The sequence below is a fragment of the Centrocercus urophasianus genome, unplaced genomic scaffold (assembly GCF_019232065.1).
Source record: "Centrocercus urophasianus isolate 14NV4802_14NV808 unplaced genomic scaffold, USGS_Curo_1.0 seq_12, whole genome shotgun sequence".
NCBI classification, from domain to species: domain Eukaryota; kingdom Metazoa; phylum Chordata; class Aves; order Galliformes; family Phasianidae; genus Centrocercus; species Centrocercus urophasianus.
Genome location: NW_024884364.1, coordinates 59,783,733 through 59,855,821, shown reverse-complemented (window position 1 = coordinate 59,855,821; position 72,089 = coordinate 59,783,733). Strand labels below are relative to the sequence as shown.

General features: G+C 40.0%; 2 protein-coding genes across 2 annotated transcripts; both read right to left on the bottom strand.

The window, feature by feature from the left end:
* Nucleotides 1–14,165: 14,165 nt before the first annotated feature.
* Nucleotides 14,166–44,833, bottom strand: GCC2 (GRIP and coiled-coil domain containing 2). Its single transcript, XM_042809538.1, has 23 exons — nt 44,748–44,833; nt 42,025–42,087; nt 41,238–41,322; nt 40,121–40,188; nt 39,212–39,316; nt 35,744–38,233; nt 34,957–35,026; nt 33,198–33,298; nt 33,018–33,116; nt 32,234–32,353; nt 30,584–30,748; nt 30,095–30,199; nt 29,324–29,486; nt 28,689–28,789; nt 28,501–28,578; nt 27,323–27,460; nt 25,713–25,834; nt 23,611–23,787; nt 21,953–22,170; nt 20,797–20,991; nt 19,910–20,049; nt 18,726–18,927; nt 14,166–17,855 (listed from the first exon to the last, which is right to left on the bottom strand). The coding sequence occupies exons 1-23, from the start codon at nt 44,751–44,753 to the stop codon at nt 17,785–17,787; spliced, it is 5,082 nt and encodes a 1,693-aa protein (XP_042665472.1). The 5' UTR covers nt 44,754–44,833; the 3' UTR covers nt 14,166–17,784.
* Nucleotides 44,834–51,618: 6,785 nt separating this feature from the next.
* On the bottom strand, nt 51,619–57,723 carry LOC122156292 (sulfotransferase 1C1-like). Its single transcript, XM_042810946.1, has 9 exons — nt 57,638–57,723; nt 57,136–57,236; nt 56,502–56,679; nt 54,796–54,933; nt 54,228–54,325; nt 53,780–53,906; nt 52,689–52,783; nt 52,315–52,495; nt 51,619–52,166 (listed from the first exon to the last, which is right to left on the bottom strand). Exons 3-9 carry the CDS (start codon nt 56,671–56,673, stop codon nt 52,054–52,056), a joined length of 924 nt encoding a protein of 307 aa, XP_042666880.1. The 5' UTR covers nt 56,674–56,679; nt 57,136–57,236; nt 57,638–57,723; the 3' UTR covers nt 51,619–52,053.
* Nucleotides 57,724–72,089: the final 14,366 nt, after the last annotated feature.

Sequence of the window (72,089 nt, the reverse complement as noted above, 5' to 3'; positions counted from 1 at the left end):
TAATGTGTTTTTAGTGTGTCAAATTATGAATCCCTTCTAATTGAGGTAAACCTTGTCTCTCCTGCACCCTGATGGCCAGTGACAAGAGCATCATTACTTAAGCCACATGTACAGAGCAGAAAACATATTTTTTCAAAGTTTGCTGGAATATCTTGTGATCTAGAACTACAATCCAGCTCATTCTGCAAACATTTGTGCTAAAAGAGATTCAAGATGTGTTGGAAAATTTGGATTCAGGCATTTTCATTTTACTCTCATCCCATAGTGGATAGAACTGGTAAATATTTGTAACTTGAACCAACCAAGGTGTATGACTCAGTGTACAAGAGAAAAAACATTCACTTGACAAGAGTACCATCAGCATTCTTCACATCTATCCAGGTGTGATGCCAGAAGCAGTGTTCACTGGCAAGGGTCTTCCTCTTGGAGGACGGAGCTCACTTTGGCTGTCTGTTTCTTACCTCACATGACAGGTGATAGGACATGAGGAAACACCTTCAAATTGCACAAGGGGAGGTTTAGATTGGATACCAGGAAGAATTTCTTAATGGAGAGAATGGTCAAGCATTGGAAGGGCTGCCCAGGGAAGTGGTGGAGTCCCCATCCCTGGAGATATGTAAGAGACGTGTGGACATGGCACTAAGGGCCCCATTTTAATAGTGGGACTCGGCAGGTCAGGCTGATGGTTGGATTTGGCAAAGACCTTCAAGATCACTAATCTAGATGAGCCTGTATTTTTGCATCATGACACTGCCATTACCCAAATGATTACTACAATGGCAGCAGCAAGCTCTGCTGGGCACGCTACCACTTACAACCTAGCATCTTTCCCATTATTCTCCTTCTGCTGAGTCTGGCATTTATTTTTGTACAAGTGTGGCAGTGATAGTGATTCTGTACTTTTACCTGTGTGCTTCCAGACTTCACACAAACTCCACTGTACAAATCAAACCACTGCAAAGCTATGTTATAAAAATCCGTAATAGCTACATAATTTTACACTGGATGACAAAAAAAAAAAATAAACCAAAAAAACTCATTTCACAGTTATGACTATCTTGAGAATCTGCTCATACTGAAACTTACACAAAAGGCATCATGAGCAGCACTAAATCTCCTGAATGTCAACAAATTTAATGCAGGCTGGGCTTCCTGCTGGGAAAAAAGGAGCCACTGTTGCTCCTCCGTTGGTTCTCCTAATCGCAAACCTGTCCCACAAACAAGAGCCTGCAATCACATCTATGCTCCAGACCCTTGTCTCAGCCTGGCAAACCAGCAGCTTGGTGCTGCTTCCTCAGAATGCCAAATTCACAGAATCACAGAATGGCCTGGGTTGAAAAGGACCTCAATGATCATCTAATTTCAACCCCCCTGCTATGTGCAGGGTCGCCAGGCTGCCCAGAGCCACATCCAGCCTGGCCTTGAATGCCTCCAGGGATGGGGCATCCACAGCCTCCTAGGGCAACCTGTTCCAGTGCGTCACCACCCCCTGTGTGAAAAACTTCCTCCTAACCCAGCATGGCATCAAATGGGGCTCAGTGACATAATTTAATGGTGTATGACATCAGAGGATCTGGATGCAGGGTGGGAAATGGGAGGCTTTTCTCTGAAAAAGAAAAATCATAGCTGGTAGAGATGACAACAGAGAATTCATTCCAGGGCTACAAGTCTGTAAGTTACCGCAGGGACTGTCTTGGCTCCAGGAGTTATTTTTTTCCTGAGAAACCTGAAAGAGTTCTTCAATGTCCCAATGACCAGGAAATCAGCCAAAAGAACAAGCTCCACAGGCCCTCAGATTATTTTAAACAATTAACAATAAGCCTCTATTCTTTGATATAATTATAGAAATCGCACTTCTTTGATACGTGATGGCAAACAAGCATGTCGAAGGGGTAAAAGGAGGTAGGGCTGGTTTTTTTGTTTTTTTTTTGTTTTTTTTCCAGGAAGATAAGTACTTTTCTAAATAACACATACCCCAAGGATCATATTTATGCAACCCTTTCAATAATAAAAAAAAAAAGACTTGATTGTTATTTTTTTTCAAGTCCACTATAATCCACTGACAATAAAAGATGAAAGAAACCTACAGGAAACCAGGGTTTAATCAAAACACTTAATCAGCAACAGGTTCCTTATTGGAACCATCAACTTGAGCATGCTATGGTTTCTCCTGCTTTTTTTACCCCTCCACCAGTGCTTGTGAATGGGCCACCAGCAGCATCCTCCCTCGCTGCTCTCCCACCACAGCTACACTCAACCACCAAGGGTGGAAACGTTCTTTATTCTCCTTATTCGCTCCTCCAAATTTAAACATTTGGCCTTGGGTTAAATTAAATGGTTTCAAAAAAGAATAATAAAAGACATCCAATCTCACGATCCCTGCCTGACCCCAGTAAGAGGCCAGAGCTGAGAGCCCACCGCCCACTCGCAGTGCAGCAGAGGCCAAGTGAGGGTCAGCTCACACCATAGCACAGCACAGATGGGTATAATGGGCTTTTAATTACTTCCTTCCTTTTAAAACCATTTATTTATTTATTTTTAAAAGCTGGAAAATAGCTACTGGTATTTTCTTACACCTTTTTTTTTTTTTTAAATATACTTGGCAGATATCAAAGAGCTACAAAATTTGGATGCAGCTGACATTAAACATTCACTTCGATAGTTACATTTTTGAGAGGAAAAAAAAAAAGCCTTTAAAAGCTTTACTTCCACTTGTTTGTAAGTTTCCTACATTATCAGCATATTTCCTTAGGCTTTTCTGACAGCAATATCCATATTCTTGTAGCCAAAGAAATAGTGGAAACTCTGGAAACATCCAACTATGTACAAACATTTAACTATGTACAAACATTTAAAGCTGAGAGAACATAACACAAAACAAATACCTCTGAAGTGAACATCTCCAGATGTTTGAACATATTATTTTTTATATATGGAGATATATATATATCATATGACTCAGCCATAGAAAACCAAAAGAATGTTCTCATTTCCTGAGGCTGGCTAACAAAAAAGAAAAAATGAGAATGAAGGAACTAAGATTTCGGAAGTCAGCTTTTTCTTAGTAACAGCAGCTTTAAAATTATATCCTTTGATTTCTTTTTAATACGACCAGAGTATTGCCTCTCTCTTGCAACTGCACACACTCACAAAAGGAAGGACAGGAGGCACGAAAACACTGTTTTGTGTGTGTGTGTGTGTGTGTGTGTGTGTTAAAGTGCTGCAGACATGCCCCACTTGCGATACAACCACATTCCTTTTTTCCCGAATATCTCCTATTCACCCCAGCATCACCATTAGTCACAAAAATCAAGGAATCAATCCAGATCAAACCAACCTGGATTTCAATCTACTCCACTCGGAGTACTGCATCCAGCTCTGGGGCCCTCAACACAAGAAAGATGTGGATCTGTTGGAGTGGATCCAGAGGAGGGCTGGAGGGTGATCAGAGAGCTGGAGCATCTCTCATATGAAGAAAAGTTGGAGGAGTTGGGCTTGCTTAGCTTGGAGAAGAAAAGGTTCCAGGGAAATCTCACATCAGCCTTCCAGTTTCTAAAGGGAGCGTATAGAAATCAACTTACTACATTGGCAGACAGTGACAGGACAAGAGGGAATGGTTTTAAACTAAAAGATGGGAGATTTTGCTAAGATGTTAGGCAGAAATTCTTTATTCAGAGGGCAGTGAGGCGCTGGCACAGCTGCCCAGAGAAGCTGTGGTGCCCCATCCCTGTAGGCGCTCAAGGCCAGGTAGAATGCGACCCTGGGCAACCTGAGCTGGGGGGGGGCAGCCCTGCCTACAGCAGGGGGGTGGAATTATATGATCTTTAAGGTCCCATCCAAGCCATTCTATGTTTCTATGAATATGTGCTACCTACTCCTCTGTCTAGCCATCAGATTCCAGCTGCACCAGCTCCCATGTAACTGCCTCCATGGGAGCACGGCCCTGGCCTACCTCAGGACGACGTGTCCAGCTTCTCAGAGCCTGGCAGGCCTGGGAAGCAGTTAACCACAGACAGAGCCTCACCCCACTTACCAGCAGAACCTGGCAAAAACAAGGGACTTAATCTAGCACATGTGTCTGTCTCCCAAGCCACAAAACGCTCCTCTGCTACCGACACAGAAGTTCAGAAGTGGCTGGTTTCCATCTGTGAGCAGAAACACGCTCCCATTTGGAAGCATTTCTCATGCTAGATTGCTTCCCGCAGCAGATCCTGCTCTGCTGATTCAGTCCTGAGCCTGCTGGGCTGCATGCAGTCCTTGCCATGCCTTCCCGAGCCAGTGGACAAGTATGACAAGGATGGGAAGGGCCTACAGCCCTGCCCGCTCCTCAGAGCACATCTGAGGCCATCTCTGGATCACAGAACGGCCTGGGTAGAAAAAGGCCACAACAATCATCTAGGTTTCAACCCCCCTGCTATGTGCAGGATGCAGACTTCTTCCCCCATACTAGCCCCACAGCTGCTAAGTGCCTGCATGGGACCTGGACTGGAGCCACCCAGGCACGCTGTTGCCTCCCAATTATTTCCTGGTGTTACTCTGCTGCTTTGCCACAGCCTTTCCCAGTGCCCCTAACCACAGTAAAACAATGCATTAGTACAGAAAACCCTTTCAATTCTAAGCACAACTGCTTCCCCTGACTGCTCAGACCACCCAAGAAACCTTCATAAAGTCATTACACGGTCTTAGTTTCCCCAATTAGCCACAACAACTCCCCACCCATGACATGAGTAATAAATCCCAAGGCTTTAACTAAACTATTCCCACCAGTTTAGGTTTTGGTCAATCAGAAGTCCACCTACACGTGTGTGCTGCTCACTACCTCAAACTATTTAATACAAGCAAGGGTTGAAACAATTCTAAATGTAGTGGGGCTGATGTAGGATTCACTTCCTTATTAGATATTTCAGAACTGGATAGTATGTTTTTTTTTTTGTTTGTTTGTTTGTTTGTTTTAAAAACGAGCTAGGAAGTGATAGAAAAAAATGCTAAGAGGTAGAAATCACCTACAATGTAAGGAACAGCAATTAACATGAAAAATGCAGAGCATAAGGCTTCATCCTGGGTAACAACACTTATGCATCGTAGGAGAGGTGCTCCAGACCATACTTCCCAGTGCAGCGGGAAGGCAGTTTCAGATGTGGACAGGAGGTCCACATGGCTCACAGAGAGCTCGCCCCTGGACAGACCACCAGTTTTGGGATTTGCTGATGGTCTTCATGCCCAGAGAGAAATTCATTTAGCTGTCCCGCATGAAGGGTTGTTGAAGCACACAAAACCAGCCAAGCAAATGGCAGTGCCTTGACTTCCTTTTTTCTTTCTATCTATTTAAAAGAACTAAGTAGGCATTTCCAGAAAGATTTTGACACTTCAGGAAGGGGAAGCGCTGAAGTAATTGCAAAGGAGTGTCCTAATTTGCAGAAAAGTATTTCCCTCAGGGGCACAGTCTCCTGCTCTGCTTTCTCCAATTGTCAAGTTGAATTAGGACATTCCCAGCTTTCTTTCATTCTTTCAAAGCGTGTTTCCGCCTCAACACCAGAGCTTGCGCACCAGCCATATCGGCAATGAGCTCTGCAGCACATCGCTGCAATGACAAAGACAGACACTGCCTACATACATGCTATGAAGGGTTCAGACAATGTGTGACTTCAGCTGTCAAAACACAACTGTCGTTCTCATTTTCCTTGTCATCAGCACCTGCTGTCACAGAAAAACTCCATGCAAGTACCTTTCCCACCAACTGGCAAGCTGCTTTTAGCACAGATCACTGCAGCTACGTCCCCACAACTGGAAGAAGTAAAAGGCTGCACCAAAGTATAGATGGAGAAGCCTTTCAGCAAGGATTTGGGGCAAACAGAACACAGATGAATGCGGATGCCGAGCCTAACACACTTAGTGCAAAACCACAATTGCAAGAGCTGAAAAGCTTGCCTTAAGTGCTTTGGTAGTAAATATTTTATTGTCTCTCGAAAAAGAATTTGTTAACTATGCAAGTGATGCTCCGCGCATTATGGGCTATTATCGGTTCTCCTGTCTGGAGCCCGTTCTAAGAACAAAACCGCTGGGTTACAGCTGAGGTTCAACTCCAGTATCACCTACAGCTTCTCATCTCCCTCACCAATGCCTGCCAAAGCCAGCAGCACTACAGAGCACTCACAGGTGTGAGCTTCGCATGAACGAGAGCTGGATATCCAAAGAGTCTACACCAGTTTGTCAATACAATTATTCCGTGAATAAAGAGGAGCTTGCTTTGTAGGCAAGCAGGCAGTAAAATAACGAACATTTATTACTACAAAGAAAAACTTAGTTTCCATGAGGAAACTACAAACGCTTAAGAGAATAAAAGACACTAAACTGCAAGCTAATGTTTTCTTCTCAATTCTATAAGGAATGTATTCCGGCAATAGCACACCAAGATGAATTCAGCTCAAACAGCTAGAAATACTGCCCATGGAATGCAGCCTGTGCTCCCCCCACAAAAAAATACCCCCAACAACTCAGGCACCGTACAACAACAACTCACGTTCAGATGTTGAACGCTGGCTGCTTTTGATTCAATCTACAACACGGGGACAGCTATAAAGCTGCACACCCCTCGCAGCCGAGCCCCTGCGGTAGCACCCCTGCTCTAAAGGCACTCAGGTTGCAGCAGCAGGTCCTTTGCAATGCAAAAGCAAACGCAGAGGCAGTACACGGAGAACAACAAGCATCCGTCAAAAGAAACAGTATCAAAGTTAGAAAGAATAGCAAGGAACCGTGCGCATAGTCTTGCCGGCCAGATGTCTGCTGCTCCTCCGCGCGGGTCTGGAGAGAGGCATCAAGTCAGCCCTTCTGCCTCCTTGCCCCGGGCCGTGCAAAGCAGCTCCCCGGGAGCGCCGCCCAGCCGTGCCGTGTGCGCACCGCAGCCGGAGCCGAGGCCGGCTCGGCACGAGGCGCTGCCCGCGCCCTGCCCCGTGCGTCCACGTGTCAGCGCCTTAATTTGGGACGGCTCACCTCGAGAAGTATTTACAGCGGGTGAGGCTCCGAGTAATTAGAGCAGACTTTGCTTTCTATAAGCCGTCCCTATTAACCTCTCTTTCCCTTAAGGCAACCGTGGCACACGCGAGAAACTCTGCAGAGCTCACCCGGGGCTATTTACCAGCAGCGTTTAACGCGGTAACCTCCCTCGGGAGAGAAGGCTGTAAGACAGAAGGGCTCCAAACCCACGCTCCAACCGGGGCTCAGCAGAGCACGGGGATAGCATAGGAGCGAAGGAACGCTCGCCAGACCCACCACCCCCTGTTCCGACCGCCGGGCAGCAAAGCCAGGCTCCCACCCAACGCGCGAACGCCGCTGCCCTACCTGCCGGGCAGCCCCGCCGCCGCCACCCCCAACATCGCGCCGAGCTCCGCCGCAACGGGAGGAGCCGCGCCGGGCGCCGGTAATGGCGCTGCGCGCCCGCCCCCTGCCCGCCCCACGCTGCCGCCTGAGGGCGCACTCCTCCCGCACCGCCGCCCGGCCCGGCCCGCCTCGCCCCTCCTCGCCTCATCCCGCTGCCCGGTGGGAAGCGCCGCGCTGAGGGAAGTCCTCCACCCGCCGCCGCTCGGTGAGTGCGGCTGGCGTCGCGGCGCCATTGGCGCCGTTTTTCAGGACAGAAGATTGCTGTCCAAACCACGCCAGCTATTTTTGCTATGTCTTACGTGTGGTTTCACTGTAGGGTGCGAACTCTGCAGCCCCCAGAGGACAGTGTGCTCGGGGCGTGTGAGGGCAGCGGGCGTCGGCGCAGGCAGGTATGGGCAACTGCGTGCGCACGGAGGATAAGTGATGCAGAGCGACTTCTTGCGCAGATAACGACTGGACGAGGGACGATGGTTTTAATCTAAAAGAGGGGAGATTTAGATTAGCTGTTTGGAGGACATTTTGCAATGGGAAGCCAGTGAGGCACTGGGCACAGGCTGCCCAGAGGCTGTAGGGTCTCCTCCTTGGGAATCTCCAGCAGCCGCTTGGCCGTGGCTCTGGGCATCCTGCTCTGTGTGCCCTGCTGGAGAGGGAGTGGGCCTGAGGGACACAGAGGGTCATACCACCGAAAAACCCCCACCGGCTAAACTCATTCACCTCCCATCTGGCGGCGGGATTGGCTTACATCATCTAACTAGGCAAGTTCTCATTCTGTGCCTGCTAAGGTAACACTACCCCTTTGTTTTTCTTCTTAATCGAGTTTGGGCAGTCTGCCATGTTACCTGCAGGCAGCTTCACGAATGGCTGTAATTAACCCCAGTGCGCCTGTGAGGGGCTGGGAGCTGTCATGTTGCCTGGTTTCTGCTGTAGAGCACAGCTGAGAGCAGCTTGAACAGGGACCTGTGCCCCAGCGTACCTGAGCATGGAGCAGCAAACTGCACAGTGGTAAGCCCTGGAAATAATTAACAGCCTGGGCACATCGGCGAGCACAGCTGGTAGAATCCTTCCTTCAGCAAGAGCATTAGAAGGTGTAATAGCGTAGGAATCACGCCCTATGCAGCTCTCCAGTGCCTTCAAGAGACAGCAGCCCCGAGCGTGGCCTGCTGACAGTCTGATCTCACAGTGACACCCATAAAGAGCGGAAGAGCCTTCACCAAGCACTGTGCCAAATGCTAAGTACTGGCAGCCCTTGGAAGTGCTGCCACGAGAAAGTCCAGGTGTTTCAAAGGCACTTTAGCAAGTTTGTGCCTTGGCTTTGGAGGCTGACTCAAATTTTGGTTTTGACTTCCTGTTCATCAGAAATAACAATTCGTAATGACCTTCATTACATGGCATTAAGAGCATTCTGGTATCCTAATTAACTTGTAAAATTCAGCCCAGAGTACTCAAGTAAATAATTCAATAGGATTCACAAACACACTCAAAAGAAAAAATATCGTTCCCTCCAGTCCTGTGTAATGAAAGGCTATGACTGCTTTCCTCCTACGCAGTTTTTAAAAAGCAAGATGAGCTGCCTGTTTATTGCTGCTCACAGAGCCATCATTAAGGTAGATGCTGGCGTGCCTGGTGTCAGGAGTGCCAGCATCCTCAGGAGGTAAGCGAGGAAATGAGACAGCAATGCTGAAATGAAGCTTGCTGAAGAAACATGTGGCAGAGCAGGGATGTAGGACTCCGTATCTCCAGACCAAGCACCATAATCATGTGATTATCTTTTTTTGAAAAATCTCTCCATGCTAAATCAGTTTATTTGAACACGTGTTTATGGTGTTCTGTTTCCAGAGTGCTTTAAGCCTTCCATCATTGCTGAAATACTATTGTGTGGTGGTAGGACTGGCAGGGGGACAAATGACAGTGTAGGACTTTGAACCATTTAGAATTGTACAATTTATCAGTGTTGGTACCACCAACAATACAAGGCCAATACTGTGAGCTTAGGGAAGGAGTAAGAAAGGAAAGGTTGTGGAGGGATGGAGAAGAGAAAGGCTGAAGGGTCTGCCTGCCTGCCTGGGATGGTATTTTTACATCAAGTTCCTTCTCATTTCTAAAAATATTTTACAGCTTTGTCATGAAATGAAGAAACTTGAGTAAATATGAGCCCAGGCACTTAAAAATTATCTAATCACTGTGTCTTCTTCACCATCTTCACAGGCTCCCCAGGGCAGGGGGCATTGCCCCCAGCTTCCAGAGTTCAAGGAGCATTTGGACAGTGCTATCAGACATACAGTTTGACTTTCGTGTGGCGCTGTGTGGGGCCAGGAGTTGGACTCTGTGATTCCTGTATTCCTTTCCAACTCATTCCATGGTTCTGTGATCTTCATAGCTTCAGCTATAAGGCTTTTTTTGTAGATATTCCTCATGAGTGCATCTGCCTAGAGAGACAGAAGATGATAAAAAGGTTCTATTTGAGGGCTGCCCAGAGTTCTTTCCAGGCTTACATTGGAGTGTTCCTACTTCAGACAGTGAATATTTGTCCGAACTTTTGCTTTCTCTCAGAACTTTGTGAAACTGCAGGTGCTCTATCCTTCCTCACATTGTTATGGACCCTGAGGGCCAGAGCAGACCCACGTTCGCTTATACCGATCAATGGATTTCAGCCATCAACAGTGTCAACAGTCTTTATATCACACTTTCAAAGCTTTGAGGTATTCAGAGTAGGGGCATCCTTAAGTGTCTTTTGAATAATTTTTCAACACACAGTTTCCAAGGAAATGTTCATAGCAAAACTTTTAATGAATTCACAAGTTACAAACTATTTAGGTTTCAAACTCTAGCTCAGCATTAATTACAGAAAGAAAGAAAATTTGGCCACTCTTTGAGCTCCATAACAATCTTTGCTACCTTTGTACTTAGTATATAATTTGCTCAGAATACTGACAGCTTTTAGTGATCACCCTGACCTCCTTGTGAAAGCAAAGGCAAATTACTGCTACTTGCATTTTAGCTGTGCCTGGCATAATTGGCTTCATCTTTCAAATATGGAGCCAAATATGGAAGATGGAAAGAGGTTGTGCAGGAACAAGGACTGATAACATCTGATAACTGCTGATAACATCTATTTGATGCTACCAGTTAGAAATACAGACACCTATCAACAGTCCAACATCTGCTCCATGGTAAAAGTCCTGCAGTGGGAGTCACGAGTCACACATCTTTCGATTGGTGCATTTAGAACATCTGTTGCTTTGTATGGTGGCATGAATGTTTTTGCTAATGGCATTATTCGGAGGTGCTTTAAAGAAGGGATGAAGCTCAAGAGTCAAGAAGGACTGAAGTCAGCCAAATAGCTCAGAATAACTAGAGAGGAAACAAGTTACAACCCAATCTAATTGAAGAATGTCATTGTTCGTTTTTTAAACTTTTTGTCCGTGCAGTTTCTGTTCTCCACAGAATCTCTCAATATCTCTCAGTAGGTTTCCTATTTTTCTCAAAATTCTCCTGTAAGAAAATTTTGATATATACACTGTTCCCCAGCTGTCTGCAAATGATTGGTTTGAGCAGTTTCCAAGAGCAAGGCTGGTGGAGAAGGTTGATGTGGACCCAACAACAGGGGCTGCTGAAGTCTCATTTGCTTCCACTTGCTTTCATCCCGTTTGCAGGAGTCCACAGGCCTCTGCCTGAGGTGCTGCATGATCACCCCTTTGTGCCCCTGCAGGAGTGCAGTGGCTTTGGCCACAGGTTTAAGTAATTCATGTGGATCTCTTAAACATTAACTAGTCTATATAAATATTTAGCTACTAAAAGTCAGAATGATATGACAGGCCTTCTCCTTTGCCAGAAGTAATGCTGAGTGTCAGCAGCTTGATTCCACAAGAGGGAATAAGGAGAGTAAAGCAGCACTTAAGGTAAAAGCCTTTTCCTGGAGTTGTGTAACATTTTCCATGGATTTTATTTTTGAGATGTTTTGCAAGCTACGAATTGCAGGAGATCCAAGAACTAATATGTGCATCCACTTACAAAAAGGTCTGAGTGTTCTCAGAACAATCTTCGATTTTCAAGCAATTAAGCTTTCAGATGAGACAGTAAAAAAAAAAACAACACCTTAAATCCTAAACTCAGCTGCAGCTGCTATCCAATAACTATCAATTTATAACACTTTCAGATGCCTTTACAGGAGGACTGGGGCTGTACCCAAAATAGCACGCTGCTTTGTACACTGATTACCTTAGATTCTTAAGAAGCCTACAGGCATTCAACTGACAGCAGAAAGAATAAATGATTTGCAGAGATACCAAAGAGGATTTGATTACTGAAGCAGTAACTAACTGATGTCTGTTTTTCCATTTTGCTTTATGCTATCTTCATTGTACAATCCAGCCCATGTCATTTCACATTTTGATCATTTTCACTCATAGGAAGGATGGATTTTGTTTGGCATCAAGGGACCTAATTTTTGAACTATGGGGACATGTAGCTTTGGCCTATACTAAACCAAATCTGTTGAAAAGAGGTACTATGTACTGTGGCCATTCTTCCATGAAGAAGCTTAGGAACACTGTTATCATACCAAGAAAGTTAGAAGAACCTTTGAGTGCATTTGGTATACAGACATCAAGACTGAGCTGTGTTTAACAACTGAGTTTGCTTTTGCTGTTGTGAGACAGTTTCATTTCCATGGCTTTGTTAACAAATCTAAAACAGAAAATGAAGTTGAGCAATTCAAAACCAACAGTAGAATGGAGACTATTTACACTGCAGCAAAGAGAACATGAGATTAGAAATAGTCCAACTGAGACATCCATTCCTTTGCTATCTGGTAGACTTTGGCCCCCAGAAGTCTCACCTTCTGAAATGAAAGGTTTGTGGAACAGCAGTAAGGCTCCTACAGCATAGGTCAACTCAATCTAAACTGCAGTGAGGACTCAGAAATGAAAGGCAGAAATTGAAAACAAAAACATTCTTTTGATTCTGTAACATGCAGAGGAAAGACTTTTAGGCATCACAGCGTAGCCTGCTTTCAACAAAACAGTTTTCAGAGAAGTATTCTCTGGATTTGTAAAAAAGAGGGAGAAGAGCATAGTTTATGCCTGCAGCTGGGACATTGCCTCTAGTTTTACATCTGTCATGTCCTAAGATGAAAGAGGTACGCAGGCAGCATCTTCACAGATGGAGATGAAGTGTGACTCAACACAGCCAGAGCATGCCCCAGCACCAGAGCAAAGATATGATTATCTTTCTCTTTGGTAGCAGTTATTGGGCTATAAAGCTAAATAAATCTTCAAAAGCAGTGGGCACGAGAAAGCCAAGTGCATTATTACTCCTATTTCCCAAACAAAAAAGGCCAGTACAGTGCATGAGGTAGGCATCAGGTAAGCTAGTTTCAGTCCAGCACAATTGGTGGTTTCCCATTTTCCTTCATAAGAGAAAGAAAGCCCATGACCACAAGGTGTGGGGAACTTCGTCTTCTTCACATAGCAGAGAACCGTGAGCCTCACTGCTGGAAAAAGCTTTGAGTTGCTCCACAGACACCAGCCACTGCACGGCTCATCTCCTTTACTTTGGCATCAGCAAGGCACCATTACCAATTTGGTAGTGCCTCTGTGCAAACCCATAGCCACTCGTGATCTCAGAGCTGCATAACACTGATCTCTACCTTACTTGGTGCTGCCTGGCCCTCCGTCCCTTCTTCCGTCCCCCCTGCCCAGTATTTCAGCCAGTATTGCTTCCAGCTTTTAAAATATGGAATATGGAACACTTCTCATGAAATGGTGGATGTGTTATTTATTCTTGTGGTTTCTCAGCCTTTGGTTTGTGCTGATGCAAGACTGAAGGCATTTACTGAATGGTGCTTCAAGCTGTCCTCATTTTCCACTTAGCAGTTCTGCCCAGGACTTCAGTAATCGTCCTATCTTCGGAAAATTACTGCATCCTACATTTTGTTCCATTTAACAATATCTTTCCATCTTCCAGAGAAGGAACTTGAACAAAACCAATGGAAGAGGTGTCCTTTGACTTCACTGGCAGCAACAGGGCAAATGCAGTAAGAAAGCTGGATGCATATCTCAGTTAGAGGAGAAGCACATTGAAACAGCAGGGATATTGTGAAGGCCAAGGTACCAGCAGCTTCAGTATCCTGCATAGAAAGGGTACACCTTGTGTGTTTTGGCCCTGAAAGAAATAAAAAGGGTTCTTTTCATGACTAAAGTAAATCTTAAATAGAGATGCATTTGATACATGAAAGAGCCATCATGGGGTGACTCAATGGGGCAACCTGATCCACAAACAGGAACGTTGGAACTAGATGATCATAAAGGGCCCTTCCAACCCAAGCCTTCAGTGACTCTATGAATCTCTTGATCCTAAGATGTGCCTTCTCGTCTATGCAAGACAGTATTCTATTCAGTTCTGCTTGAAAAGTAGCCACATTATTTTTTCTCTTCCCTTAAGCACATATGCAGCATCTGAAAATTGTTTGGCTTACAAATTGATCTCAAATTTCAGGCTTCCTTTTTCTGACTCTTATATCCATTTGTTCTTAGGTTAACTTCTTTTCACACCTTGATTTTTATTTATTTTTTTACAAAAGAATAAAAATTACCTTTTCCATTTTCCCCTTTTGTTGATCCAGAAATACCCATCACTATTACTGTGTTACAAAGTAGAGACCACACAGCTACTGTACCAGACCTTCTCTTGAATACTACAGTAAGCATCCCCGTGTTTTTTCTACCTTGCACCCAAGTAGTATTTTCTCAGCTAAGAACAGGCATTCAGAGAAAAAGAAAGGCACGCTGTTGCATAAGGATGAAATTTATTGAAGCAGTGGCCACATGAAAAAGGCAGCACAGTCATGTTTCCAACCAAAACACTTACCTATTCAAACTAGTGATTCTGAAATTACTACAACAAACATTTTTACCTCTTCATGCATTTGGTTTTTCAGCTTATGGGTGTTAACTGCTATTTGCAAGGCTCTGTTGGGAGATATTTTCACAGAACTAGTAATAGTGGAGCTATCACATAGTTAAGGAATTATGGTGCTCTAGGTGAAGCCAAGGCAAAAGCTGGAGGAGAGGTGGTTAAGCTGCCTTCCAAGGCAGTTATTAGAAACTAATAAGGTCTGTTAGGTATCTTCCCCAACTACTTCAGGATTTCTATTATCAAAGCACAACGACGGAGGGAAACAGAGAAAGGAAGATCTAACTTCAGAAAAATAATCTAACCATATATTCTTCTGTTATACTTTGGGAAAGGGGTCAGGTCAGGAAAGAAAACCAATTCAGTTCTCCCATGTACCACTCTAACACTGGCTCCCCCTGGCCATTCCTGAGCCCTTAATCCAACTGGGCACACCTACACCTCAGCCTTACAGATTCTGGTCTTCTGTGTTCCAGACAGAGCACATTTGGCTTGCACAGACAGGGCTCTGTTCTGTCAAAAAAAGAATGCAGAAGGCACATCCATAACCCGTTTTTAAGCCCATGTAGGTAGTTAAAAATGCAGCTACAGTGCACAGAAAGTCCTAGAAACTCAGAATTATTCTTTTTTTGTTGTTATTAAGTCCCTATATATACTCTGCGTAGTGACAATATAGTCTCATGTTTATATTATTCCTTTCCATCCTGAAGGTAGGGCTGAAGGCAGGCAGATAGAAGAATAAAATTTGGTCCTAAGCTCATGAAATCTTTGGGCAGGGGCTGCAATTTCTGGGAAATATTCCAACAAATACAGCAGAAGGGGGAAACAAGGGGGAGACAAGGGGGAAACAAGGAAAGAAATAGAACCAGAAAGCAAAGTCAGCACAGTGCTCCTCCAAAAAAAGAGCACTAGTATGTCAAGAAGCAGCAGTACTAGTTACCATTTTAAACTGCTTTCTGAAAGCAAATCACAGCCACAATGCTGTAATGTTACAAATGCAAATTCATGACATATAAAAACTTTACTATGTAAAATAATCCTGTGCCCAGTCCATACTCTTCTAATGCCATTTACTGCAAGTGCACATTAAACCTTGATATATCTACTTACATCAGTTTTTTGCCACCGAGGTTAAGTTCTGGCAATCTTTGCATCATAACACAACTTAGTAGCAGTTATTAAAATATTTTTAACATTAAGACCTTAATCTTCCATTAATAAAATATATATATATAGTGATGCAGGAGGTGTCCACTACATTCATAAAGACAATGCTTGAGTTTTACTAAGATCAGTAAGTGTGCAACTCGGACCTGGAAAAAGAAGTCACTAAGCAAATGGTACTTAGTACAGCCAAAGATAGGTTGTTTGCATGCATTTATTCACAGTTCACAATGTTAAATCTACAGTTCTGAAATATGTGCATTTAAAAAAGGAACTTGTCACAGATCTCTGGAGGCAGTTGAGCAGACATTGTGCAGAAGGGACTAATTCAGGTCAGCTGCAAACTAAGTTTGAACTAAGCTTAAAAAAAAAAAGAAGTCACTCGTGCTTCTATCGTTAAAATCACAGCAGGAGAATGACTTACACACATTTTTATGTGTATCTGAGCTCTCTCCCCTAGCTCTGCTCTAGCATTCTTTAGAGTGACATTAACAAAATCCAGCTGCAAACAAGAGTTAGTATTAAGCAGACATCTGGAGCAAATCACATATGTTGAAGGTATCATTTCAGTAACACATGTAGCCTCATGCTTGCTTTCTGCATCTCCAAACTACAGATGCCCTATGCTATTGGTTACCAGTTCTGTGATCTGAAAGTCCACACAGGGCGTTTTCACTGGTAGCACAAACCATGAAGATTCCAGTTAGAACATATAATGGAAGAAAAATAAATTGTGCTCAAGACTGCGGAATTAAAATAGCTGAAGTCTGTTGAATGTCAGTTGTTTGTCAGTTGGAAATACATACCAACAGCAAAAAACAATGATAATAAACTGTTCAGTAACTGCTTTTACTAACAGTGCATGCTGACTTTCTGTTCTTGAATCCAGATAAATTTCAGCCCCAAGCGAGGTAATATTAAAGGAATGAGCATCAATCTGCAGGGCCTCAACTAAGATGGGCAGGAAAGAAAGAATACTATCTAGAATTGATATGTACACCAGGAAAGGATTCAATGTAAAACTGTGGGAGAGGGCATACTGGGGAAAAAAAACAAACTCCAAAACATCTGTAGTTGAAAGGTAAGCAGGGTAAAGAAATGACATGTAAGCACTTCAGCAATTTACAAATAAATTAAAATAGTGAAAGGCAGCATGGCCTAGAAGGGGGAAAAAAACAAAAAGGTGTTGGGTTGATAACAGGAGAAATAGCTCAGAGATTTATTTTCTGGAAAACAACAACAAAGGAAAAAAAACCAACAAAACCCAAAGAGACTGGAACAGAGATTAAATCATCTGTACAAAAGATTTGTGCAAATGTAGTGTGCAAACACAAGTGACAGAAGAATGTAACGTCTTCAATCTTCAGGACATTTAAAATGTACACCTACTGGAGGAAGCTCTGTCCTTTTCTTTCAAATGTTACCACAAGGGCTCTGATGTACAAACTCATGATTCCTCCTTTAGTATCTTCTAGATGACTAAGTACAGGTAGAGCCTTTTCATTTAAGAACAGGCATCACTACAGTAGTGTAACATTGCTTCCTGGTCTTGAAAACACACATCCAACCTCAGGTTTAAAAGCCGTATCTTAAGTTCTTTCTCCTAAAACTTCAGCTCATTTATGACCACTGGTTCTTGGGGTGCTATCCCAAGACTTCCAAAAATGCCATTAATCACCTCTACAGTACCATGCCATAGATGTGCCAAACGTTGTATTTTATATAATTTTAGGCCCTTTTAAGTTTTGTGGGCCGCTGCCTTCGTATTTTCTGTCAAGCAATTCTGAAAAACATAACTAAGACTAAAAATTTAGTCAAAACAGAAAATCCCTCTTCTGCTCACAACTGAGCTCACATTTTGTAAGCATCACCAGAGAGGAAATAACTCGTAATTCCTTCAACATGCACGAACCATACAGGCTAGCGAGCTGACAAATATTTGTGAGGAACTGTAAACACTTCAAAATGCTTTATGTCTAGGTATTCCAGTAGCTATATTAAATCAACTTTTTCTTCAAATCAGCATTAAAAGCCCTGTCACAAGTGTGTCAGATTCTGTTTTAAGCAATTTGCAATTAGCTTGTTGCTTCTCATTATATGTCTGCTCATCAGCTTTGACAAGAAGTTCTCTGCTGCCAGAATGCGATACAGAATAGTCTTTCAGAGCTGACGAGGTGTTCTTCCTTCAGAAGAAACTAAAAAGCTGAAAATGATACACAGAAACAAAACCCCAGAGTTCAACATTGAAATACCAGTGGATTGTTCTTCTACTTCAGGATTTCTCTTTTTGTAATGGTGGAATGCATTTAAAGATGCAGCGCTTCCACTGTCTCATCGAAGTCCGGACCAGCTGTGAAGGTACGAAGCCCACCCAGAGGGCCGTGAGGAACTCTCTTCCTCACCTGGAGGAGGAGAAATACATTCTGTAAGTTTATGAGGCTACACGTTACACAATTTGGAAACCTGATCTTCATTTTTCCTTCCTCTGTCAAGTCTTCAAACACTGTTCTTGTCAATTTGATGAAGAGGTAACATTCAGTACTTACACTTTGCAAAAGATGTGGACTTTAGTCACCCAGTACACTTTAAAGAAACCATTTCATTATCTTCCTTAAGAAAAATCCAGCCAGTGTTGATTAGAATGCCAAAAAGCATTGAGATGCTATAGGCTTAGTTTACATATAATTTTTCCAAACACAACGCTTATCATGGGATGGATTATGTTGTCACTTACTCATGTGCTTTTCTTCACTAGTTTAAAATGCTTATATACACACACACTGTACTTCTTTATTCTTTAAGTAATTTTTAAATCAAGTATGCTAATGAAGTACTAGAAACTAGCTCGTTATTTACATAACTTAAAAAGATCGTATCTTTAAAAGGAATAGTAAAGGGACAAACAAGGCATCAGAGTATTTAAAGAGTAGCCAGAACATTATTACACATTATTACAGCTCTTGGGTTTATTTCTTTCAAAGGCTCAACTATTCCTCCTTCCTCCCCTCGTTCCAAAGGTTCTTAATCAGAAAGCATATTTTGCTGAAAAGGTTTTTTTAAAGCTAATTTATTGAAACTAATATTAGGTCTGCAGTAATGCCTTGAGAGGACCATTTTAATTAACTTTTTAAAACATCTGCCAAGAAAATCATTCATTTTTTATGGGAACCTCTATTTTAAGACCACTTTGACAGAAATCTTTACTAAAACATATGAACACATTACATTACAACTTACTGTCATTTTCTAAAATGTGCCAGAACCCCACCTACCTTGGGCAATTGCAACCAGCTTCCCTTTCTCTTCAGGGCTAAGTTGCAACATGGTGTCTATTACTGGCAGCAGCCTTTCTCTTTCACTTCCAGATTTTAGGAATATGAACTGCAACAGAACATTCTTTAAATATTCTAGATTAGCCACAGACTTTTCTCTCTCCTGGTTTCGTTCCAGTCTTCTTATTTCACTTTTAAGAAGCTGCAGATGACAAGGAAAAAATAAATTAATAAAAGACCATGCAATGTTTTTTTGCATCATGAGATGAACACTTGAAGAAAGGTATTTTGAAGAACTAAAAGTAAAATTATGCAGCTTGCTTGAAAAAGTATAGCATATGTGTAATGAAGTATTCAAAGCTAGGCTGGATGGGCCTTTGAGCAACCTGGTCTAGTGGTAGGTGACCATGCCTACAGCAGGGAGGTTGGAAGAAGGTGATCTTAAAGGTCCCTTCTATGATTCTGGGCAAAAACCCAATGAAACCTGAACAGCTGATAATATCCAGAAAAATATATATAGAGAGAGAGATTAAAAATAATTTATTCAGATAAAATCTGTCCAGTAATTAATAGTGAGATACAGTGCTAAAATTCACTTTCAATGATAAAGAGTTCAGAAGCTAAAAAAGCAACTTGGATCAGAGGTTTAACAACATTATCATGCATTAAGAAATCATAAAAGAAATGTTAGCCTGTTCTGAGAATACGTTACCTTTAAAAATGTTTCAAGAGAAACCCTGGAGATGTGATCAAATATAACCAAATTTTGTTAGTACGTGTACCTCTAAACACGCATCTTCCTTTATATTAAGACAGGTAAAAGGGATTATAGGGAGAGAGACCAATGTTTCCCTTGGAATTTACTGTTTTTAGCCAAATGCAAACAGTAAAGGCTCTTTAGCAGATATTAAACTTCCAAACTCTGCCTTTTTAGTAGAACTAGTAGTAGCTTTTATTTCCCTTCTTCCCCTAGATATGAAAAACTGGGGAAAAAAAATCCTCAAGTAAGCTTTAGAAGTAATAACTACTCTTGTGAAATTAAAAAACCCCTCAAATTAAAGTTTTGTGTTCCCAAATTTCTATAGACTGCCATTTTCTGAAACATATTCAGTGTTAAACATTTCATTTAGGAAATACACCATACAAATTACAGCTGTCCCCACATTTACTGCATGCCTGCTGACCTTTATTTGCTCCATCAGAATTGCATTGGTCGCTTCTGATTCACGAAGTAATTCGTTCAGGTGATCAGCACTCTTTGTTGTTGTGCTTAGTTTCTCAATCAGTTCATCCTTGGTGAGCTCTGTTTGCCACTGGGATGTTTCTGCAGTGAATTGAGAAAGAAAAGTGAAGGAGGAGGAAAAAGGACTTACATCTACTTCATGCTAAGTTAACATTATGACTTGATTAATGTAGTTTCTAAGATGTACACAGGAAATGAAATCCATGCATACTCAGACTGCCAACTAACATCATCATTTCTGCTGCTGCATGCTTGTTTTGTGATTTGTTTTTGTACATCCACATTTTTTTGAACTGATTTGCCAGTCTCCTCGTAAGTACATCAAGATACATGGATTTAATTTACCCCCTGCTTTCCACTCATAGATGAAGATTTTTCAACATTTCTCCACACGGTATTCAGCAGACTTTTAAAAATATGGTTAGATGCTACCACTTATTTGTCTACTTTTTGGGACGCTGTTCTTCATGCTACCTTTCATTTTCCTGAAAAAAATATGAATAAGTTCCTGTTCTAATAAACCACATTAAGTTGAACAATTTATCCTTTCATTAACAAGTCTCAAGTAGAGACTAGTCATTCTGCACCAGAAGTTCAGTAACCATTCACTGACATACTCATCCATCCTCTTCCCTTCAGAAAGTTAAAAATATGAGATCTCGTTAATCTGTATTCAAGGAGAAGACCCATACAGAAATTCCAGACAGTGTATACTCAGGGCACTAATTAAATGTCTGTGCTGCAACTAAAAGCATGAAGAACACAACATTCTCATATATTTTGAGGGCACAACCTCCAATGCTTACAAAAGCCACATGTTCTACCTACCAGGTTTTGTTTCTGGAGAGTTTAGAAGCTGCTCCAAGGATGGTATGTAGGTGCTGGCTGAAGAGACAGACTCGGTGTCTGTTGTTTCCATACCTTCTCCTTCCTCCCTTGCTACAGCATGCACATCTAGAACAGGAAGGTCCGTGTTTCGCCGTTCTCTTAAGTTCTTTGGTACAGGATTTGAAACAGCTGGACCTGCAAGATACTGATGTTTGTCACTGAAATAAAATACATGTACACCTATGAAATAACTCAAGCTATCTCAAATTGGAAAGCAATATGTAATCTACGGACTTGAAAGCTAGACACAAGCAAGTAATAGAGCCTTTTACCTCCAGCTCACCATTTCAGTCAAAGCCAGTTTCCAAATCTGATCTTAATTAGCAATCTTCATTCAGGGACTGTGAAAGCTTAGTGCATCATACCTTGCAGATGCTGAAGCTTTGGTAAGAGTGCCAAGTGTTTCTGATGCAAAACAGAATTAGCTTTTCTTTCAAACAGTCCTGTGAGCGGTGCAAGTTAGTCTGTTGTAATGCTTTGTGTGCTATCCTGCTGCTTCAGTACACTACCAGTTACTGCAATACAGCTAAGTAACATATGGAAAGAGCAACTTAAACTGTTACTGTTTCTTGGAAATTATCTGACTGCATCCTGATGAGTAACTACACAGATTTTAAAAAGTAGCACTTAAGTCAAGCAGAACAGAATTTCATATTAGACATGGGAGCAAATAGCAAGTATACCAATAATAAATATTGTTAAAAATCTTTCAGTATACTCTTGTGTAGCTTTACTCATCATACTGGAGGGCAGAGACCTGTTGAGCTTTCCAAAATCTGCGACAAACTGATGGGAAGAGCACCAACTATTTACAAAGTGATTTCTCTCTATCTGTCTTCCAATGCAGACACTGCAGAAAACTTAACTGTGATATTGATTCTGGAGGTATGGTAATAATAAGACCTCATTCTTTACCTGAAACCAGAGGACTGATATGACTTACTACCAATTTGCCACAGTAACTTTCTGTTGTATTACAGAACCACAAACTGTAACTGTGTTTCCACTACAGTCTCAAGTACAGTGTCAAGTACACATATTAATAATCTCCAAGAATATATGACCCAAGAAACCTGGTTTCATGACCAAAAGTTACCTCTAGTGCTTGGTTCACTCTTGAGTTGGAAAAGCTGAGCTTCTACCCTGGACAGTTGCTGCTGAAGTGTCTCTACTGTCTTCCTGTGTTCTTCTTGCAGGTTCCTGACTTGATCTCTGAAATTGTTCCGGAGAGCTTCATTCTGGGCTGTCAGCTGACTCAAAGCCTGAGCATGCTCTGTTTTCATGACCATATTCTCAGACTGTATTGTGCAGAACCTGAAAACAGCATAAACACAAAATATAAGAAACATACAACAGAACTTGTTCTCAACGCAAATTTGCCTACAGTTTAAATTAATTTTCAGTCTTTGTATCTTAGAATGTCTGTTTCACTTTTTTCCCCTACTTTATCTTTCCCCAGGGCAAATCTAAGAGTAAAACAATGCTGTTTATCACCAATCCTAGGAATGTACTGTGTGATATAAGCTTTTGACTTCTATGTCAGAAGATAAAATTCAGACTTTGGGGAGTAGAGACAGGCTGTGGTCTGAGTATTTTGCCATGATCTGAACATTCTTTAACTGAAAAACTGCAACATAACCGTTTGTCCTCATAACACACACGTATTTCTTTTCCTTTACCATTTATTTACCAAAGATCCATGCAGGACTTCTGAAAATATTGATTTCTAAGAAAAGAGGTTTAATTACTTGATTAACTTTAAACTTCAGAACTCGGCGCGAAAGAGGGTAGGATATCATTCATCTTTCTTGGCAAGCAAAATATCAGTATACCACATCAATTGTAGTGAATTTGGAGGCACTCCAGAAACAAGACAAAATTGTCAGAAGCAATTAAACAAGTGCATGTATGGAAACACTAAGCATAGAACTTGCCCTTATAAGTGTATAAATTTAAATTTGGCCAGTGCAGTAAAGAGCTAGCATTTCTGGCTATGAAAGGAACCTACTGTGGTATAGGTGGTTTCCAGAGGAATGCAAAAGGACATGATTTAGGTGATTCCAATGAATCATCATGTGGATATCAGGAAACAGCACAACAGATTGAGACAAAGAAATCAACAGTTTCTAAGACTAAACTGTAATTTCTAATGAACTTCTCATGAATTTTTGTACCCTAAAAGAAGGCATGGAAAAGCTTTTCTAAGAGCTCAAGTAAATACCTATTCATGTCATTTGTCAGGAAATTACACAGATTAAATAGATTCCTTTTGTTTTGAAAGAAGTTGGAAATTATGATTGTGGCAAACATACACTTGAAAAAAATATCTTCTGTAAAGAAGGTACTTAGTGGATATTTTGATGTTAAAATAGCTTATCTTTAACTACAGTATTGTACTAAAAGGAAACACGTGCATAAAATATTGTTGAGCAGTCCAACACAAACGTAGTGCTGAGTTTAAGACATAAAAATAGTCAGTAAATTCAGCATGCTTAAAAAAAATTAGCTTTAAAAACTTGATATTTAACAAGTAAAAAGCTATCAGAAATCTCATATTTCCTCATCAGCTACTACTTCGTTTTCACTGCTGGAACCTCTGAAGGCTGATAAAAAGTAGCAAATAATACTTCTCAAAGTTCCTTTAACTTTCTCTAAAATTACACCCTCCCTTTGGAAAGCACTATTTGAAGCCAGCTGCACAACCAGCACTTAAGATTCAAACAAAATAAACCATCTTTCGTCAGCAGAGCATACTTTTCACGGAGTTCTGCCTCTTTTGCAACAGTCTCTTGCAGCATCTTATTGTGCCTTTCCAGCAGGGTGTCATGTTCAGACTGCAACGCCTGGAATTCAGCTGCATTCATCTGTAAATTATGCTGAGTTTCTTGTAGCTTAACTTTTAGTTGTTCTATCACCATTTCCAATTGTTCTCTACAAGGGAAAAAAAAATACATTTAGAGTTATCTTATTATTATACCCACAATGTTTTATGTAGCCAATCTGAGTTTTTTAAGAATTTATTTCTGTATTTAAATTACCTACAGCATTGTGACCAAAATAACCTCAGAATGCGACCACAGCAGAAATGATTAGGAAAGACCTGATTACATTTCTATATTGTTGCAGATGAGTTTAATCACATCCTGCATGAACTGATGGAAATGTACCAACTGGGGTAGAAGGTGTGACCACTCCTACTTTCTGCTTCAACTCAGTTTGAATCATAATTGAATCACGGAATCGTAGAATGGACTGGGTTGAAAAGGATTTCAAAGATCATCCAGTTCCAACCCCCTGCTATGTGCAGGGTCACCAACCACCAGACCAGGCTGCCCAGAGCCACATCCAGCCTGGCCTTGAATGCCTCCAGGCATGGGGCATCCACAGCCTCCTTGGGCAACCTGTTCCAGTGTGTCACCACCCTCTGTGTGAAAAACTTCCTCCTAATATCTAACCCAAACCTCCCCTGTCTCAGTTTAAAACCATTCCCCCTTGTCCCATCACTGTCCACCCTCGTAAACAGCCATTCAGAGGAATTAAATGGAAGAATAGTGCGTGGCATGCAGGTGGGAGAAACCATTCCTTCTTGAAAGTGGTAGAGAACAAAACAGTTTTGTTCGTTTAGTAAATGCACATCAGTTCAATGAGACTGAAAGCAGTAGACAGGAAGTGGGCGGAAGTGACTGGCAAAAAGACTGGCAAAGGTGTAGAAAGCAGCATCAATCCAGATAAGGTAGATTTCTGACCAACAGAGTTGATATTGGTAAATCATTCCTTTGAAAATTATTTATTACTTGTAAAAATTATTTTTCACTTGTTCATTTTGGAAGCACAGTAGCCTGCTTTCACAAAAACCTAATAACTGAGCTTCTTAAAATTCTGCAAACAGGAGACAAGAAAAGCAACTCTTGCAATTTGCTTGCTTCAGAGGAGATGTATTAAACAAACCAACCAAACAAACAACAGAAAAAACCCAAGTCCTCTAACAATACCCAAGTCTCCCTCTGGTGGATTTTCAGCAGCATCTTTACGTACTAAGATTTGTGTCAGAAATGACTTCTGACATCTTATGCATGAACATCCAGTCTGTCACTATGGTCAGCTACCAATCACTTATAAAAACAGCTTACAGAAGCTGATCTTTTTGAAATGAGATTCAACCACTGATGTGAAAATGAATTTATGTGGCTTCCAATTATACTTAAATAATCTTGGAGTAATCTTTTTTTCAAGACTTTCCTTCTAAAGTAGCTGGTAAGAAAACTGTTAAAAGTCTGCTAGAATTGATGACTGAATGGCAGCCAGGGCTTTACCCCCACTACAACACTCCTTCCTGAAAAAGATCCAAGTGAGTTCAGCTGAAAAGTACCAACTGCTGTTCACTTCTCTTAATTGGAAATAGTGCTTTGCTTCAGTGCTTTATTGTCAGAGAAAATGTCAAGTTTACTCAGTTATGTTGGCTAATTCCTGCTCCTGAGAAACATGAGAGACTTCCTAATACCTTACTTTTCCCTCTGTCTGAAACAACAGGTAATCTGCACAGAAATAAATCTGTTAGAGACAAAGCAAAGAATTACAAACTAGCACAGTACCACTGACAGCTGAGATGTGGTACAAATGAATGATCTTCTATTCAGATGGGTACAGCCATGGTTAGAAAGCAGTGTTAAAGATCAGACAGCTCTATTTTATACACACAATTTTTCCCCCCTCAGACCAAATTATCAGAGGCAAACTGCCTCCTTTCCAGTATTTTCCATACTTAAGAAAAAGCTAACTAGTGGAACTCACTAACGTTAACAGCATAACCCAAGCAGCAGTATTTTTCTGTATGGATATAAAAACTCTGGCTTTACCTTTCTTGTTTGGCTCCCTCAGTTTCTGTCTGAGAAGCAGATTTATTTTTTTGTTGTTTTAAAACATTATGAACACGAACTTTGTAGCTCTCAAATTCAGATGTAACAGATGCCTGCTCAGCCTATGACACAGGAAAAAAAACCTCTTAGTAAGTTATACTATTGACAGTTGCTCACCTATTTGCTCTAAGACAAAATGCATCTTGTACTGAAAAAAAGTCAAATGAAGAGCTATCAGTTCCATTTTCCTCTTTTGAATGAACAATTTAAATGGCATCATGACAGACCATGCTTTTTTAGATCGTAATCAAATCAATTATCAGTCTAGAAACTTGAAAACAGTAAGTCACCGACATTCAACATCCCAGCCTTCAAGAAAAAAAGAATGTTTACTAATATAACAACAGCATTCAACAGATATTCATAAGCAAATTCATATTCATTAGAAGGGAGAAAAACAAAACAAAACAAAAACCCAGCCTCCTCCTCAGAAAACCTGAAAATTATGCATCATTTTAAGTCAGCCCTGTAAGGATACAAAGCAAGCTATATCGTAGCTTCAGAAGAGCCAAAAGAGTATTTGGTCTGCCTTCTCTTCTGAAATCAGCTGATACATAAGTTTGTTATCTCTGGACAGATTAGCTCACAATTTAAAGTCCTTTATTGTACACCACATAGGCAAGAATTATTCCTACCTGAGAAATAACACCTTTCAAATGCCCATGCTGTATATTTCTCTAGGAAAACACAGATGCAGGTTTTCATTCTTGATTCTTAAAGAAGCTTACGAGTTCACCAGTCATTCTTGAGGACTGAACTGCTCTAATCTCCACGGTGACCTACACTTACCAGTATCACCCAGCCAAACCCACTGTCACAGTAACCAGTTTGTCCATTTCACCTTTTTAAAATGTAGAAGTTTTTTAGCAGGATACATTCATGTTACTTTTCTGCAGGACTGACACCTATCATACAACACAGGAGGTAACACGGTGCACTAACCTACATAGGAACAATTGGAACAGAACATTCCCATATTCTGAATCTGCCTCTAATGCAAACACCAGGTTAGCAGATTCCAGGCATATCTAACACAGAATGACATTGCCAAAAAATAGCAATACTAAAAACCTCAGCAAGTGTCAGCTCCAGTTGTAGCTGACAATTAAGAAGCTGCTGATATACCAGCATATCAAAAGATGACTGCAAACGTTTCTCAGCTTAAAAAAAAAAAATAATGTGGTAACTATGCTTTTATGAGGAGCAAATGATTTTTTTCCCCTTCTTCTTCAGACAGAAGCGATTACTTCTCTTTCCTCCCCAGCATATTGATTGTCTTAAGTGAACTGTAGCTTTCCACTGCTACAAGATTTTTACCATTGGTAATAGAAAGACTGCAGTCCAGACATTCTACCACAAATGCTTCGTGACAACCAGGACAGACCAGCTTGTCCTCTATACCACCACACAAATACACCAAGTACTGCGGTATTCCCAATTCCTGACAGACAAGATAGCAACAGCAAAAGATCTGCAAAACATTTTAGACAGAATCTAGAGTGTAATAAATCTGCTTTCTAAAGTTGAAGACATCACTTTCATCAGGATACCTGTGCTGCTCTACATTCTTCTTGCAAAGTTGCAATTTTTTGCTGGTAAGCACTCAGTGTACGCTGGTGCTGCTCTGAAGAAGTTCGTAGATGTTCCTGTACTTTATGCTTTTCTGATGTCAGTGCAGCTACTTGAATCTGAAGAAAAAAAAAATCAGTTGAAAATGTGGTTGCTAAAATGACAAACTTTTTCCTTCCCTTCCAGGGGAACGTGCCACAGGACCCCTTGGATTGTACTACAGTAATTCCTGCACAAAATAAGTGAATATAAATTTAAATCTAATAAAAACAAAAGAAAGAGTTGCAACAAACTACCCTTAATACTTAAATAAGAAATACTAACTGGATCGATGGGGCAAGGTTAACTGCAAGAGTTTCAATAGGGCCAAGTGTCGGGTCCTGCACTTTGGTCACAACAACCCCAGGCAACCCTACAGGCTTGAGGAGGAGTGGCTGGAAAGCTGCCTGACAGAAAGGGACCTTGGTGTACTGATGGACAGTGGGCTGAATATGAGCCAGAAGTGTGCCCAGGTGGCCAAGAGGGCCAATGGCATTCTGGCTTGTATCAGGAATGAAGTGATGAGCAGGACCAGGGAAGTCATCCTGCCCCTGGACTCAGCACTGGTGAGGCCTCACCTCAAGTACTGTGTTCAGTTTTGGGCACCTCGGTACAGAAAGGACATTGAGGTGCTGGAGCAGGTCCAAAGAAGGGCAACAAGGCTGGTGAAGGGCTTGCAGAATATGGCCTATGAGGAGACAATGAAGGAACTGGGCTGTTCAGTCTGGGGAAAAGGAGGCTGAGGGGAGACCTTATTGCTCTCTTCCAGTATCTGAAAGGTGCCTACAGAGAGAGCGGGGCTGGTCGCTTCTCACTGGTGACAGGATGAGGTGAAATGGCCTCAAGTTGCACCAGAGTAAGTTTAGGTTGGATATCAGGAAACACTTCTTTAGAGAAATGGTTGTTAAGCACTGGAATTGGCTCCCCAGGGAGGTGGTTGAGTCACCATCCCTGGATGTGTTTAAAAACCATTGGATGTGGTGCTCAGGGACATGATTTAGGAGAGTTAGGGTAGGATGGTTAGCTTGTGGCTGGACTCCATGATCTTTAAGGTCTTTTCCAACCTGAGTGATTCCATGATTCTATAACTTCAATACACTAACAAAGTGAAAATCCTTGCCTTAAAGGCTTCCACTTGTTGCTGACTCGCTTCCAGTTCTCCTTTTAATGATGCCTGCAACATCAGATGGTCATTTTCCTGTGTGATAGAAGTACCTGGTTAATTGCAACTTAGTAATTCAGATACCAGCCCCACTTTAAAAGTTATTTTAAAAATTGAAGTATGCAGTCATTGATTAGTGGACTTACGGCTTGTTTTGAATCGGCCAATTCTTTTTTGGTTTTCACCAGGAGTTGTTTTATCTTGGCATTTCTTTCCTCATCCTGTTGCATTGTTGACTGAAGTGACTCTAATGCAGAAAACAGCAGTTATAGGAGGGAAGGCTTCTTTTGCCTATCTTTTCTTAAACATAATGGAAAATATTTAAACAAATTTTGACAGATCTCTTAAAAGCTGCAAACAGGTAGCTTACACTAATTTTAGTATATGACATCCATGTCATAAATACATTCTAATAAATGAAGTTGTTTTGAGATTTATATTTCAGGATAGGTAGAAATGAAACTTTTAACCAGATGCTGGCTGGCAGTGCTTTGTAAATGTAGTACATCAGGCTGAAAATGCCTTGCAATCACTTACTTTCAGAACACATGACTAAGTTAACAAGGTAAGAAGCAGTTTATCAGGCAGGCTATTTGGTTCTTATCTGTTGAATATTACATCAAATGACTGTTGACTATAAAGTGAACCTTCTATTTAGTGTTCCCTAAAAAACCTTACTCTCACTCATCAGCTTGAAAAAATGTTTTTTAATTCATTTTTATTATTTATTTTTTACAATTACTGCTAACTATACTACATTTGTTGGTTATAGTTTACTTACTTATTTCTTCCTGTAGGGTCTCTTGTTTTTGTTTCTGAATCCCTGTCTCCTGCTCAAGATCTTCTATTCTACTATCTTTATCAGTAATCTTCTGATTAAGTTCTTTTACCAGCTTTTCGTAATCTGCTATTTCCATATCCATCAGTGTACTCTTTTGAGCATCCTGCAAGTTACATACAAAGAATTTACAGCTTAAAATCTGCCTTGGTTGCTAAGAATTCCTTTCTCCTCCATCACAAAATACAGAATTAAAGGAACATTTATCTAATCTAACAAAAAGTTTATAACCATGTATATCAACAAGCAACATCCACCCATCAGTTTTCCAGAATCCTCAGCAAATAATTTATTTTCAAATGAGGACCAAAAGCTTAAGAACTCTGTTGCCAATTTGTTATCTTGGATTTGATTTTACCATCTCTGCTCCTCACAAAGGCAGCTTCTGAATAGTGCACCACACAAATACTCCAGACACCTGCATGTATTCCTATTTCTAGTCATGACAGGCTGCATAACCCAAGCTAAAAACAAAACCACTGTCACCAAAAAAACCACCCCAAAACACAACCAATTACCATATTCCTCCTCATCAAATACTCCCCTTCAAGAAGTATACATCATCTCTCTGAAGTAAAATGAGAAAAACTTCTATTTTTGCTTTTGCATACCTTAGGTTGTAAAGTCCTCGAACAGAAAGGGATACCTTAGATATAAAAAGAAGGGACAAAATTTTTGGTGGTCTCCTAAACACATGCACAACAATTACTCTACCTTTTTGGCCAGCTCCAGCTCTTGCATAATTTTTTGCAGATACTTCTTTTCCTTCTGAAGTTGCATCTGAAGCTCTTCCAGTTCTCGAAGAGTACCACCATGTTCCTGAAATTTAAATACTTTTCAGCTATGCAGAGCAATTTCAAAATAGATGTCAGCAGAATAGACGTATTTACACACAGGCACCCACTCACTTATATTGTACAATGATAAGATTCTTCACTAAGACACTGGGAGTCAAAGAAAACCTCACAAGATTATGAACTGGTATGCACATTCTGTCAGAATCTCCAATCTACTGTAAGTGATGGCCTTCAAAAGTTCTTTTAATAACAGACTAAGCCTTCAAAAAAAGACCAAGTGAAGTAAGAAGAATAACAAGCATGGAACTTTTCTGTAATAAACACAGTTTATAAAAACTCTTCCAGAAGTCACATCGAGTGACAGTAACACTTCAACCAATTTACCAGCCCTACATAGTATTATTACCTTTATTTTCTGCTCTTTTAGAAGCTTTTCAGCTTCCAGTTCTTTTTCAGCTTTCGCCTTCACCTTCTGTAGCTCCAGTATCTGAGCTTCTAGCAGCTTAGAATTACACTGCAGTGTTTCGACACGAGCCAGTAGATCTTCATTAGCAGAATGTAGCTGATCATGCTAAAATGATTACAGTGGGAAGATAACAAGATAAGCTGAATTTACATTTGATTTTGATAAATAAGATGCCATCCATATTTAAAAAAACAAACAGATTTTCATCAGATTCTCTTATAAACAGTACTCCTACTGATAACAGTATAAACTGCTGTTCACCTTGTTTTAAATCAGATTAAGAACCAGGTTAAAAGAATCAAACTGTGTGAGTGTGTTTATTTTGTTCAGAGTTCACAAGCACAGCTTACTGTCAGATGGCTAGAAGCATAAGAAATCAGGAAAAAAACCCAGAAAACCAAAAGAACAAAACCCAACCCTTTACTGCTCTCTGCAAGAATGATTTGATGAGGAGACGGTTGGACTGGATGATCTTATAGGTCGTTTCCAACCTTGTGATTCTTGTGATTTGTCTCCCATAATAATACATGAGGTTTAAGTACTTAATTGCCCCATTTCAAGTACAGTTATATTTACAAAGAAAGCATCAGCCTATGAACTCCTAGAAAAATCCTTCAACTACAGCACCACGGAGCCTACAAGGATACCAGATCAGTATATATAGTAAGAACTCCTCCTGTGGCCAGGCTATTGGGCATTATATTATATTTATATTATATTTTAAGACATCTAACATCTTCCATATTTTTATCTCATTCTAATATGCAGATTAAGATTAAAGTGAAAGAAGCTAGCAATTACCTTGACAATTTATAAAATATTTCATAACAACTTGAAAAAAATCAACCCCTGCACAATCAGCAGAGTGTATTTTACTGTTTAACATTTCTTCTTGTGCTATTCACTATTAGTTTCTGTTTTAAGAAAAAGGTGGCCAAGGTTGATCTTCATTGTAATTACATTATGGGGCCTGAGAGTTTAAACCCTAAATCCCCAGTCCATTTCAGCTAGTTTTTGTAGAGAGCATCTCACAGCTGTTTGATTACCATCTTAGACTTCCGAATGCCACTATAGTATTCCACAGCACAGGCTCAAGTCTATCTCTTGTGAAAGATGCAAAAACCAAAACAAAACAAAATCGCCACAGCTCATTTTGTTTCTTTAAGCATTCTGTTGGTGAAATAACAGAGGCATATTCTGTTTAAGAAACTGAAGGAAAAAATTAATACCAAGTTCATTGTACTTCATGGCAAGTGTGGGTGTGGAATCAGATAAACAGTGTAAGTTCAATACTTTATGATTTTTGTTTATTTTATCTGATACGTGCAGCAGAGTTGATCACCTGCTTTTTTCTGTGAGCTGACCTGGGGTAAATTAAACTCTATCTAAAAGGCAAGTCATTCTAGTGATCTTTAACTATCTCACAGACTGTACAGGTATCAGATGTTAGGAAAAACTGAATTTCAAGAAACTATTCAGAATACACTTGAGTTACAAGATTAAATACGTTACAAACCACATGAAAAAATCTTACATTCAAATAATTGTTACTTTAATTATCAGTATCTCTTACACACACACAGAACTGACCTGTTGGGATGACACCTGTAGCTGTCTTGTGAGGTCATCTATCTGACGTTCAAGACTATTTGCTCTGCCTTTTTCAGAATCCAGCTCTTCCCCTTGTTTATCATATTCCATCAGAAGGTTCTTAACACAAGCACATGCAGACAAACTTTCATTTTTATGATATACACTGCTTGTCTTAAACACATTCAAAACCCCAGATGCTTATTATCTTCCTAATAATTAAGCACAAGAGATATTTTAATGCAATATCAGAAATCTCAAAATGAAACTAAAGCTATAGTTCCATTACAAGTTCTGAGAGAAATTATTTTGCATTTACTCTTGCTAAATCCTTGCTGACTGTCCCCAGCTACCTGCTCCTCAGTCATGTGCCCAGAAAGGTATTCTGAGAGGACCTGTTCCCAGGGAATAGTTCGCTTTTCTCTTTATCACTTATCACAAGATTTTTTTTTGTAACTAATTCTCAGTTTATACAGGTTTAAGAATTTGTAACAACAGATTTGCTTCAGCAACGTTGTCTGACACATATGATGCCAAGTTTAAAAGGAGGTTTAAAAATATCACCCAGGAGAAAGAAAATGTCTTGTTTTCTTCTGACAGCAGTCACACAGTTCTGTTACAAGAACCTCATATTCCTGGTTTGGGTACTTAACTGCACAGGCACAATTTCTTTTACCAAGCTCACTTGTGCAGGTAAATAATAATAAATATCCAGGTTGGGATTCAAAAACAAAATATTTTTTTCTGACAGTTAACTGCCTTTTATAGCTAGAATTATTCCTACCTTATAACTTTCAGCTCCTTGAATGACGTCTTTCATTGAAGCAGACAGTTGATCTTTTTCTGATCGAACCACCTCCAACTCTTCCCTCAGAGTCTGCATCTTATTACAAGGAAAACACATGTCATTAAAACAGAATCCGATATGGAGGATGTTCTTCATGTTAAGAAGCAGTTAAGGTACCTCCTTCCGGCTGGTATCTAATTCTTTCTTTGCTCTCACAGCAACAGCCTTCATTTTATTTAGCTTCTCTCCTTTTTCTGCAGATTCTTTTTCTAGTCTTCCTAAAACAAATAAACAAGAAAGTGAATAAATACATCTCGGGAGCTGGGCTTGTTCAGCCTGGAGAAAAGAAGGCTGCGGGGTGACCTCATTGCAGCCTTTCAGGAGCTAAAGGGAGCCTACGAACAGGAGGGGAGTCAACTCTTTGAAAGGGTTGATAACAGCAGGACAAGGGGAAATGGTTTGAAGTTGAGGGAGGGGAGATTTAGGTTGGATGTCAGGGGGAAGTTCTTTACAGAGAGAGTGGTGAAGCGCTGGAACAGGCTGCCCAGAGAGATTGTGGATGCTTCCTCCCTAGAGGTGTTGGATGGGGCCCTGGGCAGCCTGGTCTAGTGTAAAATGGGAAAGTTGATGGCCCTGCATGTGGCAGGAGGGTTGGAGATTCATGATCCTTGAGGTCCCTTCCAACCCTGGCCATTCTGTGATTCTGTGATCTCCTGAGGAAATTAAATTTAATTACAACAAATGCCAGTTTGAAATAAGACAAAATATAAAGGAGTTATTAAAAGTTTTCATTAAGTTAAGCCTTTCAAATCACTTTGAAGCCAGAACATCCAGTCTCACAGATAATTCAGGGAAACTCTTTCCCTGTTCCAAAAATCTCAGTGAAAGTTTACAGTAAAGCCACATTTCTGTGTACTTCTATGGACAGATGCAGCCCAAAATCCTGGCCTGCATCAAAAGTGGTGCGACCAGCAAGTGAAGGAGGTGATTCTCCCCCTCTACTTCACTCTTGTGAGACTGCATCTGCAGTATGACATCAAAGCTTGGGATTCCCTGCACAAGACAGACATATTGCTGCTGGAGGAGGTCCAGAGTAGAGCTGGTCAGAGGGCTGGAGCACCTCTTCTACAAAGAAAGGCTGAGGGAGAGGTTTATTCAGCCTGGAGAAGGCTCAAGAGAGTCTTCATAGCAGCCATTTAGTGTTTAAATGGATCTTATAAAAAAGATGGAGAATGACTTTTTACACAGGTAGTGATAGAACAAAAGGGAACGGTTTTAGTCTAGAAGAGGGGAATTGGATTAAAGGTTAGGAGGAAATTCTTTACTCAAAGGACAGTGAGGTGCTGGCACAGCAGCCCAGAGAAGCTGTGGTGCCCCATCCCTGGAGGTGCTTAAGGCCAGGTTGGATGGGGCTCTGGGCAGCCTGAGCTGCTGGGGGGCAGCCCTGCCCTCAGCAGGGGGTGGGATGGGTGGGCTGTGAGGTCCCTTCCAACCCAAACCATTCTGTGATTTCATGACACAGAAAATTAATCTAGTTATTATCACTTTCTCATATGTAGAGGTGACTGCAGTGAGGCAACAGCATATTTAGCAAAATGCCTTCTTTCTCTTGGCTGCCTCAAGGATTTTTATCGACAATTATTTTTTCCCTGGTTTAAAAAGGTGACATCTGATATACTGCTTATACCTAGATGTACTCAGGATGAAAAAATGTAAGAAATATTTATGTTGGAAGTTTTAGGTCTGCTATCATTTTGAACACCTAATAGGATGAATACTGAATGAAATGTCATTGTTATCCTACTTGATGGTAGGATATTCATACCTTCCTAGGCTTATAGGAAATACACTGTCACTATGCAGAGAAAAAAAAATCTTCGAGTTAAACAATCCAAATAACTTGTATTTACAGAGAAGACAATAGTAAGATAGATACCAATTTTTTCCTGAAGCTCTGCTACTGAAGATTGTTCATCATTTTTCTCAGTCAGTGTCTCCATTACAGTCTGTATTATAAAAAAAGATACAAGTAATATTATTAAAGAATTGTGATACGTTTTCAACAAGCCACTAGCAGTGGCTACAAGCTGCACTATGTCTATGTTCTCACCACCAAGAAAGTCATAATGCAAAACTGCACATAAGCTTGATCACTGAAAAGCATACATATTTTAAATAGAAAACACTCCAATCTTTCAACAGCTGATTTCCATCCTAACAAAGGACAGAAACAAAACAAAAAAAAAAAAAAAGGAAGACCATTAACTCTGATCAGCTGTGAGTTTTACAAATGCCTGAATATTCCAGGACCTGAAATTAGGAGAAGCTAACTAAGGTAGATCAAGCAGTTTTGAGATGGAGCCATAGGAAGTTAGAAGCGAAAGGTTATTAGCTCAGTTAGTCCACCCAGTTAAATGATCACTTTAAGTGGCACCAGTAGGGAAAAAGATTCAAATACAAGCAACTTTAGTCATAACTAAAAGAAATGATAAGATTTTTTGTTGCTTTTTAAAAAACAAAACAGCAAAAAAAAACTTTTACTGTAGGGAGGGAGGGGAATCTGAGGTGTTTGACATCTCAGAAATGTGCTTTCTGAAAAAGGAAACTCACTTTGAGGCCAAGGGAAAAAAAAAATAAACAAAGAGAGAATGAAAGTATTTTTTGAACCTTAATTTTGAAGACTTTAGAGGTTTAGTCTGTATACTTCAATAACAAAATATAACCTTTAGAGAACTCAGTTCATCTTTCACATTTCTAAGTTCAGTTTCCTTTTGTTCCAGAATGAAATTTAAGTCTTCTTGAGCTTTGGATCCTTTTTGCTGTTCCTGTATTTGGCTTTCATAAAAAGCAAGTTTTTCAGACATCTCTTCAATCTTAGCTAACAGATCTTGATTTTCAATTGTTGCTTTTTCACCAGCACTCTTCAGCTCCTGGATATCATGTTGAAGGGCTTCTTTTTCAGACAACACTTCTTCCAACTCTTCTTTCACAAGATCTTTTTCTCTTCCAAGATCCTGAAGCAGGGATCTATGTTCTGTATACTGAGTTGCTTTTTCTTCCTCTAGTCTTTCAATTTCCCTCTGCAAATGAAGAACTTTTTCTTCATTCTGTAGAGCAAAGCACTGCTTTTCTTTCATTTTTATCAAGTGTTCATTTGCAATCTGTAATAAGTTGAGAAAATCACATTCCTCATTAGAGTCAGAAATGCTGCACCCCACTTGCTCAAGCATGTGGTACAATTGCGTTCTTCCTAGGGATTTGTGAGCTTGTTCACTTTCAAGTAATGATGATATACGGTCTTTTTCTTCAGTCATCATTTGTAGTTTCTTCTCTAAGTTTTCAGACTGCTCTTTCAATACTAGCCAACCATCTTTTTCACATGTTATTTTTTCCAGCTTTTTACTTAATTCCTCTTTTTCCTGAACAATTTTCTTATTTTCCTCACGAAGAGCAGATATTTCAGATGAAAGGTTCTCTCTTTCACGCACCAGAGTGTCAATCTGGTTTTCCAATTGCCCTAACATTTCAGTGTTTTCATTCTTACCAGTTAAAGCATCATTCAGTCTCTCTGTTAATTCCTCTAGCTTTTTCTTCAAGTCACTGTTACACTGGTTAGCAACATCTACCTCTTGCTGAAGTTCCTGAACTTTTCCTTGTTCTTGCTTGCACCTTTCCTGAAGGGCTTCTCTCTCTTCACCTGAGCATTTTACTTCATTTAAAATATCCTTGTTTTGATTGGCAAGAGCAATTATCTTCTCTTCCAGTTCCCTTATAGAAGCCTCTTTTTGGTGAACGCAGCTTGTTATGGTGTCATTTTCCTCCTGAAGACCAACAATGTTACGTTTAAGTTCTTCTATCTCTAGCTGATAAGAAGACAATTTCTGTGTTTCTGCCTGGAGGCGATTCACAGTTTCAAGGAGAACATCCTTCTCATTGAAAGCAGCCCGGAGTTTCTGTTGCAGTTCACTGACATCAGATGCTTGCTGTTGTTTCATTGATTCAAACTGCTGGCTGATCTTTCCAGCAGATTCTCCTAACTCAGTCTGTATTGTTTCCAGAGTTTCTCTCAGGCTATCATAACTGAGCACTGCATCTTCCTTCTCCTGAGTTAGCTTTTCAAGTTGGTCTTTAAGATCCTGCATTTCAAACATTAATGCCATTTTTTCTTTTTCAGAACTGGATAATAACGTTTTATTTAGCTCCGAGATTTCTCTTTCATGTTGCTCCCTCAAATTCTGAGTTTCTAGTTTATGTTCTTCTGCCGTGGTTTCCCAGTGGTGTCTTGCTGCTTGAAGCTCCAATTTTAGTTTTTCAATCACACAACAATAGTCTTCTTTAATAAGCTGCAATTCATTTATCTTAAAATCCAAGTCTTCCCTTTCATGAAAATGCTCATCTTTTATGCGATGAATTTCCTCCTCCAGTTTTAGTTTAACATTATTCATATAAGTTAGCTCATCCTTTAGAATACTATGTTGAGACTGGAGATCACCTAAGCTACATTCCAGGTGTCTAATTTTTTCTTCCATTTTTGCTTCTACGCAATGCTCTTCTTGCATACCTAAAACATCTACCTTGTCTTCTATATTTTTGTTTAAGACTTGTTTTTGCTGCTCAAAGTCATGCTCATGCTGCTCAGTATGACCATACGCTTCATCTTTCACATTTTTCTCTTTCATTAAGTCCACCTCTGCCAAATGGTGCTGTAACTGATCTATCTGATTTTGCTTTTCTTCATTTTCTTTAGATGATATTTCAATGTGATGCATCAGTTCTGACACCTCTTCCTGATGAGCAGCTTTTAATCGTTTAAGCTCTTCACTCAGACTACTGATTTCATTGTGGTAACACTGAGAGTTGCTTTTAATAGTTTCTTGTAGAGTTGCAATTTCTTTGTTTTTGTTACCACTCACAGTTTCCAACTGCTTGTTCAAGCACAAGATTTGTTCCTCATAAGTAGATTTAATTTTTTGGACATAATCTTGTAATCTGTTAACTTCTTCTTGATTATCACTACAACATTCAATCTGTTCCATCAGCTCCATTTGTTTCTTCTCTTGCTCTTCTAATTCTGTTTTCAGCTTTGTTAAGTCCTCATTGTATTTGGATTGTGCATTTATTAATTCGTTCTTCAGAGCATTTATTTCTTCCAGAGAGTCAGTATTTGATTGCTCCAGTTGCTTCTGCAATTCTTCTGTCTTAGCCACTGCAGCCTAAACAAACATACAACTTGTTAAATACTGATAACTTAGCAGATATAACTTCCAAATAAATTGTTTGTAGTAATAAACTAGAAGATTTAGGAGTCCTTAGTTTTTAAAATTGCTATAGTTTTTTAATAGTCAGCTATTTTACGGCAAATTAATTCACAAGACTCTGCAGAGAGTACACAGTAGCCTGTTGGTAAAAAAAAAATAAAAAAATCTCATTAAATAGTCATGATAAATTTCAGCTTTAGCAACTACTGTGATCATATATTAAAGACAAAAACACTTTTATCACATCAAACTCAAGTAGCTAGTATATAAAATGAGTAATCAATTCTATGTGACTGACTCTTTACTTTTTCACTGATGTTAAGTTCTTTACAGAGAGAGTGGTGAGGTGCTGGAACAGGCTGCCCACAGAGGTTGTTGATGCCCCGTCCCTGGAGGTGTTCAAGGCCAGGTTGGATGGGGCCCTGGGCAGCCTGGTCTAGTGTTAAATGGGGAGGTTGGTGGCCCTGCCTGTGGCAGGGGGGTTGGATCCTTGAGGCCCCTTCCAACCCGGGTCATTCTGTGATTCTGTGATGTGATTTACGTGACTGAGCTCACAAGCTGCTTTCAAAGTGTGTGTGAAAGTAAAACCTCATATTTTCCACAAAAAGACAGAGTTGATTAACTGGAGGCATCACATATCTAGGCTACTAAATACAATAAATACAAATAATATAATACTAAATACAAACTGAATTCTTTTTGAACAGTTGTTGATCTAAACAAAATATATAGAAATTTTTCATTTACTGTCAGTCCAATGAAAGCAATAACTTAGAGGCCAGAGAGAAAATCTGCTCACATATGAAGGCTTTTGATCTTTTAAGGTATAATAGAATACATGTGAGTGAAGAAAAAATAAAAGTGAGATACATAAACAGAACTACAAAATAAACATTCTGAAATACTTTAGTACTGTTTGATTTGTTTCAGTACCTCTGCTTCTTGTTTTCTTTGAAGATTTTCTTTTTTCAGAGCTACACACTGTTGCTGACTTTCAGCTTTTTCCAGAAGTACAACATCCAGTCTTTCTGTGAGAGCCTAATTTTAAGGGAGAAATATTATTGGAAAAAAAGTGTTCCCTTAACGATGGAAGCTTGGATGGTTCTTGCAAAGCAATAGAAACACGCACACTGGCCACGTCTGTTTCTTTTTAATCACGTGAACTAGATTGATCTTACTTAGCCCAAATGCAACAGACACAGAACAGGTACACTAGTACAAGGAATGTTGAACAATATGCTTTGTTCAAAGTCTTGGTTCTGATCCGCTCGTTTAGTTTTACTGCCTTCTGGAGAAATCTCCATCCAAATTATTAGAAGAATAATCTTCTAGTAGATAAAGTCTACCTCATTTCCAATTTTCACTTTGATGTGCTATCTATAACCCGTACTTTGAGATATTTGCCCTCGCCACTAAACAAATTTTCAGTTATTTTCCTAGAAGTATTTGTGACCTTTAATTCTATGTTTTTGATCTTATCAACTTACTATCTCTAAAGTTTTCTAAATTGTAAAATCTTTCCACAACAGTCATTCTGATAGGAACAAAAGCCTGTCTAGCCTATTACAGATGGACAAAGTCATGCAGAGGAAATCGTATTATTATGTGCAGTTTGTCAAAGAACTCTTATAAAAAAAAGTGAAGTAGGGATACAGGCTATGAAGGAAAAAAATGAGAGTGTAGGAAAAAAGAGATTTTAAGTAGTGTCTTGAATTCCCACAAACAGATTACGCTGGATTTGAATAAGTTTTACAAATGTTCATTACATATCACAAATTATTTCTGTACATTTATTTCAGCTAATGCTATGCTATACGTTAGAAACCCATCCTGGATTCTTACCTGAATAATATCATCAGCTCCTCCAGTAGCTGGTTTAGACCTGAGTTCTTCAATTTCTCTCTCCAGTTCTTAAAAAAAAGTTGTAAAGAAATTTCACAGAAAGCATGAATTGATGCTTCACCGTGTCAACCTACTAGTAAAGCCAAAACCTAACACCATTCCTATTCAAATCAGAGTTGTCTTATTTCACCAATTCTCATTTGTTGTTGAGGAATGCAAAGGGCTAAAGGAAATAGAGCAAGCATTCAGTACTGCTTCTCTGGTGCTGATATTCAGCCTGACTTTACAAAGAAGCAAGGCTTCCTCGTTTGGATGGAGAGACAACAAATAGAAAGATTTTGGACAATTGTCTTATCTTCTATTTCAAGACCAATTTAAGCCAAAGAAAAGATACATTTATCTCTTCCCTAGTTCTCTGAAAATAGGCAACAGATAGAAGAACAAGATCTTATGAATAATCTCAGTGAAGAAAGCCAAGTATAGCCAGCCCATCGCTATCCTTACTGTTTTGTTGCGCAGCTACCAACAGTCAGCATGACTGTAACTCCAAACAAGGGGATGCAACACTAATGCACTAAGCAAAAAGAGGGAGCAGAGAGGTGGGGGAACAGCATATATGAGCACAGTTACATATAGAACGCTTTTAGTTAGTAAGACAAAATTTCATTTTATCCATTTTAGGACTTGTTGTCCCAAGAAGCAAATGATCAAATACCAAGAGAAGCTAGCATTTTCAAAGAAGCCAGAGCACTCCTCAACAGGAGTGTACAAAACCTAACCTGCACTGTCCTCCCATCCGCTAGGTTATCCCTGCAACAGACATGGGGAACAGACAACAGCAACCCCCACTTCAACACAATCTACACCTTTTGATAACAGCACAGCGTCACAGTGAGTTAAATTAACAATTGAGAAAAGCAGCGTTTCTTTTTCTTCCCTACCTCACTCTAGGGATTTTAGATCTTATCCTCCCACAAAAATATAGAAATCATAGAAAAGAAAAATAGAGTGTTTATGTAGAATTTAAATCTACCTAGCAAAAAGGTGCAGTACAGTAAGGAAAGGTGAGATAGTACCAAGCATTAAGATGGAAATTACTCCCATTTCAATGAGATACCTGTACATCTTGACTTCACTTTCTGTATTAGCATCATTTGCTTTTTTGCAAACTTGATGAGATCTTCTTTGGGCAATGTGTCCAGCTATAAAAAAAAAAAAAAAAAAAGAGAAAAAAAAAGTACATAATACAGAAACCAAATTCCTCTAATCTAGAGGCAAACAGAAAACAAGTCATTTTAATATCTGACTTCCATTAAGTGAAATCTTAGGATGGGAACATGCTCTAGCATGCTCTAGGACAGCAACAGGCCAAGGTATTGCAGTTATCCAGTTCTATCATTTCAAGTGCAACAAGAAGAACTACTCTTAATTCTGTGCTTTTCTGAAATCTTTCTAAAGCACACAACTGGAAAGCATCGATGAGAAACAAAAGAACTTCACTGGGGAAGGGTTGTAGCTCAGAACACAGGTTAAAGTGTTGGGAGTAATATGATTTGAACAGTGTTTTAAATGTAGTACACTGACCTGAAGTCAGCATTTAACTGTTTACATCCAGAACATGGAAAGAAGTCTGTGTACATTATGAAATACACTACTATCAGAGCTAGATGCTACTAAATAATTTGTCAGTTATTACAGCATCAAGTAAACATACCAGTAACAGAACTGTTACATCCTTTCCAAAATGTCTTAGCCTTGTGTTTATATATCAATTTTTGAAGAAGTCTAGAAGCCTGGAAATTGCTTAAAAGTACCCTCATGCCTTTCTGTTAATCACGGCTAGCATGATAAGCTGTAACCCTCTCTACCACTGCTTTTCAAATAAATTTGCAAGATTTGATCACCTTTGATTTGCCTGATCCTGGTGTGGCAGGGGACGCCACCATCTCTTGTCCTCCATCTTGCACCTACAACAAAATAAAGATTATATGTGAAAACTGAACTTTTTTTTTTTTACACAAACTACCAAAGGAACTGAAGTCTGAAAACATGGAGAACAACTAATATAGTGGGAATTCAACAAAACTACGGTATTTGTGGATCAGTAGACGGAAAAACAGAGCAAAGTCAGACAGAGGCCAATTGCGATTAATCCAATAAAACAGCAGACTTGAACACTCCTGATTTCTAAATCAGTGTTACGATTCTGTTACGCTACTGAGAAGTCATTCTGTTTACAAACAAAGTTGCAACAGTGCGTCTCATCACTGTTATTTAAAAACCATTTAAAAATGCACAAAAAAAAAAAAAAAAACAACAAATAAAGCTGGTAGTGTATCAGCCGTTATAACAAATGTTGGGAACTTTCTAACAAAATACATCCCACAATTATGGTTACTGCTTTTTTTAAATACAGCAGTGATCACTAAAAGTTTAGGCCTGAAAACATATTTTAAAAGGGTCTACATTCTGGACTCTCTATTCCTATCATTTACATGCATGACACTTTTTACCATGAACTTCCACAGATTTAATCTGTGATACTCTGTTTTATTTTAGAGTAGGTTCACAAGATATTCTTATCAATACTTGGGAATGTAAAAAAACATTCATAAACATGATGGAGAAAAGGGAAATTGAACAGAGACTTGCAACACATGAAGGGTTGCATTTCAGGCTTTAAGTTTTATCCTGTGTTTTCTCTTATTCTAGGGAGTGAGTAGAGGTCTATATAATAGAGGTCTATATCTTCACACACTCCCTTACTTTTATTTTGCTATGCTCTTTATTCCGAGAAAAAAAACTAATAATACAAGCTTAGGCAAACAAACAAGATTTAAATTATTTTAAATGGATAACTGCTGACAAACAATTTTGAGAGACGAGCTCAGAGAGATAACAGGAAAGACTCTATCTAGAAATACCAGTTCAAGTGCAGACCAAGGACAAAAGCAGTTACAGTTAACTCTCTGGAACATGTGAGCTGGGATTTTTTGAGAAGATAAAAGGAAACTTGTTAGAAAATAATATGCCTGTCCAACACAAATGCAACATTTATGAAAGAAAGCCATAAAAAAGTTTGTAGTTCAAATTTTCTTGGTACACAACCTTTGTAAACATTTACATTCTTAACATTTCAGCACTGTTTTTAGTTCAATGCTGCCACTACAAGCAGTTTATTTACACAGTAGGATTAGGTATAACACATTGGATATACAGCTTAAGAAAAATGGTAGCACATCTCTCTCTACTGCAGTAAGGTCAGGAGCTATGTTACTTTTGTGCTACTTGTAGGTAGCATGCACAGACGCAGCAATGTATCACGTAGTCAGCATCCAGTTTTGCTGTTCTGGGAACAGACACAACAAGGAACTCATGTACAGAGCTTCATTTGTTTGAACTGTAGGAAAAACAAGGAAGGTGGTTACTCAAAAACCCTACTTTTGACAGATTGGGTGTGCCCAAGCCGTGAGCCAATACATAGCACACTTCCAAGGACAACACTGAAACCTGTAAGAATTCTCAAGTTCCTGCTCTGTCATTCTGAAACTAGGCTACGCTTCCACACTTGGCTGGTCATGTACACGTATATTTAAGGCCTTCCTTGTCTGCATTAAGGTGTCTCCAAGCCACAGTTTAGCATGCTCTCTGTATTTTAATTGCTATCTACTCCCTTCTAGTTTTAAACTGAGACAAGGGAGGTTTAGGTTAGATGTTAGGAGGAAGTTTTTCACACAGAGGGTGGTGACACACTGGAACAGGTTGCCCAAGGAGGCTGTGGATGCCCCATCCCTGGAGGCATCCAAGGCCAGGCTGGATGTGGCTCTGGGCAGCCTGGCGACCCTGCACATAGCAGGGGGGTTGTGAAACTAGATGATCATTGTGGTCCTTTTCAACCCAGGCCATTCTATGAGTGTGATTCTTTCTTCTGCAATAACTAAGCACACTCTTCCACTGCTGGCCAGACCTTCTGCTAAGCTGTGCTGTAACCTGCGGCAGTGATGACCATCCTGAGCCGAGATCTGGCAGCACAGTCACAGAGAATTACTCCAAAACACATCCCGGCAGCAGTGGCACGGCCTGAACACAGCTCAGTAACCACTGGCAGGATTCATTTCATGCACAGTGCTCGAATTCTGTGACGCTGCCTTTGCATTCATCTCGGTGGTTACAGAAGCCACACGAGATACACGTCCAGAAACCGGACTCTATGATCCTTATGGGTCCAACTCGGGATATTCTGATTCTATACACCCCGCTCGCAGCTGACGCACAGTTAACACACGGGGTCACCTCACTAAACCCTGTTCACCCGGGGGAACTTTTACAGACCGACGTTTGTTCACCCACAACACCCCCACTCGTCAGCTGAGCGCGCTTCCCTTCAGCCAGCCCCGATCGGCATCCCCCAGCCCCGCACGCGGCGCGGCACGGCACCCCCAGACGCTCGCCCAACGTTCTCACATCCCGGCAGCCCCTTCCCGCCCCCTCAGGAGGGAGCCGCACCCCCGCCCCGACCCCGCGGGAGCTGAGGGCTGCGCGCCCGCAAACGCGGCCCGAAGTCACGCGCCTGTGCGAGGGTCAGGTAACGGCCCCCCCCGGCGACGCCCGCCTGCCCGCCCGTTACCTCCATGACGGAGCCGGCTCGCTGCTAACGCGGAGCGACCGCGGCGCCCCTGACGGCACCGCTACCCCCGCGCCCCCACTTCCGCCTTCGTCATTCCCGCACGCCGCTAAGGCGGCGCGCCCCCCTGCGGCTGACAGCTGCAGAGCGACAGTCACCGGAGCCCCGCTCCTGAGTATGGCCACGCCTCCTGAGCGCGGCCCCCTGTACAAGAAGACGGGGAGCTGTTAGAGAAGGGTGCAGAGGGGAGCCACAAAGATGACCGGGGGGCTGAAGCACCTCCCCTACGAAGACAGGCTGAGGGAGCTGGGCTTGTTCAGCCTGGAGAAAAGAAGGCTGTGGGGTGACCTCATTGCAGCCTTTCAGTAGCTAAAGGGAGCCTACAAACAGGAGGGGAGTCAACTCTTTGAAAGGGTAGATAGCAGCAGGACAAGGGGAAATGGTTTGAAGTTGAGGGAGGGAAGATTTAGGTTGGATGTCAGGGGGAAGTTCTTTACAAAGAGAGTGGTGATGTGCTGGAACAGGCTGCCCACAGAGGTTGTGGATGCCCCGTCCTGGAGGTGTTTAAGGCCAGGTTGGATGGGGCCCTGGGCAGCCTGGTCTAGTGTTAAATGGGGAGGTTGGTGGCCCTGCATGTGGCAGGGGGTTTAGATCTTGATGATCCTTGAGGTCCCTTCCAACCCTGGCCATTCTGTGATGTGATCACCTAGTCCAGCCATCAGCCCATCTAACCACATCCCTCGGTGCCACACCTCCACACTTCCCAAGCACCTCCAGATACAGTGACTTCACCACCCCCCTGGGCAGCCTGTGCCAGTGCTTCACCACTCCTTCTGAGAAGAAGTCTTCCTTGATATCCAACCTGGGACCCCCCCAGTGTGACTGAGGACTGTCCATACCTAGAAACCGTCACCTGCATATACATGTATCACATTAAATAGCAGAAGCCCAGTGTTGCAGCTTGCAGTTCAGTTTCAGAATGAAAAGACCTTTTTCTAGGTTGGAGTTTGAGAGGAAAGATACCTACCAGCATTTTTAAAGTATGCACTTTTTTTTTCTTTTTTCTGTAAGTGTGCATGAATGCACATTGATAATGCTTGCAGTATTTTTGATGTTGCGTGGTATGTAATTGATTTTTAATGAGAAGTTGCTTGGCAAAAACAATTTAGGCATCTTGTTCTCTTTACAATTCCCCAGATAAATATTGAATATCACTGAATTAATTGGAGTGTCACGAGAGAACACCTACTGTCTTAGTAAATTAGGCAGCTGTGTTTGTCAAGAATTTGCTCTTGGATGAGCAACTTGCATTTTGCTGAGTATTCCTATTGTCCTCCTCCTTTTAAAAATCAAATTATAAATAGTGACAAAAGGCTGAAAGGTTGTTCATACATACCTCAAAAAGCATTCCCTTGTCTTGTGCTCTGTACCCCAGTGCACTCACTATACGTATGTTTATGGCATACTGTAACAGATGCAGGTAAAAATTTGCTGCAGCAGCAGATAGTTCCTTGCTCTCACAGGCTGCTGGCCAGGTGTGGATCTTTGTAACAAGTCCTTAAGAGCTGCCTTTCCACTACCCCTCTCCTTATGCTCCTCAAAAGTGTGCTCTGTGCTCTCACAGAGCAACCAACATAGGTCTTTCCTCACCCACCCTCCCTCACCCACCCTGGAAGGCTCTGAACTGGGCCCTGACAGAGCTCCCCACTCTGTGGGATGTGTGTTTGACACACAGGCAAGATCTCACCCTGCTCCCTTTCATTTTGTGCAAGAGAACTTGTGCAAAACCGATTTCTCTAAACAAATAAAAAGGTTTTGATGCTCCTTGTTTCAGGACTTAAATTGCAACAGGAACTGCGAAACATCCTGTTTAGAGTATAGAAGCAGAATAAAATAGTCATTCCTAGAAAGAACAGAAGAAAAAACACTGAGGATTTTGATGGGTGACCATTTCAATTTGTTACAACCGAACATTTCTTATGCTAAAGTTGCTCCATATTTCTTGGAAGAAATGCTGATTTACACCTGTAATAGTCTCACATTATTTTCTTAAACAGATTATGAATACTATCTTATCTATCTCAAAGGAGTCGCTAGGATTATGCTTACTGCATGCAGCTAATTTGGGACAAGATAAGTGAGAAAAACAAGAATAATTTATATGCCCTATGTATTCTATAATTTTATTATCTTTGTAAAGATAATTAGTTCTTCCTATAGCATTGTTTATGTAAAACAAGATTGCCAGAAGCATTATGAAACGTGTTGGGGCAGAGCATAATGAACTTTAGATCTTGCTTTCATTGGAAGGCCAAGTTCCACAGGACTGTGTTTAGCCATTGCATAAAGGCTGTGTATAAACACTTGTTCACTAGCACTGGAATTATTAGACCTACAGGAATGTTCTGAAGAGTACAGAATGAGGAAATTACTATAATTTTGCACCTGAGGAATGTGTTTCTAACTTGCAAAGCTGATGCTTTAAATATTTGGCTCTGTAGAATCTGAATCTGCCTTTCCGGCTGGTTCTGTAGATCACAAACTTTCCTTTATGAAACACTTTGTGCCAGCCAGTATCCTTGCTTTAAGTTACTTTTATGGCTTCTCTACATACAAAATTAGTATAAGGAAAGGCAGGGTATGAATTTATGGTATGGTAACTATTCATTCCTGTTTGGAAGCTTCAAGTATACTCTCTACACTGTGCAATTGAACTGTAAAATCTTTGGCTGACCTTAGCCACATTTACTTAGGTTTAGGGTTAGTAGGTTGTGGAATTGTACGGACGAGAGGTATAGTGAGAAATTAGTGTGAAAGGGGAGGATATTCTGAATGTTTTAAGAGTGAATGTGATGCAGGGACAGTACTGTCCTATATTTATACTGCTTTGTGTGTGAAGGGCCCTGTTAGCAATTAAAAAAAAAAAAAAAAAAAAAAAAAAGAGAAGAAATTGTTTATCTAACCCTTAATTCTGTTCTGAAATTGCAACAAGAAATGATAGGTAAAGAGTTCAGTGTTTTGCTACTAGTCTGCAAAGTCCACCGAGCCTATTCAGAGATCATCATTAAACAAGGAAGCTAAAATTGTGTTTGAGCGCCTAGGATTGGGTCTGGCTATAGAAGACTGTTCTGGTGTTGACTGATCATGAAAAGTCTTGTAACTGCATATAGAAATAGAAGCAAATAAAGATCAGTTTGGGTTATTGGCACAATAACAGGTTATTAGGAATCAGCAGGCCTAATTGTAAGAGTTTTTAAATAATTCAGTTACCTTATTTATCAGATGTCCAGCCTAAGACCATATCCACAGCTGTATTACCACTATCAGAGCAGATACCATAGGTATCTTGCTTTTGACATTCTCCCAGTGTCTCCACAATCATATTAGATGCCTGTAATTCAGCTGTGAGCCTTCACATACTCTGAGCTCGCACTGCTTAAAAATACCAGCTGTCCCTACAGCAAGTTATGCTGAAGCCCTTCTGGAAAATGATGCGTGACTGATTTGCCTCTTCAACATGGAATACTGCTGCACTACAGCATTCCCAGTCCACCTACGCGGTGCCTAAGTCTGTGCTTCAGGCAGAGCCTGGTTATCCAGCCTAAGCCCATGACTTCAGGCCTGGCAGCATGGTTTGGCTTCATCCTATGAATGGAATGAATTTCCTCAGAGACCCTCTTAGTCTCACCTGTAGCCTTCACTGAACCAGGGCTCCCGTGACTAATCAAGAGATGTGAGTGGAAGTCCAGGCTTAAAAAACAATGTTATTGCACCTCTGGAAAATTCCAGAATTAATCATTAACCTTGTTGTAAAGATAAGGCTTCTTCTGAGTATGTCGACATAAATCTTTATAAAAAATTTATGCTATATAGATTGTAGGCTAAGATATCCATATCCTATAGGTAGAACAAGTAGAATAAAAGCTACCCTCTGTCAATGGTCTGTTTCCTAACCAGATAAGCAGTAACTTTCAATCCAAGCACAAAGCAGATAATCTGCAGTACAATTAATAGAAAGGAAAGCAGTGCTTCTCTACCTGTGAATGCTAGCTAAGAAAGTAGAATAGCTCTTTCTCTGCCTCTTGCCTTAATTATTTTTTAAGCTTGGCACTTCTTCCGTTTTGGTTTTTAAATGGCCACCTTCCACATGTGGAAGTAAAATGGCTCTGCTATTTTGTAAAGACAGTCAAGCTATAGGGAGATCATGACTACCCTGAAACTCATACAGCAGTTTTTAGTAAAGCACAGTATCAAAGCAGGAATCTTCATTCATTCCAGTGGGAGGACTTGATTTGGTAGCTGTTAGCGCAGAGCTACAAAGCAGGCAAATGTGATAGTTAGTATGTATTAATGAACGCTGGTTTTCAAACATTTGTCGGCTATCAAAACTCTGCAGGTATGCTTTCTTAGAAGAGAAGCAGCATTCAGGAGCTTGCTGTGGGGTTGCATCAGCTAAACTGACACAGGTCCTGTTTGAGTTTACATAGAAGAAGTTGCACTTGTATAAGAAAGTCAGTAAAATCATGCTTCTAGGTAGTTGGACAAAAATAAAGTACCAGTGTATGTTCAGAGCATGTGTCTGACTTGAGCTCTGAACATAGCTCTGTCACTGTAGTAAACTAAAAAGTAAAAGAATCACAAACTCCACAATGGTTTATACTGTGAAATAATGTAGTTAACCATGTACAGTCTCCTTCTGCTGGTGCTCTGTGATTTATAGTATCTTATGTCAAAATATATTAAATGTCTTACCAATGTACACATTACTTATAAACACATCATTTAAAGCTATTCTATACATAGCAACTGATAAAGATATGCAAGTTAAAGGCACTCTGAATGTTGGCACTCTCCAGTCGTCTACGCAAGCACACACACATCTGTTGTGATACTCTCACAACAGACACCAAAATACAATCATTTCCAGGACCATTGGGGGATGCACATAGCCTATACCCCTTTCTCATACTAACTACAGATGCAGTCTTACTGAGAACAATTAATCGTTGCCAGTAGTTTTACAAGGAATTAATTTCAATGCATAACATATTACAAATGGGTTGTTCTGTCTCAACGATGCTAGGTTAAAATGGCTTCAAAGGAAAAAAACATCTCATTTTTCTATTCCCCTGCCAGCTATATTTTCTCATAAAGGTTTGTGTTTCCATCTTTGAATATATATTATATATATTCAAATATATATATACATATTCAAAGATGGATTATATATTTATATGTATGATATAAATAAGGAAAGATGATCCAGTAAGTATCCAGTGCTTGTTCACCCTCTTTTTTTTTTTCTTCTCCCAAGATTGCTTTCTCTGACCTGCATTATTTTCATCTGCTTTTCAGAGCAGCTGAATTCCAGATGGGTGAAGATATAGCTAAGGAAGATAAATAAGTATGACACAAGCCTATGTCACCCTCACCCTGCAGCAGATGCCTTCAGCATTTTGTCCTTCTAATAAACAGAGAGATTTCAAAAGAGGAGCAAATAGGTCACCTGTGCAACCTCATAATATGTTACCTAGCTACTGAGTTAAGCATATTTTCTATTTACTGATAGCTCTTATGACCCTGAATGAGGATTAGATTGACAAAGAGCTGACGCACTTCATTTCTTGGAGTGACCCAAGAGAATAGAAATGGTCAGAGAGCAGGCAACACCTTTTCCTTGTACTGGTGACAGTGAAATAACAAGCTAAGTTAATCATGAACGAAAACTAGAGTAGACACAGAAACCTACCCAGGCTCACGTTTAATTTTGCTGCAAGGAGCAGCAGCACCTCTGCCAGATGATTTTTTTTTTCTTAGCCAGTTTTCAGATACATCCTTTATATGTGGCCAGGAATCTCCACTGATCAAAAGTCCTCCCAGTGCCTACGTTTGCATCTGTTTAACAGACGCATACTTCTAGTTCCAGTATTTCCTGCATTTTTAAGGGAAACTTGTTGGGTTGAGAGCTGACAATTTAACTCCCACATTTGATGGGAAACCTTTTGTTGTTTCCTAACTTGATATTGGTGCTCTTTAAGGAAATATGTTCAATTTAGATATTTGGATAAATCTCTAGCCTGAAATGGTTTGTGCACACTGGCTTTTGCTGCTGTTAGTAGATCCCTGGAACCTCATTGGACCAAAGAGAAAATTCTTGCAGTAAACATTTTGTGTTGAGCTATATAGACCAAGAGAGTATTTTCCTCTAGCTGCTGTAGCTGTTTTCCCTCTGACATTCAGGCTGCAAATCCAGTTAAACAGGAACTCTTCAGGGGCTTTTTGTGTATTGAACTCAGTAGCGACACTTCAAATGTAGAAGTGGTTTGATTGGTAATAGTTGTCTGTGATTAAAAGGCCTATGGATTATTTTAACTAATTTCCTACCAACTGAAGAAATGGCTATAGTTCTGGTGCTAATGCTAAAGCATTATTTGATAATATTGAGCAAACCTTAGTGCAACTAAAGGTTCTAATTGAGCTGGTTTTATATTTAGTCAACAAGGGAAGAGCATAGAAAGGAGTAGGTGATAATGTGATAAGTCTGATGGACACATCTATAAAGGTGGAGAAGGGGCAAATATTATCAGCACTGACTCTTGACCTGCTTCATATGAACTTTCAGGATTTTCTGCAGAGGTCTGCAGAAGTTGGTGCTATTCATTTCAAAAAGGCAACAATGGCAAAACCTTCTTGTCTTGATGCATTAGTATCTACAACCTTCACAGCTGGATTGAAGATGAGTACCTCTCTATAGCCCTGTAACAAATTTCATCAGATAATGGGTGTTTGATGTCTTTCGAAATGCTGCTTTCATCTCAATGGCATTTATGGTGCCTGGCTTAAAACAAGAAAGAAATAAAATGATTCTACTTGGTGCACTTCTCTTGCTTTGTTTATTCTTGACCAACATTTAAAATTCTTTATTGTTGTTATTTATCAATTAACATTTATACAATGTGGGAATAGCACATTATAATGCCCACAGCTTTTTTTCCTGTTCGTTTCCTAATTTCTGATTTGAAAATGCCAGTGATATCAACTCCAGTTTAACAAAGACAGAAACCCAAAATATCTGAAATAATTTAGTTAATGCTAAAAGTTACTGTGGAAGGGTTGAATGGCAAATAATCAGGGAGGGAGCATTTTATTCAGGGAGGCAAATCTACATTCCACGTAGTTTGAACAATCTCATAGTAATGAATAATCAGTAGTGTGTGAAAGATTTTGAAAGGCATTTTGTGAAGGAAAAGCAAAACATGGAAAAAGGAAAATGCTGATAGATTGTAAAAATAACTCCCGTTGCTAATATTCACAATTCCGTGCGAAAAACTAGAGAGGTGTCAGCCATTTTCTTCTTGTAATCCTGATCAAATTTCTTGTTCATTGCCACAGTCAAATAATTCTTCCAGTCTCCAACAGCTCCTATGAAAAAGAAAATATTTTAATTTGCCATTATTTCTTGAAGCCCATTAACCACGACTTACTGAAGATCTATACTTAAATAGAACGATTATTTCAAGGAAGAATGCCAAGCAGAAAGAGACTTAATGCCAGTAATAAAACTCAGTACCTTTTCTCATGAATGGGGAAACTGAGTGATCCATTACTCCCTCAAAATCCTTAGTGTAGTTTGCCATGGGATTGTCTTTCATTATCTCAAATGAGGTATTATATATTATTTTGTTGAGAACCTCCTCGTCTAAGTCCTTCTCCAGAAACTTCATAATCTTACGAATTTCTCTCTTTGGATTCTGCAGAGAAGAAAGTACGACAAGAAACAGAGCCAAAAAAAAGCAAGGAAATTGGAGTTGTTATCAAGGTGAAAAGTAAAGTTGTGTGAAGGTTTACAGGTACAGATGACATAATAGGCATCTGTTGATTTTAGATATGTACTGAACTTCCAGATTTCAAACAGATCTCTATAAACACACATTCAGGCTTTACCTCCTTCATATCCTCATAGAAGAGGTAGAGAATACGGTGCTTGTCTTTTGCCTTCCACCATCCTTTTACGTGGTCATACCAGGATCCCCAAAGCACTGAAAAAGGAGTAACAGCAGCAATAACTATAAATACGCAGTCTTGTCTTGAACTGTCTGCGTCTCTGACACTTCCTCCACAATCAATGCCTATATATTTCCCTGTTTTTTAAGCTAGTTTTGATTCACTTTCAGTTTGCCCTGCAGGGTGTTGGACTATATGGACAAGAAAGATTCCTTTCAATGTGTATTATTCTAACTGGTTGAATTATTTGGTATGCTGTCAGAAGTGGCTGTTTCTCTCCAGTAAGTACCAATCTGACTGGCTTGGACAGAGGTTGCTATGTTCTAAGCAACTGCGCTGGCAGAAGAAGGCATGCAAGTGGAGACTTTTAATTAGGCATGACACTTTCACTCTGGTCCAGACAGTGGTGCTTCTAGGCCTACATATTTCCAAAAAGGACCTATGGAAACTTTTTCTGACCAAAATTGAACACTGTCATCCAAATGAACAGGTTTTATTTTTTGGATATTAGTGCCTCTTTTAGAAGAAGAAGAATCAGTTTATGAGGTTGCCTGTCCTTAGCTAGATAATTGGCTTTTTTCAGATGCCTGATTTTTAGACAGTTGAATTTATGTAAAAGGACTCTCCTAGTTCAAATTCATGCTGCACAATCTATGCATAATTAAACTTGGCTCTCTTGTGTGTCATGCTAGAATACAGCCATTGAGCTGCTGTATTTTCCTTGGTGGCTTCTAAGCAGGTTTCTTTTATCCTCACAGAGAAAAACCTAAAAATCATCACATACGGTTTTGAAAGATAATGGAGGAAAGAATAGCATTGTTTTTTTTTTCTCAAAGTGTGCATGTAAAGATATGGTTCATCTTTTAGGTATTCAAAGGTAAAAACCTTTGAATGAAGAGAAATTACTACTGAAACACTTTTAGTGGGTATTCCTCCACAGACTGTCAGCACTGAATTTCAAAACAGATATTTAGCTATTGGGTAGTTTTAAATGAACAAAATTTCTTAAACAACTATTTGCAGCTCATCACCTTCTCCACTCATGAATTTCTCTGCAAATTCCTCAATGGTTCCTGGGTCAGGCAATACTTTATTCATTCTGTGGAAATGGTAGTATGACACCAGGTTGTCTTTTGCATTTCTTGCCATGTAGATGATCTTTGTTGGATGTGAAAATGAGAGAGAAAGAGAGAGAGAAAATACAAGATTAAGCATGCTTCTATAAATACTGAGCTTCTCCTTGTTTTCTCTTGGAGCCTGAGTAACAAAGGCTGAAGAGATTTTGCTTGGAAACTGCCATTCTCTGACCTCCAACACAGAAAACTCAGCCACCACTTCTTTAGTTTCACACAGACCTTGAGCAAGAAAGGGGAGATAGCTGAGGAGACCTTTCATAAAGATTCTGGAAACCACATTCAGTCTGCTTTTATTACTTTCTTTCCATTTGAAGTAGAGAGATTCCTACCTCTTCAGCCTTACCTTGCACTTTTGTTCCCAGAAGGAGGGAGGCACCAGCTGCACAGGGAGATGACTTTTCATTGTTCGTGGAGAAGGCATGGCTTCAGCTAACTTCAGGCCTGCAGAAAGACTATTTATGAGAACTGACCTGCTCTTTAAGTTCTACTTGTGCTTCTTTGTCATTGAGATTTTGATGGTGACCTTTTAGAAGGTCAACTTGAAACGATCATTTATCTCCTAAGCAACTAAACAGAACGTAGACAACATTGCATAAGCAACTTTTGTGCTTCTGAAGGAATTTTTACTCATGTAATTTTACTTATGTGTTGAGGACATCTGCAGCTGATTTAGGTACTGTGGAGTATGACACACAGCTTTCAGAGGCACACCTTCAGTAGGGCCTGTGCCACATCTGCCAGCCTTGTATCAGCTTGTGTAGTACTCAATGCTTGTGGTAAAGCAAATGAACTGCATCCTGATTCTTGTTGTGGCACATAGCGCATTGGCAAAGAAAGCCCATGGCATCAGTTATGGATGCTTGTTTTATTTCCCTTCATTTAAAATACAAGTCTATTTATGTGATATTCACCTGAGTATCCGAGAGATGAAGAATCTGGGATATGCCACTCAAGGAAGGGATGGCGTTTGTAAGTACTGGCACGTCTACACTTCTCAACGTCTCCATTTTGTTCAATCATATCCACTATCTCCTGTGTCCACGTAGTACCTGAAAATGTCAGTGCTTAGATGTTTCGCCTGGGGAGAGCTGAGACTCTCTTCTGCTAGGGAACTGAAAGCTGGAAGGATGGAATCCGTGTCAAAAGAGGAAGGAACAGCACAGAGCGTGATTGAAAAAACAGAAGGAGAGGATAATGGAGGAAAAATGCATAGTTAGGTATAAAAAGGTGATTTCCAAAGCACAGTTTCAGGGATTCTGTTTCTGAAAAGTTTTTTTTCTTTCTAACAGAAACACCCTCTACTGCCACTGCAAGATAAACAGACACAGTACTGTTTGGAGACTGCATTATTTGAAAAGAAGAATGAAACTCCCGTATCCCAACTTCCACCTTTTCACAACAATTCAACAATTTCAATTTTTGTTTTCATCCTGAATTTGAATGAAAAAAAATAAAAAGAAATACATAATCTTTGAGTGAGTATATAGTTTGACAATATAAAAAAGTTGCAGTATTTTCAATATTCTCATGTGAAATGCTTTAATGAAGCTCAGTACATTTTATTTCATCTGCCTGAATTAATGCAATACCTTGTGTCTCTCATGTGCCTCTTTTCCGTTGTAGCTGTGGTCATGAGGGCAATCACATCTCTTCCCAGGTACTTTGGCTAGAGAACCAGCTAAGGAATAACCTGGAAAGCTATCTGGGTAGGAAATTCAGCCACTAACAGGATGCTTGAAGTGTGTGAACCTGGCAGATATAATATAATGTCAAATGTACTCCTGATTTTATTTATTTTCAGTACTATGGTTAAGATATTTTAATCTAGGCAGACTCAAATAACATCCTTTTAGTTAAAGTAGACTAGAGATAAGCTAAAATCTTTCAGCAAAATATTTTCTCTATCTTCAAAAATAAATAATTTTGGGTAACAATATGCATATTTTTTTTTCTGATGGAAACGACACTTAAAAATTCTTGCTAGTATTTTGTGACCTTCAAATGCTATTGAGTTCCCAAATCCCCTGAACTGTATGTATTTCTGTTCATTCAGTGCAAGCACTGAAATCCTGTTACTTGCTGCTTTCCCATAAAATAAGTATAAACGATCTAATCAAAAGGAGAAATAGTAATTAATTAAAAGTCCAGTCAGTGAATTTGGTTATTTATTTAAGAAAAGTAATCTATCTCCAGTTAGGTTTCCTGTACTGGTTTATGCCATGTCATTAGGATATGGTAAATTCAAGTATGAATGCGATTCACACTTGTACAGTTTCTGTTATCTCTCAATAACTCTGATTTTTACTAGACTTTGTTAAATAACCATCTGCTGATGGAAAAGTTCTACAGTACATTAGTATCTATAGCCTAAATCAAAGGAAATGTGTGAGCAATTAGACTTTGACCATTTGAACTTCAATAGTAATAGCCCGTAATTTCTGCCAAAGGAGTTGAAAGTTGCTCACCACAGCTAATAGAGCTTCATGTCTTTAAAATGTAAGTCAGTTTGGGGATTAAACAAATATCAGTCGCAACAGAAAAATGGAATTCTCCATTCCATTCATGATAGTGAGCACTATCCCAAAATTTTATGTTCTATTTACTGTGTTACACAAACCTGCTTTTGCATATGTTGCAATGAGTAGATCATCAGGTCTGGCTTTGAAGTTCCACACTTGATCCCATACGGTGCACGTTGGTTTCATGACAGGAATACCTTGCACTTCACCCAATTCAGATCGGAGCATATCATCATCCAGACTCAAATTTTTCATTTTATCCAGGGACATTTTGTCCTGCATGAGGAATGAAAGGCTTGGAAATTGACATGTTTGCCAAATTGACTCACCCAACCTCAAGGTCCCTTTCCATATCCTCTGATTTACTTGCCTATATTTCAAGCTATCTGAGTCCATAGTTATGCTCCTGGATGTAATTTGAAGAAATGCTTGGCATGTTGCTGTTGGCAACTCTCAGCATCTTTAAAAACCACTCCATTTACTCAGATACAAGAAGAGATTAAAAAACTCCAAACATTATTCCCATCTTTAGGCATTTTAGAAAACATATTGATGTAAAACACTGACTGTAATTGTGACATTTGAAAGGCAAGAAAAACTAATCAGGGATGTGATTCAAAAGATGATAGAGCCTAAAAGCTCCCACTGAAGTCAGCACATAGGACCCAACCTTTTGTTCTGAAAGAAAATAAACAGACTCTCCTGACAACACCCCTTGGGCCTGATACTCACGATAAATATGTGCAGAACTTGTCTGGTCTGTGTTTCGTCCTTGCAGCTTTTCACTTTTAGGGTTTTTTGCTGAATACTGGATTTTTTTACCGATAAATAACCTGAAACAGATAGATGATTAACTAAAGTCTGTTACACATTAATTATTTAAATCAACCCAGTTGAATCCGCTGCCCATCCTACAGCTTTACAAAAAGTAGTTTCAGATTTATGTATTCCTCTTGAGGAATATTCTAGCTATAAAATTCAGAGTTCCAGAATCTGATTGGTGGAAATTTCTGCATTCGAGGAGGCTACAGAAATAACCTCAATTACAAATATGAGTTAGAAAGGATAAAAGACAGATTTCAATTTCAACAGCAAACGCTGTCAAAATATTTCCTTTTGTTTCCATATTTACTCACATCTGTTTTCACACAGATTCTGTTGAACAGAGCAAGAAGTTGGTTGGTGACTGAGCTCTGAGTCAAGAAATTAAAAAAAAAAGACAAAAAAAACTTACAAGAGAAGTTTTCATGCTTGAATGTCTTCAGCCATAGGTCATATCAGTGACAGTGTAACTGCCCAGATCTTCAGACAGATGTAGAATGAAAGCTTGGCTGGAGTTTCTATCCCTCCTATGAGAGTGATGAGAGCAAGGGAGGAAATACAGCAGCAGCCAATAGCTGAAGAGTTTTTCTGGCTTGGTTAATTAACTCCTTTTTAATCCTGTCATGGAAAACTACTTTGAATTCTCATCTGAAGTATGATTCTTTGCTGAAAAAAACCTTGGATATTGGCTACTACCTCCATACAGATTATTTTAATTTGTCTGTATTGTTGTCAATAGTCATGAAATGATACATTTTCTTTCTAACATTAGTCTAAGTTGCCAGAACAGTTTATTTGCTGTTAACACCTAAGATCCATGGGACTGGATTAATTGGTTTCATTTTCATGATATTTGGCACTATGCTCATTTAATGGAAGTCCAAGGATATGTTTTATTGATGGGGCTAGCCATTTTTGCTATGGACTACTTTCTAACAGGCTCAGTTCTCAACTAGTATGGCATTGCAGGGTTTGGTATCCTCACACGTGAGGTAATGTTTCTTTCTAAAATCTAAGTATCTGCCTAACTTTGTATGAGGTGCTGGGAGAGATAATGATGTGCCCTACATGAGTCACAAACAGCACAGTAACACTGGCTGACAAAAGTCGAATAATGATACTTTTATATTAATTCTCAAATATTGCAGTCAGATGTTTGAATGCATCAGAAGAAGTTATTCTTTTCCTGAGGCAAAATGTAGGTCACTTCAGCTGAACTCAAGAAAGTTTGGATGGATTGTATTCATAAGCAAAATTATGAACACACAGCACTGCTGTCTGGTCCTGCTTCTATTTTCCATTGAAGGTACGCTGTCACTCTGCGTCCTCAAAACTCCTGTTTGGTTATTCTTTGGATGGCCTGGCAAGATTTGTATCTGAAATAGCTTTCTTTCTGTTTCCATTTTAAAAGATATTTAATGCATCCAAATCAAATGAGGATGTGACTATCCTTGCACAATCTTTTATGGAGGGCTAATCAGCATTCTACCCCTTGATCCACATGCAGTTTACATTTCCCAGAAATTTTACAGGTTATATGTTATGTTAGTAATGTGGGCTTTTGTACAAAGCCCAAGAGAGCTGACATGAACTGTTCAAGATCACTGATACATAGAGTCATAGAATGGTGTGGGTTGAAAGGGACATTAACGACCATCTAGTTCAACCCCTTTCCATAAGCAGAGACACTTTCTAGTAGGCCAGTTTGCTCAAAGGCCCATGCAACTTGGCCTTGAACACTTCTAGGGATGGGTCATCCATTCCTTCTCTGGGCAGCCTGTGCCAATGCCTCATCATTAAGAATTTCTTATATAATCAAAGTCTACCCTTTTTTATTTTAAAGCCATTATGTCTTGTTCTGTCACTCTACTTCCTGATATAGAATCCCTTCCCATTTTTCCTGTAGGCCCTTTTAAATTTTCAAAGGCTACAATGAGGTCTCCTGAAACCCTTCTCTTCTTCAGGCTTAAAAACCTCAGCTCCTTCAGCCTGTCTTCTGGGCTGCATGCACAAATTGCTGTCTCATGTTCAGCTTTTCATCTACTACTACTCCAAAAGAAGACTGTACTTCATCCATTTCCCACTCAGCCTGTATTTGCGTTTGGGATTGCCCTGATCCAGTCGCAGGACCTTGCACTTGACACTGTTGAACAGCATGAGATTTGTGTGGGCCCACCTCTCAAACCTGTCAAGGTCTCTCTGGATGACATCCCTTCCCTCTAATGTGTTGACTGCACCACACAGCTTGATGTCACATGCAGACTGGCTGAGGGTACATTCAATCTCACTGTCCACAAATATGTTAAGTAGCATTGGCCACAATGCCACCCCCTGAAAAATGCATTTGTCAGTGGTTTCCACATGGACATCAAGCCATTGACTGTCAGTGCAACAGTCCAGCTAATTCCTCATCTATGGAGTGGTCCACTCACCAGATCCATATCTCTGAAGTTTAGAGACAAGGGTGTCATGCAGTACAAGTGTTAAATGGTGTACAGGTAGTATCACCAAGGTTGGAAAAGACCTCTAAGAGAATCCAGTTCAACCAGCTACATATCACCAATATTTCCCACGAAGCCATATATCTCAATACAACATCTGAATGTTTCTTGAACACCTCCAGGGATGATGACTCCACCACCTTCCTGAGCAGCCTGCACCAGTTCCAGACCACTCTCTTGGAGAATAAGTATTTCCTAATGTCCAATCTGAATGTCCTCTCGTGCAACTTGAGGCCATTCCCTCTAGTCCTATTTCTAGTTAGATGGAAGAATAGGCTGACCTCCATCTCACTACAACTTCCTTTCAGGATGTTGTAGAGAGTGAAAAGGTCGTCTCTGAGCCTCCTCTTCTCCAGACTAAACAAACTCAGATCCCTCAGCCACTCTTCATAAGACTCGTGCTCCAGACCCCTCACCAGTTTTGTTGACCTTCTCTGGACACACTCCAGGACTTTGATGTCTTTCTTGTAGTGAGGGGCCCAAAACTTAACACAGTACCTGAGCTGTAGCCTCACTAGGGCGAAGTACAGGGAGATGATCACTTCCCTGCTCCTGCTGGCAACATTATTTCTGATACAAGCCAGGATGCCTTTGGTCTTCTTGGCTGGACACACTGAAGGTTCATCTTCAGCCAAGTGTCAACCTATACCCTCAGGTGCATTTCCTCTACAGTCTTCTAGCCAGGTAGATGATGTCAATTGCTCTTCCCTTAACTACCGGTGCTGTAACTGCATTGCAAAAGACCATCACATTTGTCAAGTATGACTTGCCATTAGTGATGCCATGTTGGTTGTCACCAATCACTTCTTTGTTTTCCATATGTCTTAGTGGAGTTTCCAGGTGACTACCCCATGATCTTCCCAGTCACAGAGATGAGATTGACTGGTCTGTAGTTTCCCAGGTCTTCCTATTTTCCCATTTAAAAAATGGGGCCCCTTTTCTCTTCCTGGGCTTTATCCTATTGTACTCTAGCAAGCACAACCCAGGAGAGGACAAAATCTACTATCCTGAGGTCCAAGATAGTGAATTTGCTGTGTGGCCTCCTCACAGCCTTAAGGATTGTAAACTTTCACAGTCTCTGCAGCAAAGGCTGCTCTTGAACTTCATGTTTCTTAACAGCCTCTTGTTCATGAGAATGAGGACCAGCAAAGCACATCTCATTATTGGCTTCTCAATCACTTGGAGAAGGAATTTATCATAAAAACTGTCCTGGTTTCAGCTGGGACAGAGTTGATTTTCTTCATAGTGTCTTGTATGATGCTGTGTTTTTGCTTTAAAGAGAAACAATATTGAGAATACACCGATGTTTAGTTGTTGCTGAGCAGTACTGTACAGAATCAAGGATGTTTCAGCTTCTTGTACTGCCCTGCCATCAAGAGGGCTGGGGGAACACAGGGAGCTGGGAGGGGACAGAATCAGGACAGATGATCTGAATGGGCCAAAGGGATATTCCATACCATATGACATCATATGAAAAAAACTATAAATCTGAGGGAGGTTGGCCAGGGGGATAGCCGCTGCTCAGGGACTGTCAGGACGTTGGTTGGCAGGTGGTGAGCAATTGCTCTGTGTACCAGTTGTTTTGCAAATATAGGTATATATAATTATTGTTGCTGTTATTTCTCTCTTAGTAAATAGTTTTTATCTCAACCTATTCTCTCCCCAACCTTCTGGCAGTAGGGAGTGAGGTAAAAGGCTGTGCGGTGTTTAGCTGTTTGCTGGTGCATCTGACGTATTCAATTTAAGGTTTTGCATAGGCTCCTAGTACAGGACAGTACATGGCAAAGCTATGCAGGTGAAGACTTAAAAAAACAAGGGAGGGGGGTGAAGGTGAGTGCAGGGCTGTGCAAACAGAATGAGGCAAGTTGGGCAGATGTGCAAATGTGAGAGAGTAAGGGAAAGAGAGGAAAAGGTGATGAGTTTTCCAGTGCAAATCATAGTGTAAAGTTAGCGAGTTCCCACTGAGGATCTGGAGGAGGTAATGAATTGGCAGCATTCTCTGCAGAATTTCAGGAAAGTTTTCCAAAGTATCGGGAAAAAAAACAAAGAAACCAAAAAAAATCTTCCTGATTGGCTTTCAGATAACTATTTCATTATTTTCTGTCTCTGACACGCTGGTTTCATTCTGAAGGTTGACTGCACCAGAACTAACAGGCAAGACAGAACAAACACAGAATATGCAGTTAAAGTCTAATGCTTCTTTTTCTGTTTCTCACACTATTTTTTTTATGGCTATCATTCTCAAGTTTTGCAATCCTGCTCCTTTCCTCTATAGAAGCCCATGCCAATTTTGCTTGTCTTTCTCACACCTTTATCTGAGCACTCATTTTAGTTAGTTTGAAATGGTGTTCGTGCCTTTTCTAGTTATGCAGCTATCCTGATCATGAAGTAATCTCCAAAGTAAACCTGCTGAATTTGCTGCCTGAACAAAGCCCAAGAGCTCCTTATCAAGTGGTTCTCCTTTATTGCAGCTGTGAATCTGAAGCCTATGAACACCGCACTGTGCCAGATAAGCTCAAATTAGGTCAAAAATCTTTACCTGCAGCTTTAAAACTATTTTCGAAGTAACCAATGGGTAATAGATTAATCATGTGGTGGAGGAGGGAGCTCGGAGAAAAGAAAAGAGAGACCAGGGATAGTGTTTTATATTAGGATCATGGCTTTAGTGGGCCATTCCAAAAAGATACCAGGCCCTGTCTGTGAAGAGCATCTTCCAGGTTTACATTGGCCTCTTCCAGAATGCAAACAGCTGGCAGATGTTACCCCTGTTAAATGCACTGGATTTATTTTATTTTATTTTAGCCTGGCTAAGAGTGCTTAGATCTTTACCTAGGAATGGAAAGCTGCAGGCTGTTCATCAGAAATGGTAATGGGAGGAGGCTGCAGGGTGGTTCACAGGTAACAGTGAATGAGGGGTATATTGGGCTGTCTTTGGAACTATTCTTGCCATCGTGGTATAGTGAATGAGTTGGGGCAGTTCACATTAGTTTTTGTAGTCACTGGCCTTTCAGAAAGCCCAGAAATCTGTAATAGCCTTTAAAGGGAGCACAGAAGAAGAGGAGAGACACATTTATCTTAGTTTTGTCTTCATCTGCCTTCTTTTATCTACATATGGTAAGTCAACAAGTTCTCATTCATTATCATGGGTTAAATGTGTATGAATCTCTCACTTGGTTCTAGGTGAAATTCTCTTTTCAGCATGTGGAACAGCCACAGAGAGATTCAGGAATACAATTGCACAGCACAGCCAACTTCCTTCAGTGATTGCTCACAGAGCTGGACTGCCTCCAGTTTTCCTTGGTCTGAGGATTCACCTTCCTTTTGGCACACTGTCACTGGAGTTTTGGGGATAATGGAACATTTACCCTGTTTTCTTACATTCTTATATCCAGTAGCATAGAATTAACACAGTTTCTTCTAATTTTAGCTGAATGTGAACTGAAAAGCAGAAATGCCTGGAGGCCTATATCTATTTGGCTGACCCATGACCCCGTTAGTACATGCTGCTGATATGCTTCATGGCATTCCACACCTGCATTGTGCTGCTCTTGACATTAGTATAACTTAATATGAGCAGAGACATTTGTATGTTAATGACTAGAACATCTGAAAGGGGTAAAAGTAGATGATTAAAGATATCGTTTTTCTTAGCTCTCCAGAGGTTGAGTCCATTGTATTTTTTGCTGTTCTTCCAGTGAAATTTCCTTTAAAATCTCTTCTTTTTCTCCAACTAAAAATAGCAGTTATGGTATAGGTTTTGTAGATAGGAAAAAAAAAAGGAAAACGGATCATCTATGAAATTAAATGTGTTTTCAATTTCTATCTGAAGCTTCCATTTTAATAATAATTTGTAGAACTAATGATCTTATTGAAGTAGAATAAGTAGATCTTATTGTAGACAATAAGATGTCCCCATGACTTGATTTCTTTCATTAAATAATGTACACCCTATTATTTCTGTAGTAGCTCCTTTTACCGTACTGTCCTTGCAATGAGTGTTTTGGGGATCATACATATATAAAGACAGAGCATATGAAGTAATGCAGGTAACTGAACAACTCATTGACTGTATTATGTCAGATTTTAAAAACATCTGACAGGAAAATGTGTCTTGGATAAGAAATCTATTTCAGGCTATGGGCATGAGTAGTTCTCAAACAGTTTAAAGACAAAGAGGGCTGCTTTTGTTCTATTTTTTAATGTAGGATTTGAATCCTTTGCATTTTAAATCTAACGGGAATCACAATAGGACTTTGAAATCATGTTAGAAAAAAAAAGAAAAAAGTTGTTTTCTGTTATTTATAGAGTGCTACACTTGAAGGTGGGATGAAGTCTGCAAATCCTGCATTAGTATCCAGCACTATAAGGTTTTAAATATGATGTTCATCAGTTTTTTTTTCCCCTAAATTTATCTGCCTGTATGATTTAGAAAACCATGTCTTAAAAAATAAAATCATTTAAAAATCTATGTTTGATACATTTGAGTTAAAAACACAAAAGGAAAATAATGTATTTACGTAAAACCCTGGTCTCCCTCTGCTGGACAAAACACAGACTTCATTCTGAAAGATGTTAAAATCATTTTAACAATGTTACGTATTGAAATCTTTAGATGCGCAGCTCTCTTAGTCATCTAGAAACATGCATTCTCTGAAACAAAAAAACAAAAGAACATGCTGCACAGTTTCAGGCTTTTGGAATTTTAAAGCTGATTGCTCCTACTCACATCTCATTGACTGAATAAAATGGACGTGACTGAAGTTGGTGAGCAACTTCAGGCAATGAAAGCTTTGGTGTTGTGGAACTCAGCTAGAGATAAACACAAATATGAAGAGTTAAAATGAAATTGAGGGAGTGGCTGATTCACCAGAGTGAACTGTACTGCTGTGCATAAGGACCTTGGCAGGCTGGAGAGGTGGGTTGATGGGATTGTCATGAAGTTAAACAAGAAGTGCAGGGTCTTGCACATGGGCATGAAAACTTCAAGCACTATCACACACTGAGGGCCACCCAGCTCGAAAGTAGCTCTATAGGGAAGGACCTGAGGGTTTCTGGTGGACACTAAAGGGGACATGAGGCAGCATTCTGCTATCACCACAAAGAAGATCAATGATATTCTTGGCTGCATTAGACAAAGTCTTGCTTAAGTCGTGTTTATTTAATAGCTAAACAAATACTAAGGGAAATTTTAATTGTAAACATGAAATGAAAAGTATTTGATTGAGCAAAGCACTTAATCTGATTACATAAATGCAGTCTGTATCAGTAAGGCACTTATGCTCCATCACCATAACTCTGAGGCAATTTCTTTAAGTATTCTCCTTTCAGCAGAGTTTCCTGTTAGAGAAGGTGTTGAAGCCCATGGTTTATATAACTCTGGCCAAGCCCTTCACTGTATTGGGTCACAGTCCAATTAATAAACAACCTTATTGTCATGAGCATGCATAATTGGGTGATAAGTTTGAATTGGACTGCTCTGGCTTTTTCAAATACCTTTACTAAGAACATATGCATATGAGATGCTGCACTGTCACCCTGTCAGAGGCAGTACATGCTTTTGGCATTGTTTCTGGAAATTACTTTGTAGAAATAGGTCAGGTATTCACCATGCAAGATAACATATTCCCAGTTGTAAATGAGATTTGCTCTAGGGTCACAGGGAGAAAACATAAACTTGTAATAAATAGTTCCAGGCTTTGGTGCCCTTTTTATGTATTAAATGATGGAACTTGCTTACTTTCAAACATAGCATGTTAATATCTGATTCCCAGTTGTCTGCAGACTCCGCTCTGCTAACAGGCTCAGTATGAACAATATTAATACAGGCAGCATTGCTTGATATAAATGGATAGAAACGTGTTTGCATGTCTCAGGCTGGAACATCAACACGGTTGTTTCTCCAAGCAAAAATCAACATTATAGAATGTGGGTGCACTGCTCAGCTTTAGGTGCCTGACACAGCTGTACCTTTGTTTCTTCCCAGAGGAAACCCCAGAATTTGTGCCAGGTGTTGTGGAAGTCTAATGTGCCAAGACCCCCCACTTCTGCTGTGATGAGCAACCAGAAGAGAAGACAGGTGGAGCCCAAGAACAAATTTATACAAAGAGCTTACGGATAACAAGTGAAGGGTGTGTGTCCAAGTTTCCAGGCTGCAGGCATACATGGCTTGATGAGCCAGTGCTAACTGAATAGTTATGGTTATTTTTCTCAGAGCAGTGCTAAATGGAAAAGTCATTTATTTTCTCCAGCCTTTCCTGTCAATCTGTCCTGCAACTGCCAAATTACAGTAGGAGAAATACTTTTTAAAATATTCACTCTCAAAAATAATGTAAATTGTCCACCCCGTTGATTCATTTTTATCAACAGATGAATCTCAGTTTTAAAGCTGGCTCTGGGATTCTAATTCTTCTAAACAGAATAAGGTGTCACGTACTGCATCTATGAATCTAAATATAAGCTTCATGCCACACTAGTAGCTGGGGATTCTTTTAGCAAATGTCTTGAACTGATGGGAACTGATTCAAGTCAAATACCTGCTTTGTGGCATAGCTACTTGTGAACATCTCTACTTGCATTACATGAAGTTTTTGAACAGACTATTTGAATGAATACTTAAGCTGTCTTTTTGGATGCAAGAAAACGGTTTTTTTAGGGGAACTTTCAACTGGCATTTCTTTCTGAGGTCTCAATTTGACTGCTTATTGAGTGTTTGTACCAGAGCATCAGAACAAAGAGCCTGTGAACCAAGAAAAGTGGAGTCGCTCTTAAATCTCTTGAAATACCCCTGTATCTTCTGTGCTCTCTTACACAGGATGTGATTGAGACAATATAGGTTCACTACTTCAGGTTCACTACATAGAGGTCCCTTGGGGCTGCAATTACAACTTCCCCTGAGGCTACATGAAACTTGGTCAGAGAAAAACAAAACCAGACTCATGCAAAGGTAGTCATTTTTGCAATTATTTCCTGAGAAGAACTTCTTCATTACAGCTGAAGACTGGAGATTGAAAATATAGTTGTTGGCTCTGCCTGCGGTCTAGCAGGATGCTCAAGTGCTACCCTGCGCTACTTTAGGTGCTAAAACCTCTTGACCTTCCATCTGGAACAATTAAATGGAGTTCTGTGTAAGCAGCACATCTGCTAATCAAGCTGGGACTTGGCTGCATGAGGACTTCCATTCCCAGTTCCGAAGACATTTGCTTATCCAACCAAGTTATAACACCAGTTTCCTTTTTAACAAACATCTGTTTGGAGACAGTGAGGTCTCCCTGGATGTGAGGCATCAGAAAGCTGCTTCAGCCATTTTCATGTGGTAAACAGTTTTTTATCTGAAATTCTGCAAGCCCAATGACATTACTTACTCTAGTGTTGCTTGCTTCTGAGAAATCCTTACATGACTATTTCATAAATGGAAGAAAGGAATCAGGATACTACAAAAAAGAAAAATTCGAACACACTTAGTATAATTTCCTCAGTATGATAGGTCTATGTGTTACAAATCTTAGGCAGCAGAAAGAATATTGTGTGGAATATCTGAACAATAAGAAAATGTTTCTATTCGTGCTCTAAAAACTACTCTCTTGGCAGTGGCTGTTTTTCTATACGGTTGTAAAGAGACTTTACTTAGATAAACACAGTGCAGCATTGGAAAAAAAAGCTGTAAAAAATTCTAGCAGGTTTTCTTATGAGTATAAAAATTAAATTATTGCCACCAATACTTTATCAGAAACATTCATTAACAGTAAAAAATTGTATACTCTCCATTAGAAAAGAAGCATTATTTTTACTTGCCAATGTTTTCTGATGTGGGAAGTCTTTGTTCAAGCACCTTCACAGCTTGTCCACTGTGATGTTGCTAAGACTGATGGAGGTGAGAATATTTAAGTGAAAAATATGTATCCTCCCTATTAAAATATTTCTTTAGGCTATCTTATCTTACTGATTAAATCTACTCAGTGTAATGGATGTACTCCTCCTCTCATTTGGGCACTCTGGATCAGAGACCATAAAGTTCACATCAACAGAATTACACTGGTATAACTGGTGTAATATATAACATAAATATAACATGTAACTATGAGGAGAGGAGCTGGGCTAGGGTTCATAGAATCCATTGATATTACCACATACTTTTCTTCTCATAAGCTGACACATCAGTTTCCGTCAGGCAGCTAATTAAAAAAAAAAACAGACAGCAGTGTTCACATTTTGTGAACAATTGACACCATTCTGAAATGAGTGATACTTCAGTCTTACACAGCAGACTTATGCTTGAAGATGTAAATTTGAGGCTTGACCATGCATTAGTTTTTCACTTTAAGTATAAAAGCAAGAATTACAAACTCTTGAAGTGTTGAAGGCTTTATTTATAAGCTGGCAGCCAGAAGGCCTTTCAGAGTGCTCACATCACCAGCGTGCGGGTGCATTTCTTCTGTTCTAGTGTTACTCTTGGGTAGTAAAAAGGCTGTCAGAAAAACCTTTTCTGAACATCTGGTTTGTACCTGTCAAGACTGACAGGTTGTCTTCTTACATTGAAGTACTGCAGCAGAGTGCTAAATATGCAGTTATTCTTCTCTGTACTGGCTGCAAAATGCTTTAAGATAAGTGATAAAATTTCATCTAACAAATCATTCTCCTCCTTCGGATTCTAATTTATGTGAATATTCACATTAAAAGAAGTGACACACCTAGGAAAATAAGATACAACTTACTTGATGTTAGTTGGGCAGGACTTCCAGATTTTAGTAGCAACTGTTTGCCAGATGTTTTCTCCCTTTGTGCTTGTAAACCTACATGTGTATGACATCAGCAGTCTTACATGCAGCTGGACAGCCTTGGTGGACTTCTGCCTCTCTTCATTAACAACTGAGGCAGCTAAAACAAACAGATTCCTAATGCAGGCATCATTTCAAGTTTCTGGAGTTAGGAAAACTAGGTCCAGACCGTAATATGTTTTTCAATAAAATAGATTCAGAACTGTGTATTTTAAATGCTCTCTCTCACAAATGTATATTTGATATATGTACAAAGAATATGTATAAATAGTACTCTAATATTTGTAGTCTAACCGAATGTTGTGTAGCAGATAAAAATTAAAAAAAAAGCATAAATAGTCTCATTTCTGAAGAGTGTGGCTAGTACTGCTTCCACAGTCATATGGAGCAATGTATCCATTAATTTAATGGGAGAAGAGCTAGGCTGTGTTGGTAGAGTTTTCCAGAACATTGTCATGTGTTAGGCTTTAAAAGATCTTATAAATATCTGAAAACTCTGCACTGATCAGATACTGTTGGGCAATGCTTAACAGCATGTCTGCTAAAGCAGAGTCCTCTTGACTAGAAATTGTAAAGAGATTGAAATCAACCATTTTAAAAAGAGATGTCCTTACAAGAACTGGCTGAATTTTAAGGATTGTGTAATTATGACCATCAGTAGAATACATTTCTTTTTACACACACAGAAAATTCCTCCTCTCATGATAAACAGCAGCCCTGATACAGGATGAACACACCTCCTTTTTGTAGCACTTCAGTTCATATGTGCTATTCAGCAGTATCATTAAATTATTACCGTACTCTTGCACCATGTGTGAAGATAGCTTCCAATGCTATGGTCTATTTTTGTTTGCTTTAATGAAGATATTTCCTCTAGAGAACATCCGAAAGATAGCAAGACCTACCTGAAGAAAAGTGTGAATTATTTAAGGATAATATACTAGATTAGGAATTTTTAATGTCAAAGAAATATTTTGAATGCATTGCCCGCATTCATCAGAATCACTTTTGCATGCATTGAAAATGGAAGCTGTCAAATGTGTTGAAATTCTGACATTTTTCTGAGTTAAGTATTTCGGGTTTTTTTGACAGTCCAGTTTGGTTTCTCAGACTTGCATTCTTGCTTCACTGAGCAAAGGATGATGTTATGTTTGACTTAGTTCATTTTGAAGTCTCCAGTGGTTGTAACCCATAAACCTGAGTGACACAGGGCCATCAATCAACATAAGAAAACTCTTGTCTAAGCTTTGAATTCTTGAAGCTATCTTTGCATATGATGTTCACAGTGCAACTTGTGGAATACCAATCACTTTTATAATATGGTAGTGGAGCTCTGAGATTTGAGTTTCTACCCACATCTCCAGATTCTGAACATTTATCTGGTGGGTGACCTACTTGACAGCACTTTTTCCTCAGCCACAGAGTTTTGCATGTAAGAATGAATGTCTTTAAGCATTCTTGAGATGCATTTAAATGGCACTGCTTTTAACCAGTGAGCCAAGACCAGTCCTTTGGTGGCTTAACAGTCACTCTCTAAAGGTGATTCTCTTCAGATTTAAAATTAATATTACTAAGTGGTAGTTAAAAGCTGGCAAATTAAAAGAGTGATAGAACCTTCTTACTATTTGCATGTATCTATGCTCATTTCCAGATTTTACATTACTGTCTATTGAACATTTCCCATAGATCTTGTAAGGTAATTGAAGGAAAATACAATCTCTTGGCTCACATAAGCCATTTTAAAATGCTAACCTAAGCAGTACAGTTAATACTGCTCTACTCCAAACTTACTCCAAACACTAACCTAGAGTTTGCCAACACACTCAACTATGATTTATTTCATCAGAAGTTTGGTGGCTGCTGTTATCATGCAGCTTAGAAGTTTCTGTGAGTCCAGACAGTCGATTTGAGAAGGTTGTTCAAAAATACTAATCACTGTTAAAAACTGCACCACGTGATCTCCAACTATTAAGGGTAAAAATAGTTGAGATGGCAGTGAAAGTTTTGTCCAGGATTCAGCAGGGGAATGACATAAGTGGCTGATTCAATACTTCCTGAAATCCCATGATATTTGATTTCACTGATTTTTGTAATGTCAGCATATGATTGTAGTAAAAACTTTGTGTAAGCACTCGTTTTGGAGCTGAAAGTTTGAGGACAGATCTTTCTCTACTATTTTTTTTTTCTCTATAAAGAAGCTGTTTATTCTTTCCTTTCCCGCATAGCCTAATCAAGAGTTTTAATTAAGCTTTCATTGCAAATAGTCTACTAAACATGATCAGTGAGCTTCCCTTTCTCTTACAAAGCATTCATATTTTTAAACCACAAAGTCACATCTCTGTGCAACTCTGGTTTCTCCTTCATCTTCTTTGTAATCACCTGCACAGCTTTTCAGCAGTGCTTTTGTGCTCTCTTAATCCTTTAAGCCTTGTAATGAACCGGAACATTCTGGGAGTAGTTTACATGGATTTCCTGTCACTCACTAGTGCCCATAGGCACATTCAAAGCACCTTCTGCTGGCTCCAGCTTGTTCTGTGGTGGTGAGAAAGCTGTGGAGAGACTCTACAGCACCCAGCTGTTTCTGAGGTGCAAGGATAGCCTAACCTGATGTCAGCATACCATAAACACGATGTGGATTTAGTTGCCTAAGCACAGAAATCTGATAACTTTGGACTCCGTGATCTGACCTCCATCTGCCTCTCTAGAAGGGCACAGATCTCCTGCGGGTCCTATCTATCAGCCATGGGCAAACATCTTGGAAATGTGCTAAATTAGTACTCAACTCACTTGAAAGACTCAGAGTATGTAACCCACCCATCATTTATCATGCATCGAAGGATCTTCAGATCATTTCAGGGACTGAAGCACCTCTCCTGTGAGGAGAAGCTGAGGGGGGCAGCTGGGCCTGTTTAGCCCAGGGAAGAGGAAGATCACGGTGATGTCACCAATGTCTGTAAACACTTGGGGGTGTACTTGCAGGGAAATGATCTCCAGAGAGCACATGAAGCTGATGTTCCAGAATAATATCTTCAGGAGTCAATAAGTGTTCTTCCTTTTCCTTTGTCAACTGGTAGCAAATAGGTTTAATTTCAGAAAGTGAGAACAGGAAACACTCGTATAAGGAGCCTTCTTCAGCCTGTTACAAGTGTGAGCACTCTATGAAAGTGAGTGCTGAAGTGGGTCAGAAATGAAGATTTTTGTGTGTTAATAACCCTTCAAAATTTGAAGCAAATGATCTCTTTTATTTGACTGTTGATTTTCGCAGGGCAAGCAGTTACAAATCTGCTCCTGAGGGACTGTTAGCCAGGACAGTCCAAATCAGAGCCAGGAGCCAAGCTAATATCTGGGAGTGCCTAATGATGGAAGTCAGTTCTTGGGCCCCACATTTAGCAGATACCAGCCTGCACCCAAGGCGTGGGTTATACTCAGGCAATACCAGGCAAAGAATCTGGGTCTGCAGCACCCCTGCAATCTCCACCTGTCCTTGATCTTGCCTCCATTCCAACCATAGCCTTGGCAAGACTGGGCTAGGGAGTACAACGGGTTTGTGTTCTCTCCTTGGATGGTCTCTCTAAGGCCCATCCAATCT

Bases quoted from the DNA above. Each gene is read 5' to 3' on its own strand.
- LOC122156292 (XM_042810946.1), bottom strand. From the start codon at position 56,673: ATGTCCCTGGATAAAATGAAAAATTTGAGTCTGGATGATGATATGCTC. The intron at 54,326-54,795 runs GTGAATATCACA...GTCTTTCTGCAG, and splicing joins TTCATCTCTCGGATACTCAG to GCCTGAAGTTAGCTGAAGCC. The intron at 52,496-52,688 runs GTAAAGCCTGAA...TCTTCTCTGCAG, and splicing joins TCTATGAGGATATGAAGGAG to AATCCAAAGAGAGAAATTCG.
- GCC2 (XM_042809538.1), bottom strand. The intron at 40,189-41,237 runs GTATCTCATTGA...CTTTTTTTTAAG, and splicing joins AGTGAAGTCAAGATGTACAG to AACTGGAGAGAGAAATTGAA. The intron at 32,354-33,017 runs GTAGGAATAATT...GCTTGTGTTAAG, and splicing joins AAGGAGCTGAAAGTTATAAG to AACCTTCTGATGGAATATGA.